The sequence below is a fragment of the Crocuta crocuta genome, unplaced genomic scaffold (genome assembly GCF_008692635.1).
Source record: "Crocuta crocuta isolate KB4526 unplaced genomic scaffold, BGI_CrCroc_1.0 scaffold447, whole genome shotgun sequence".
Lineage (NCBI taxonomy): Eukaryota > Metazoa > Chordata > Mammalia > Carnivora > Hyaenidae > Crocuta > Crocuta crocuta.
Genome location: NW_027531502.1, coordinates 25,175 through 97,263, shown reverse-complemented (window position 1 = coordinate 97,263; position 72,089 = coordinate 25,175). Strand labels below are relative to the sequence as shown.

General features: G+C 41.0%; 2 protein-coding genes, 1 long non-coding RNA gene and 2 pseudogenes across 4 annotated transcripts; 3 read left to right on the top strand and 2 right to left on the bottom strand.

Moving 5' to 3' along the window:
- The first annotated feature begins 9,440 nt into the window (after positions 1 to 9,440).
- On the top strand, positions 9,441 to 10,591 carry LOC144238349 (uncharacterized; annotated as a pseudogene).
- A 20,526-nt stretch (positions 10,592 to 31,117) lies between these two features.
- Positions 31,118 to 35,024, bottom strand: LOC144238347 (uncharacterized). Its single transcript, XR_013337090.1, has 3 exons — positions 34,755 to 35,024; positions 32,575 to 32,724; positions 31,118 to 32,153 (listed from the first exon to the last, which is right to left on the bottom strand). It is a non-coding gene; the product is annotated as an uncharacterized LOC144238347 (long non-coding RNA).
- Positions 35,025 to 36,375: 1,351 nt separating this feature from the next.
- LOC144238348 (uncharacterized) lies at positions 36,376 to 52,073 on the bottom strand (annotated as a pseudogene). Its single transcript, XR_013337091.1, has 4 exons — positions 51,948 to 52,073; positions 40,492 to 40,586; positions 39,878 to 39,969; positions 36,376 to 37,840 (listed from the first exon to the last, which is right to left on the bottom strand). The product of XR_013337091.1 is annotated as an uncharacterized LOC144238348 (transcript).
- A 5,662-nt stretch (positions 52,074 to 57,735) lies between these two features.
- LOC144238351 (KRAB domain-containing protein 5-like) lies at positions 57,736 to 67,431 on the top strand. Its single transcript, XM_077772138.1, has 5 exons — positions 57,736 to 57,750; positions 65,757 to 65,883; positions 66,374 to 66,469; positions 67,191 to 67,318; positions 67,411 to 67,431. The coding sequence occupies exons 1-5, from the start codon at positions 57,736 to 57,738 to the stop codon at positions 67,429 to 67,431; spliced, it is 387 nt and encodes a 128-aa protein (XP_077628264.1).
- Positions 67,432 to 67,453: 22 nt separating this feature from the next.
- On the top strand, positions 67,454 to 70,095 carry LOC144238346 (uncharacterized). Its single transcript, XM_077772136.1, is given in 3 exon segments — positions 67,454 to 67,731; positions 67,843 to 69,163; positions 69,165 to 70,095. Coding segments are annotated over 3 exon segments (1,602 nt in total). The 5' UTR covers positions 67,454 to 67,564; the 3' UTR covers positions 69,279 to 70,095.
- The last annotated feature ends 1,994 nt before the right edge of the window (positions 70,096 to 72,089 follow it).

The following is a 72,089-nucleotide window of genomic DNA, read 5'->3' as shown; positions in this document are numbered from 1 at the left end:
GAGCAGATCACCAGTCATCAGCAGTGAGTAGATCTGCTTCAAATAGGCCACTCAGTTATTAGATTAGATGTCTCTGTTGTTTTACAGCCTATGCTATTTTCTTCACCCATCCTGACCTGAGTGGAAAGAGGTTTTTATCAGTTGTACTCATCTTTCACATTGGTTCAACAGAAAGATAATTCATTTTTTACTACTTGTTATTCTGTGCTAAACCATATCATGAAATGTTGATGTGTACTTACAGAAAAGAAAATGTAAACAGGGGGGTAACCTGGCTAGCTCAGGCAGCAGAGTACATGATTTTTTAAAAATTTTTTTATTTCTAGGAGAGAGAGAGAGAGAGACAGCGTGAGCAGGGGAGGGTCAGAGAGAGAGGGAGATACAGACTCCGAAATAGGCTCCAGGCTCTGAGCTGGCAGTCATCACAGAGCCCCAACACAGGGCTCGAACCCACAAACCGCGAGATCATGACCTAAGCAAAAGTCAGACGCTTAACCGACTAAGCCACCCAGGCGCCCCCAGAGTACATGATTCTTGAACTCTAGGTTCTAAGTTAAATCCCTACATTGGGCGTAAATATTACTTTTTAAAAAGTTTAAAATACAACTTTTCTGGGCCTGGATGCCTCAATCAGTTAGGCGTCTGAGTTTGGCTCAGGTCATGATCTTACAGTTCATGGGTTGGTGCCCCATGTCAGGCTCTGTGCTGACAGCTTAGACCCTGGAGCCTGCTTTGGATCCTGTCTCCCTCTTTATCTCTGCCCCTCCCCTGTTGCACTCAGTCTCACTCTCTCAAAATTAACATAGAAATTTTAAAAATAGAACTACCCTATAACCCAGCAATTTTGTCACTGGGTATTTACCCAATGAATACAAAAACACTACTTCAACATTACTATAATGGCATAATTTAAAATAGCCAAGAAGCTCAAGTGTCCATGAAGAGAAAAATAGATAAAGAAGACATGGTGTATACAATGGAATATTAGTCATAGAAAAGAATGAAATCTTACCATTTCCAAAGATCTGGATGGAGCTAGAGAGTATAATGCTAAGTGAAATAAGTCAGAGAAAGACAAATACCATGATTGCCCTCATGTAAAATTTAGGAAACAAAACAACCGAGCAACAGGGAAAAGAAGAGACAAAGCAGGAAAGAGATTCAAGTATAGACAACAAATGGATAGTTACCACAAGGGAGGTGGGGGGGAAGGTGGATGAAACAGGTGATGACGATTAAGGAGAGTGTACTTGTCATGCTGAGCAGAGTGATTAAAATGAAACCTTTTTTGAAACCCTTAAAAAAAAGAACATGTATTTTATGCTCTGTATGCAGTAAGTAGGTTGATGCACATGTCTCATGAAATAGCTCAGACACCCTAGAGTGTCCTCAGATTTTTCCATTTCTTGCCTCTAGTATTTTCTGCGCCCATCATTGTGCTCTTCCATATTACTCATGGCCCAGTGTACCTGCCCCACCAGCATGCAGCAAACCGTGTTCCATGCAGGAGAGGAGGCAGTGTAATTCTTACAGGACGTACAGAATTTGCTTTGAAATCTTTCGTTTTTCATGCAGGAGCACGCTCTTCCCCAAGGAATTACTCCCTCCAAGTCTTTGACCAGAAATGTGACATATAGGCTAGTCTAATTAGAAATAGTAGTGCCAGTGGACACATAAGGTCTTTGCAAACGGCTCTTGTTCTCTGAACTGTTTCACAACATCTGAAAAAAGGCCATCACACTTGTCCCTGAAACTAGCCCTTAAAATTTAGAATATCCTGAAATTTAGTGCGCAGGCATTTATTCTACATGCAAATGGACAGCCAATGAAGAGCTGCTTATGCCTGCAGTTATTTATGGTCTTAGGGTAAAAGCCATCAAGTACAGATTTATAGTGAGAATGCTGTATTGCTTCCCTTTATAATATATAACGTATTAATGTCTTGTATATATTTCATTATTTACTCAATATAATATTTAGATAAGTTCCAAATCACTTTAATCTTGATTGCTTTCGTTCAAGAATGTGAACATTCGTGATCCTAGGAAGCTCAAGGAAGCTTTTAAGAATTGAGAGAAGAGATAAATAGAAGAGAAAGCCAACACAGATTATGGTAGCTTCAGTTTCACTTCTGAATAAAGTAAATGTGTTGTGTATGGTTCTGTGTGTGTGTGAGAGAGCGAGAGAACACGAGCATGATCAGAGGATTTGTAAGAGTCACCTATCTGTGGATAACTCAAGGATGATCTATGACTTAGTTCCTGCAGAGCTTCAAATTTAGCTTTCATCAGAATCACCTGGAGCACTTGTAAATCTTGGATTAGTATTATCAGGGTTATAGAAGAAGAGGAGAGAGAAAAGGGGATAGAAAAAATTACTTCAAGGAATAATCACCAAAAACATCCCTAACCTGGCTAAGGAAACAGACACTAAAATCCAGGAGACATAGAGAATCCCATCAAAACCAACAAAAGCAAGCCAACACCAGGGTTTATTAGAATTAAATTTACAAAATATGGTGATAAAGAAATCTTCAAAGCAGGAAGACATCCTTTACTTATCAGGTTATCTGGTAAGGTTAGCTGGGGATTTTTCAAAAGAAACCTGGCAAGCCAGAAGGAAGGGATGATATATTCCACGTGCTGCCTGGTTAAAATATGCAGCCAAGAACACTCTGTCCAGCAAGGCTACCATCCAGAAGGGAAGGAGAGAGAAAGAATTTTCCAGATAAGCAAAATCTAAGGGAATTCCTCACCACTGAACCAGCCCTGCAGGAAATGTTAAAGGGGAATCTTGGAGTGTAAAGAAGACCCCAAAAGTGACAGAGAAAAAGGATCACAAAAATCTCTAGAAATGACAAAACATAATAAAATAGCAATAAATATGTATCTATCAATAAATACTTTCAATGAAAATGTACTATACACTCCAATCAAAACACATAGGGTCTCTGAATGGAATAAAACAAACAAAAACAACAAAAATAAGCCCCGGGACTATCGATATGCTTCCTACAACAGACTCAATGTAGACCTTAAGATACTTACAGATGGAAACTGAGGGTGACAAAGAAACGTTGATCATGCAGATGAAAGTCAAAAGAAAGCCAGAGTAGCAACACTTCAAATGGTCAAACTAGATATTTTTATTCTTGTATGATATTTATCCTGGTTTTGTACCAGGGTAATGCTGGCCTCCTAGGATTATTTTGAATGCACTCCTTCTATTCTGTTTGTAAGATTTTGATTAAGATTCTTTTTTTTTTTCTGTTAGTTTGTTTTTAATGTTTGTTAGAATTGACCAATGGAGACAAGCGGTTGTGGGCTTTCCTATTCTGGGAGGTTTTTTTATTGCATATTCAACTTCTATTTTTGTGATTGGTCTAAGAAGATTTCTTATTTCCTGAGTTCAAGATTCATATTGCAATCAGGTAACTTGTGCATTTTTAAAAATGAGATTATTTTCTATTTTGTCTACCTTGTTTATCATTCTTCATAGTAATATGTTACCAAACTATATATTTCTGTGGCTATCTGTTATGTTGTCTCTGTCCCATTTGTCCATTTGGTGTTTGAGTCCTATCTCCTTTTTTCTTCATTAATGTAGTTAAAGCATTTCCAATTTGGTTTCTTTTGAAAAACCTAGGCATCCCTTTCAATGCTATGGTTTATTCTGGTCTCTATTTTATTTCTAATTGTTTCAGTTTTCAGCTTTTTTTTTTTATTTTGAGAGAGAAAGAACATGCAAACTGGGGCACGAGGCAGAGTGAAAGAGACAGAATCTTGGACAGACTCCTCACTCAGCGTGAAGTCCTACCGGGGGCTTGATCCCACAACCCTGGATTCATGACCTGAGCCTGAATCAGGAGTTGGATCCTTAAGTGAGTGAGCTACCCAGGTGCCCCAACTATTTTATTCCTGATTTTTTTCTTTAGCATTTTTTTCTGCTTCTGAGTTTTAGCTACATTTCATTTGGTGGAATATGAAGAAGAAAAGTTGCAGAGCATCTGGGTGCCTCATTCAGTTCAGTATCCAAATCTTTTTTTTTTTATGTTTTTTATTTATTTCTAAGAGAGAGAGACAGCGTGAGCAGGGAAGGGTCAGAGAGAGAGGGAGTCACAGACTGAAACAGGCTCCAGGCTCTGAGCTGGCAGTCAGCACAGAGCCCGACGCGAGGCTCGAACCCACGAACCGCGAGATCATGACCTAAGCGAAAGTCGGACGCTTAACTGACTAAGCCACCCAGGTGCCCCCAGTATCCAACTCTTGATTTTGGGTCAGATCATGATCTCAGTTTGTGGAAACAATCCCTGCATGTGGCTACATGCTGGCAGCTTGGAGCCTGCTTAGGATTCTCTCTGCCCCTCTCCTTGGCTTGTACTTTCTTGCTCAAAATACATACACTTTAAAAAAATGTCTAAATGTAATCAATTTGGGAAGTCCTTTCCTGAGGGTTTCTACCACCAAATAATCCCTCCGTGTTCCAAAGACCCTAATTTTGATATGCTCAGGACAGTCTTTATCCAACCATTACTGTTCAATAATTATCACATGAATACATAATTTGGAGCAATGTTTTATGTGGAATGCACTTAGGAAGGCCTTTTGTGAGGGCTTGATCTTCAATAACTACCAAGGTGTTTATACTTGAGTCAGGACCTATGAACGCAATGATTCCAGAAAGAAATATTCATAAGGGTCAAATCCTAAGAAACTTCAATGAACTCAGTTTTCAGATACCATTTTAAAAGAAATGTCACAGCCTTTTATCAAAGCTTAAATGTCTTTATATGCCATTGTGTCCTTCCTAAAGATTTACAATTGTAGTGAATGTGGCAAAGTTTTAACCAGACTTCCAAACTCACTCAAAAGCAGAGAATACCTACTGGGGAGAATCTTTAAAAATGACAAGAATGTGGCAAAAACCTTTGCCCAGCACTCCAACCTTTCTGAACATCAGAGAATATTTAATGGGAAGAAATATTACAAAGGTGAATAATTTTGTGAATCCTTTAAGCATTCTTTATACCATCTTTGACATCAGACTATACATACTTAGGAGAAATCCAAACAATGTACACAACTCAGGAATGCCTTTCACCAGAATAATGCCCTGATTAAACATGATTGAGAGCATACTGGAGAGGAAACTTACAAATGTAAAGACTGTTGCAAAGTCTTTATGCAGAACTCAACATCAACACATCAGACTGTGTATCCTGTATGGAAACCCTAGAAATGTCACAAATAGGGAAAATACTTTCTTTTCAATATTACTTTCAGGTGGCCTGAGTGGTTCAGTGGGTTGGGCGTCCGACTTTGGCTCAGGTCAAGATCTCACGGTTTGTAGGCTTGAGACCTGTGTTGGGCTGTGTGCTGACAGCTCAGAGTCTGGAGCCTGCTTCAGAGTCTGTGTCTCCCTCTCTCTCTGACCCTCCCCTGCTCACACTGTCTCTCTTACTCAGAAATAAAACATTTTTAAAAAATTAAAAAATAAATGTTACTTTAAGGTAAAAAGAGGTTCATAAACATAGAAACATTAAATACGTAAAAAATTGGCAATGTATGTAATGAAAAAGGAAATTCAATTAAACATCTGAGAAACAACAGTGTAAAGCACTAAGCATATACCACTTTTCAGGCATTGATCTAAATCAGAGTTTCATTATAGAAAATAATGATCCATGGTTAAAACACTTGGATCACTGATAGTAGAGCCTTCAACATAAAGGGTTAAGGATTCTGACCCTTATGCAGTTGAAATAGTTATCACTTTTGATCTCCCCCAAATGTAACTATTAATAGAAACCTTATTGAGGGCATCAACAGTTTGATCAACACATATTTAGAACGTGAAAAGTAAAACCATGGAGCCACAACTCTCAGAACATGTATCACATGAACAAGACTAGCTGTTTAAGGTCTGTAAGTCTGTATTTTAATCAAGGACCATACAGGAACCTTGGAGCGGCTTGTTTAGACTACATTTAGTTGAATATTTTCATTAATGAAACCGAATGCTTTCTCATGTGTTAATAGTGATCTGTAATGAATGAAGTATTATCATTACACCAACCTTAACCCACTGTACATTAAACAAGGTTGTAGGTAAAGAGCCTATAGCTGTGGGACACCTGAGTAGCTCAGTAGGTTGAGGATCTGACTCTTGATTTCAGATCAGGTGTGACCCCAGGGTTGTGGGATTGAGTCCTGAGCCCTGCCTTGGGCTCCCAGCTGAATATGGAGCCTGCTTAAGATTTTTTTTCTTTCTCTCCCTGGCTCATGCACCCTCCCCAAGAGAAAAAAAAAGTTGAAATAACTTACGGATTGTCTAGTAGATAAAAATAGCATACATAATATGTTATGACACAAAAATAAAGGATTCTCTAGGGTTCTATAGAGCATGTCATCTGTTTTTGTTCGCAAAAAAAATTTTTTACATGTTTATTTTTAAGAGAGAGAGAGCGCATGCATGCATGCATGCATGAGCTGGGGAAGGGCACAGAGGGAGGAAGACAGAGTATCTGAAGCGGCTCCCTGCTAATACCACAGAACCTGATGCTGGGCTCGCACTCACAACTGGGATATCATGAGCTGAGCCAAAGTCGAACACTCAACCGACTGAGCCACCCAGACACCCCAGAGCATGTCAGCTATTAACAGAATAATGCTTTTCCTTCTCTAGTTTGGATTCCTGATTTTTTTTTCTTAATTGTTCTGTCAAGAATGTCCAGTACTCTAATGAGAGTGGTCAGGTTGCTTCATTACCTTGTTTCTGAGGAAATAAGAGAAGCTTTTAGTCTTTTACTATTGAATATGTGAGATTTCTGCTTTTCATAGATACGTGACCTTTATTAGGTTGGGGTGGTTTCCTACTTTCTTGAGTGTTTTTAATTATAAAATTGTGTGCAATATGCTCACTCCCTATTCTGTATCTATTAGTTTGATCATACCAGATTTCATCTTCATTATGTTAATGTGGGCAGTCTCAAATGTATAGTCTTCCATATGTTGAAACACCCTTGAATTTCAGGAAGAATTTGCACTTGATTATGTTGTCAAATTGTAAAATGTGCTTTTGATTCCGTTTGATTTGTTTAATTATGGACTTTTCATAAATATTCCCAGTAGGTGGCACTGTGTTCTCTTCTCTACTTGTAGTGTCTTCCTTTGGCTGGGATAACCTGGTAACGCTGGTGTTACAGAGTGTGTTTACATAATCTCCCTTCTCTTTACTCCTTAGAAATGTATGTAGAGATCTGAAGCACTTCCTATCATTTCTATGAATTATCCAGTGGCTTCATCTGGCACAGGACACTTATTGCTCAATGTTTATTTTCAGAGAGAGGGAGTGAGAGAAAGAGGTAGCAAGTGAGCACCAATAGGGAGGGGCAAAGAGGAAGGAAGAGAGAGAATCCCAAGCAGGTGCAGCACGGTCAGCACAGAGCCTGATGGGGGGCTTGAACTCACAAACATGAAATCATAACCTGAGCTGAAATCAAGTCAGATACTCAACAACTGAGCCACCCATGTACCCCTGCTTTTTTAACAAGTTTAGTACATGTAAATCCATTAAGATGTTCAAAAATATTTTGTCTAATGTCTGACCTTCTCTAGAGCAGACCCTCATCTCCATTACAATGAAAGCTGTTATGCTTCTCTTAATCTTGCCCTTACCCTTGGTGTAAACCTGGTCAAGCTTAAAATTCAAGATTTTCTTTTAATCCTCAGGTTATTCCAAAGATTATTCCTAAACTTTTCTTATGAATGTTCTCAAAGCTTTCTGGTCCCCTTTTTTTAAGGGCTAAAAAATCTTCAGTGTAGCGTGTGCATGGAATCTATGGCATATTGTTAAATTTCCAGATTTTGCTACTTCAACACAGATTAACCTAAAGCTGTTTTCTACATTTGGAGGCACTGCCCTTGGGACAGAACTTCTAGATTTTAAGTACAATTTTTGTTGTCATTTAAAAATTTTTTTTCATGTTTTTTTTGGGGGGGTTGGGAAAGGGACAGGGAGACACAGAATCTGAGGTAGTCTCCAAACTCTGAGCTGTCAGAGCAGAGCTGGTGCAAAGCTTGAACTTGCGAACCACGAGATCATGACCTGAGCCTAAGTCAGATGCTCTACCAACTGAGCCACCCAGGTGGCTCTCTTGTTGTTTTTAATGTGTATTTATTTTGATAGAGGAGAGAACTCCAACCAGGCCCTGTATGGTCAGCCCAGAGCCCCAGAGGGGACTGGATCTCACAAACCATGAGAGCATGACCAGAGCCAAAATCAAGAGTCTTATGCTTCACCTACTGAGCCACCCAGGTGCTCCATCAGGGCAAGGACAGTTTTGTGTGTTTCACATTGCAGAATTTGGGCTCCCAGTTCTCCAGTTGAGGTTTCCTCACACATTCGTTGCCAAGTGATTGTTTGAAGGGTGCCCTAGCTGAGGGGAATTTGAGGGAGACACAACTGCCGGCCTATAAAACAGACTCAAGCCAGAAATACTGAACTCAGACTCTGCACCTTACAAGACTGCCAAAAAAGGAGTGCCAATCATCTTTGGGTGACCCTGTGGAGAAACAGGCAATCCTGGTATTGCGGGTGAACTCATTTTAATACCTTTGGAAGGCAATTTAGTACTATCTAGCAGAATTCTGTGTGCTTTTTCTTCTCTTCACCAGCAATTTCCCCCTCAAATTTAGCCTATAGACTACATGCAAACTCACAAAGCAAGGACCTTCAAGTAGTCACCATACCTATGTAAAAAACGAAGATTGAGATAACCCAAAATCCTTTGGTAGAAAACCAATTAAATGGAATAATGCCCAAATATGAGGAAGAAGGAAAATAATCTACATTTATAATTGTATATATATAGAAAAACCACTCTGGGAGAGTACCTAAGAAAGCTTTTTGTTTTGGGAGAGTAGGAATAGGTGGATACATGGATAATTACATGGATAACAATTATGGGAACATTGTTGATTTTTCCTATTTTTGCTATAGCCTCTATTTTTCATTTCTGTTTTAGGTTTAAATTTCCTTTATTCTGCTAATTTTGAGCCCATAGGGTCCTTTCCTGATTTTTCTGAGATATAAGACAGTGATTTGTGCTACAGCAAGATATGTTACATTATTGTCTATTAAGCTATGTGATCGGTTCCTGTGTGCAAGCTTATGTATCCATGGAAGAGTGAAGTCCTGGTGATTTCTTCTCAGCTATCTTCCTGATGTTCGCTGATTGATTTTAAGGTTATCTATCAGAAGTTGAGTACATTCACCTAGGAGTAGTACCTGGAATGATTTTACTTTCTATTATTTGATCTCTTTAAGCTATATTTTCACATGGCACCCAGACATTCCTGCCAAAGCCATGCCTAGAAGCTTCTTTCCAAAAAGTCTCAACAAGTGGCTATAAACATAGTTCCCTTGAGAATGGACACTTAATGACAGACTGCAACAAGGATGGGGAGAATGAAGGCCATCAAAGACATCTGGGGACTCCTTTTCCAGACAACGATTATGAATGTAATAAATATGGGGAAGTCTCTTATCAAAGCACCAACTTTATTACACACAAGAGTATGCCTACAGGAGAGAATCCTTACAAATATAATGAATGTGGGAGAATTCTTAACCAGTCCTCCAATGTTGGTGATCATCAGAGGATTCATGAGGGAGAAATCCGTGACAGAGGTAATAAACCAGGGAACATGTTTAGTCATTCATCAAAACTAAATACGCACAAGACAATTAGTACTGGAGAGAAAAGGTCTATAGGTAACCAATGTATCAAAGCCCTTGACCACCAGCAAATGCATACTGTACAGAAACCTTACAAATATGAAGAGTGTGGCAAGACCTTTAAGTTGTGCTCAGCCCTTACTCAACATGAGGTTACTCATGCGGGAGAGAATCCTTACCAATGTAAAGAATGTGGCAAGTCCATTAACTGTCGTTCATACCTTAATCAATATCACAGAATCCATACTGGAGAGAAACCTTACCAATGTAAAGAATGTGGCAAGGCCTTTACCCACCGCTCACACCTTACTGAACATTACAGAATCCATACTGGAGAGAGACCTTACCAATGTAAAGAATGTGGCAAGGCCTTTTCCCGCCGCTCACTTCTTAATCAGCATCACAGAATCCATACTGGAAAGAAACCTTACCAATGTAAAGAATGTGGCAAGGCCTTTACCCGCCACTCACTTCTTAATCAGCATCACAGAATCCATACTGGAGAGAAACCTTACCAATGTAAAGAATGTGGCAAGGCCTTTACCCGCCACTCACACCTTACTGAACATCACAGAATCCATACTGGAGAGAAACCTTACCAATGTAAAAAATGTGGCAAGGCCTTTAACCGATCCTCAGGTCTTAATCAACATCACAGAATCCATTCTGAAGAGAGACCGTACCAATGTAGAGAATGTGGCCAAGCCTTTAACCGATCTTCAAGCCTTACTCGACATCACAAAATCCATACAGGAAAGAAATCTTATAATGTAAAGAATGTAGCCAAGCCTTTAACTGATCCTCAGGCCTTACTTGACATCACAGAATCTATACTGGAGAGAAACCTTACTAATGTAAGAAATGGGCAAGACCTTAAGGCACCTCTCAACCATGATTGAACATCACAAAACTCATGCTGGAGATGAACCTTACCTATATAAAGAATGAGAAAAAAGCTTTAATCACTGTTCAACCTTTCCTTAGTAATACAGAATTCATACTGGAGCAAATCTTTTAAATGTTAAGACTATGACAGAATTTGTAAGGACTCCTCAACTCTTATTCCACACCCAATTATTCATATTGGAGAGGAATGATAAACATTTGGGAATGTGCCAGACCTGAAAGCAATGCTAAACCCTGATTCCTCATCAGAGAATATATACTGGAGATGATTTTATAAATAGAATTTGGCAAGCCCTTTAATCAGTACTCAAGCCTCATTCCACATCACAGAGCTCATACTACAGAGAAAACTTTAAAATAATGTGGTAAAACGTTTCAGACTGTTCAAGCCTTACTCAGGATCACAGTTCCTGTTAAGAAACGTTCCAAATGTAATGAATGTGGCAAACCTCTGGCTGGAACTCACAACTTCATCAGGATCACAAGGATGATACAGGAATGAAACAGTAAAACATCGAAAGAGTGGCCATGTCTCTAACTGGGACTGAGTCATGACTCAATATCCCCAAATGCATACTTCAGGATAATAAGAAAAAACCTTTTTAAATATACACTAGAAAACATCAGCATACAGAGAGGAAGGTAACTTGAAAGATATAAATATTTAGATTGTATTTACCTGATCAACTGTCCATAAATGTTACAGAATTTAGAGTAGAAAGGAGTATATTGGTCATGCTATTCAGACATTTTTCTCAATAAATGTACTTAATTTTATGGGATAAAACAAAGTTGAACACTTAGTTAATGTATCTGCTGGTATGCCTCAAAATATACAAGGGGTGGATTTTTAAACAGGAGTCACTAACTTCAATATGTGTTTGTTTTACCTTGGCCCTCTTTAAGATGTTGATAAGTAAGTATTAATGTCTTTCTGCTCGCAAATCACTTCAGGAGATTCATTTATTTCCCGTGGGTGTGTGAAAGGATGTGGCTGATTCTTTATACATCAGATATCCGATGCTCTTCCTCCTTCAGTGACACACCTGTATACCTGATTTTCCGTGGGAGATGAAGGACAACATGATGTACAATCTATGAAAAGAATCTAAATGGCAATGTTGTTTACGCTTATAACGTTAATGTAACTTATTATGAACTAGGTGTTCAGAACATCCAAGAAAATTCTTGTCCATTTATTCAAACTAAAAAAAGTTTCTGAATGTCACAAATAATTTAAATGGTTTACTTACTGGCTTTTAAGGAACAAGAGGTGGCAGTCCAGTCACATACTGAGGCAACTTCATAACAGCAATAGAGGTAGAGAATATCAGTTGATGTGGTTTAAATGAAGTCTTAACAGGTATGAGAAAGAGAATAGCTAACTCTTCCCTAAAAAGGCATGCGATTGTACATTCAGATTTTTTAAGAATTACCTCAGGTCTCAAAGAGTTTAGTATGCAAAATGAAGGTGTTAGCAACTTAAAATAGATTTTTTTTATAGATGTCTCCTTTAAGCCTCCTAGTAACCACAAAGTGAAAATCTGTAGGAGATACATGAAAGAGAAAGAGAAAGGAATCAAAGTACACCACTCTAGAAAACCAACAAAAAGATAAAGAGCAAATGGGTAAGAAAGGGGCCAATAACTCTAAAACAGCTAAAAACATTGAAAAGAATGACAAGAGTAACTCTATCCATACATGTCTCAATACTTCCTTTAAATATAAAGGGACTAAATGCTCCAGCCAAAAGATATATTGGCTGAAAGGAAAGAGGTTCACAAACTAACAGTAGGTGCTGCCTTCAGGAGACTCACTTCAGCTGTGGGAACACACTCAGGCTGAAAGTGCAGATGTGGGAAAGGATCTTCCACGCCAATGGAAAACAGAAGAATGTGGGGGTAGCCATGCTTACATCAGACAAAATAGACTTTAAGCCAAAGACTGTAAGAAGACACAGCGAACATCCTTATAAAAGAGAGGGGTCACCTCATGCAGCGTTTTTAGTTATGTGGTGTTGGGCAGAAAGCCAATAAGGTTCCCCCCATTTTTGTTTGGGAAGGACACCAATAATGTGTTCGTGTCACTCCTACAGGTTTAACACTTAAAACCAACACATTTTTCCATCCACGTTGGTGGTGTTTGTGCAGGTACCTGAATTGTAGCTTGTGGAATGTTGATGAACATCTGTATCTTAGGAGTCCTCTAACTGGCTAGTTGATACTCAAAAACCTATTCCAGTGATTTGAGGATTGGAGAAAAAAGAAGTCTGACACTTCGAGAAAGACCTATTGCTTTGAGGTTTTGATGAGTGTGGGAAAATACTGTTGCAATGAAAATCTTGGTACTCTACTGTAACAAGTAGCCAATAGTTTATCAAAACCAACTTGTAGAGGCTAATAAATCTTTTTCACAGTATTCGTTTTGCTAACTTCTTGATGTAATACATTGCATTTCCCCCCCCCTCTCACAGGTCATTGAATTTGCATTGTTATCTGATATTTTCAGACCGTAAATAAGTTACTTGTCTTTTCCGGGAAGTTACCATAACACCACTCTAAAATTTCTAATATTAATTTCTGGGGACTTTTTCATGTATGCCATTGCAAATGATCCACTTTTTAAGGATCACCTTTGCAATACTTGTGATAGTGGGTTTACTTCCCGTTGGGTTCTTTCTGAAATGTACATCTTTAGATGGGAAACCTTATGGTCTACCTGTCTCACAGGTTTTAGACACAGTACATATGAATTAAGGATTTATACATTGTTGGGAGCCATACTGAACTCACTACATGAGAATACCTGTTAGGTTAAGACAGGCTTGCAAGGTGCCCCGACGTCGGGTGGCAACCACTAGCTGCCCCTTTTCTTATCATTTGTGCTGGAGCACTGTACCCTGGAGTGCTTTGTTAATTGAGATCAGGAATGGCTTGTTCCCTTGTTCTGGCCCTGGTATGATGATTTCATCTGATTAAGGACTTGTGATATGGAGAGACATTAAGGTTCAGTGGCCTGGAAATCATGATTAGAACTAAGTAATTGATAACTTTGAAAGGTCAGATCCCGCCCTTAGTTCAACAAAATAATATTCCCTTATAGAATATCACGCTATTCCTGGGCATGGATGACGTTGTGAGCACTATGGCTAGTGCTAAAGAGATCTTCTTTTGAGGTTGTAAGAGCAGACATTGTGTCTCCAGCAGCTTCTGTTTTTCTTAATACTTCCCTTGAGTTATAGATTAATGAACCTTACTCATAAAAGATTGACCTTTATGTATACAATTCTGTTCGTTTCTTGGTAAAAGGTTTTTCTCAAGGCTATGCTGGAAACATGGTAAACATCATCTACTAAGGCAAATGCCACTTTTCTTGTTCCCTGTACCTTCACATATAAATAAAGTTGAGGACCCAGACTGAGCAGAGATGCCTGCCTGGTGACCAGAAACAATCTCGGGGCTCTCAAACCACTCTCTTGCTGACACTGTCCATCCTTCACTGATCCCTGGACTGGCTGGAGCAGGATTCTAGCAATACATTATATACATATTCACTAAATAGAACACATAATCCTTTCATGTTGGAAAAAGGTAACCAGCACTGCCCTTATGATTTGTTTGGGTTACATTGAAGCTGTAGATTTGTTGGGGCGCCTGGGTGGCTCAGTTGGTTAACTGTCTGACTTCAGCTCAGGTCATGATCTCACGGTTCGTGGGTTCGGGCCCTGCATCAGGTTCTGTGCTAACAGCTAGCTCAGAGTCTGGAGTCTGCTTCATCTCTGACCCTCTCTGATCCTCCCCTGCTCATGCTGCCTGCCTCTCTCTCAGAAATAAAACATTAAAAGAAAAATAAAGCTGTAGATTTGTATATTCATGTAGTGTCTGCATGGACAAGACCCTGAATTCTGTGTATTGCTTCTTACTCCCTGAGCTACATAATAATCTTTTTGTGCATGGGATTGTTGTGTTGTTGTAGTCAAATTTTAGTACCTAGAAGTCAATTATTTTTGAAATGAATTTTGTTAAATATACATAGAAATCTTTTATAGTTTTTTCAAGAAATAGAACCAGCTTTTCGTAAAAAAAAAAAAAAAGAATAAATAGAAAATAAAGGAGTCAATTCAACAAAGGGATAGAACTTTGGTAAATATTTATCCACTCCACATAAAAGTGCCTAAATATAAAGCAACAATTAACAGACAAGAAGAGAGGAAAAGACAAGAGTATAATAGCAATGGACATCAATAGTGCACTTTCCCATAATGAATAGATTTTCCAGACAGGAAGAAAAATCAATAAGGAAATATCAGACTTCAATTCCATTAAGTAGGTGGTCTTAGAACATTCCACTCAGCACCTGCAGTAAAACACTCTCTTGTGTGCACATAGAACATTCTCAGTGTCCATTCCATGTTGGCTCACAAAATCGATCTTAGTAAATTGAAGATTGAAATCCTATCAAGCAGGGTGCCTGGATGACTCAAAAGTGTCCAACTCTTGACTTTGGCTGAGGGCATCATCTCACAGTTCTTGGATTTGAGCCCCACATTAGACTCCACAATCTAGTGTGGAGGCTGCTTGGGATTCTCTCTCTCCCTTTCTGCCCCTCCCCTGCTTACATTCTCTCTCTCCCTCTCTCTGTCTCTCTCAAAAGCAAGAAATTAAAAAAAAAAAGAAAATACCAAAGTATCTTTCCTAATCACAATGACATAAAGCTAGAAGTCAATTAGAAGCACAAAACAGAAAACATCTCAAGTATGTGAAAACTAAGCAAAATGCAACATTCATAAAAGCCATGACATCAAAATAACTCAGGTCCACTGTCAGACGAGCAGATAATGTGTGTGTGTACAGTATATGCTGGTTATAACGAACAATATTGTACTGCCTTTTTGAAAGAGGTAAAGGGAGTGACTCCTAAAACTTCTCATCACACCCAAGAAAATCCTGAGGTGATGGATGTTAACCAAATTTATTACAAATACTTTGCAATATGCACCTGTATCAAATCCTGAAGTTGTACATCTTATTCTAGTATAATAGGTCACTTATCTCAATACAAGTAGGGAAAAAAATATTAAATCAGCCCATTAGTGGTTGTGCATACATGAGGATATAAGAATGAGAGTGGTGACCCAGAAGATACAGCTTCATGAAAACCTCGTTTTTAACCACACAAGACCTTTAACAGAAAGTAAAGCCAAGTCCACTGAAATTCACAGTTACTAACAAACAATTGTGTTTTTATTAGCTCCTAAATACATGATGATTGGTTATGGGAGTGATAGAAAATAACTACATTAGGCATATCATTAATGATAACATAAAAATTATAAACTCTATGCTTATAAGACTATTTAAATAAAGTAAAAACCATTGATTTCTGCCAACCAACAATAGTTTGATCTTCAGACATCACCATTTTTCTAGTAAAGGTGGGTCCTTCCTCTTATGCAAATTCAGGGTGTATGTTTAATTGCATTCAAAATTGTTTAACACATAAGTACTAAATATCCTGTGCTTGGTTCAATGTTTATGTAAATATTGTCACAAACTTATTCTCAATCAAATTCCTTTTTTTAATGCTACTTGAAGGTGGTATTTTCACACCAGTAGACATGTATCTCACACATAAAAAAACACAACATACGCCACAGTAATTGTTAAGAAGACATCTATGTTCATAGAGTTACTTGTTTGTATGCTTCCCTAGTTGAACATACCTGTCTCCTGCTGTCACACACATCATAAAATGTCATCTTTGGTGTGTACGCATGTGACTTAACAGGGTGGTTCTGGGAGACGACACTGCTACCTCATCATGACTGTGCATTTTTACCGTGGTTGGACTATCTTTAGATTTTCCTTGCAAACCGATTTAAAACAAACACAACATAATATCCTACCAACTAGGTTTCCACAGTTCAATAGGGAAGCCATAGCCTAGGTGATTCTAATGCCACGGAAGCCTCTGTAAGGAAACGGAGACTAAATTAGCAGTCACTGCACTGGAGCAAAAGAAAATAAACTTAAGAAAAAATCACAGTCAACTAGGCCTTCCAAACATACAGGAAATGCTTAAGGTGTATGCAATCCAACACTCTCCTTCCTCTGCTTCCACCTCCTCTCTGTCAAAACCTTACCACTGCCTCCTACATGTAGAACATGACTAACCATCTCAATAGATCAATTAAATGGTCAAATTAACCCTTGAAAATGCACATGTACATCAGCTCATCATTTACTACCTCACAGTATCATCTTCCATTTTGACCACTTTTCTCACAAGGCCTATTCGACATTCTTGCCCACTTGCATTGTGGGCAGAAGAGTCAGTGTGAGATCTTTCGCTGCCCCTCACCACTCACTTTTGCACGGGTGCCAAAGACATCAGTGAAACTGTACCCTCACTTGCCCAGACTTTACTCTGGGTAATGGCTCCCCTCATCACCTGCACAGATAGAGGTTTCCACCGAGTGCTGCACATGCACACAGGGGACTGGTAGCACAGACCGCCCCTTCAGGTCCAAAACCTGCAGGCACGTGCTTCTTTAACCTGCCCAGGGCTCCACAGCACCAGCCGTGAAGCTTGGCTCAACAAGGTGCATCATTCCCACCTCCAGCGGCCCTTCTAAGACACCACCTCCACTCGGATTCCTGATCCATAATTTGGGGCCAACATTGTGGGCATTGAGATCAGATGCCCCTGAATTTGCATTGGGGAGAAACCCTCGGCCTAAATGGAACTTGCAAAGCCTAACCGAATTTTCCCTTCAGATTCTGTCAAAAATGACCTGACATGAAATTGCCCTCCATGCCTCCACAGCCAGTCCCTGGTCCTCTCTTCTCAGAACACCTCACAGAACAGGTTTCCTGACAGCTCTACCTACTGAGTGGCCCAAGTTGATGTTCACACGGTCTTGAGGTCAGACTCAGATGTAGGAAAGCAGAGGATGTACAACTAAGTGAATCCATTTCACCTTTCTGGTTAAAACAGTGCTTCCCAGGGAACCCAAAGCATCCCATCTTCTATTCCTGGGATGTCCATGGAGAGTCCACATTCAAAATTAGCCAAATATACGGACACCTGGGTGGCTCAGTCGGTTGGGCATCCAACTTCAGCTCAGGTCATGATCTTGCGGTCTGTGGGTTCAAGCCCTGCATTGGGTTCTGTGCAGATAGCTAAGAGCCTGGAGCTTGTTTTAGATTCTGTGTCTCCCTCTTTCTCTGCCCCTCCCACATTCATGCTCTGTCTCTCTTGGTCTCAGAAAGAAACTATCAAAAAATTTAAAAAAACCCATAACTAACCCAATACAGGGCACTTGGGTGGCTCCGTCGGTTAAGGAGCTGACTTCTGCTCAGGTCTAGATTTCACAGTTGGTGGGTTGCAGCCCTGCACCCGGCTCTCTGCTGACAGCTCAGAGTCTGCAGCCTGCTTCAGATTCTGTGTCTCCCTCTCTCTTTGCCCCTCCCCCACCCCTTCTCTGTTTGGAGAGAGACAAAAATGAATAAACATTAATTTTTAAAAATAAAGTTAACCAAATACATAAGGAAAATGACTGGCCTATTAAATATCCCTCTAAACCACCCTTCTTTTCTATTTCTTAGTGTTTTCTCTATATTTGTGCCATCATGGTTTTTAAGATTACTGATGATGCAACAGAAGAGAAACCATCTCTAATCCCAGGAAGGCTCACCCAGCATCGAAAACACTCCAGGAAAACCTGGAAGTGCAGTACCTAGTTCCCAAGTAAGAGATTTTCACAGGCCCCTCAAAGCAATGGAGCACCAGTCAGATTATACAAGCCCTCACTGGCCATGGGGAGGCTTTTGGGTTTCACTGTGAATGCCATGGAAGACACTGGCACAGACGGAAGCTCTTTAGAGGTTGTAGGAGCAGGAGAAGAGAGAGACAGCGCATGCCCCTCTGTGACCACTGAAGAAATAAACCTAGGCTTCTACAATCAGTCCATTGAAGCAGAGCTTTCAAATCCACATTTTAACGTCAAGTCTTTTTTCCCCACTTTTGACCCTTACCTCTGTCATCTGCTTCATTCGTTCCCACTTACCTGGGTGTGTGGTTATAATCCCCTTTCTCTTCATGCACCAGGGCAATTTCCTTTTCCAAAGATCTTGCCCAGGTCGAGTCTAGAGACAGCAAGGCCTATTTACAAGAAAAGGAAACATGACTCTTGCTGGAGAACCTACAGTTTCAAATCCAGCCCTGTGCTCACCAGAGAAACATCACAGAAGAATACAGAACATGATTTCTCCAAACACACTTTCTTGGTGGCAACTTTAGAACACTTAGGAAGGCTTTTCAATGTTCCACTCCTTCACTTTGGTTTACATTTTCTTAAAACTATTTTATTAATTTCTGAGAGACAGAGAGAGCATGAGGAAGGGAGAGCCAGACAGAGAGGGAGATACAAAATCCGAAGCAAATACCAGGCTCTGAGCTGTCAGCCCGACGTGGGGCTCAAACCCACAACCCGGGAGATCATGACCTGAGCCGATGTTGGACACTTAACTCACTGAGCCACCCAGGCGCCCCTCCTTCACTCTAATTTGAAGTACCACTGAATCAAAAATAAAGACTAGATATCGGATTTTGAGACATGTACAACAATATTCTAGGCCATTTAGGCTCTAGAATTATAACTAATCTACAGTGAAGGTCACAGGTACCCTCAGAAAAACAGGAAGGTTAAATTAAAGATAAAACATCATGAATACTTCGTTCTTCACACCAACAAATGCTTAATTAGTTCCTTTTTCATGTCTTTTGTCATTTGTGCTGAGCTACTCTTTAGAATTTTAAGACACTTGAACGTACCATAATTATACGATACTGGTTGCCTTTTGCTGAAAATAAGAGCAATAAATGATAAAGTGTCTCTCACATTGTGTGGAAGAAAATCGAATTAAAATTTTTTTTAATGTTTTATTTACTTCTCAGAGAGAGGGAGGGAGTGTGAGCAGTGGACGGTCAGAGAGGGAGGGAGATACAGAATCTGAAACAGTCTCCAGGATCTGAACTAGCTGTTAGCACAGAGCCAAGTGGGGCTCAAACCCACGAATCATGAGATCATGACCTGATCCGAAGTAGGATGATTAACCAACTGAGACAAACAGGCGCCCCGAAAATGGAATCTTATGAGATTAAGAACTAACAACTTGTATTTGCAAAAACCAGTATCTCCAATAACCAAAGGTGAGAGCCTTCATTTTCAAGGTGAATCTGGGAAAGAGACCCTGAAATAAGTGAATAAAGTTAACATTAACTGCAACAAGACAAACTGATAACGGTGGCCTGCTGCATAGAAGGACTCATTGCTGCTGTGATATAGTTTGCAAGATACAAAACAAAGACTAGTCATAATTCCAACAGGAAGATACAGCAGTTTTATGCAAATTCAAGCACAGATTCACCTCACTTCCTATAATCTTTAACATATTTTAAATAGTCTCTTTTTGAAGAAATCTAGAGAGCAAGGCTCTATTTTTCAGAACACTCGTGTATCTTGGGCCCAACAATCATCTGGTTTCTTTGTTCATGTTCATTAACTAGTTTCCTTAGGCTCAGGCCACACCCAGACAGGACCTAAATATTATATATTCTACCCCTTCCCTGGGGTCCTGAAACCAGACCCATCTCCAGTGATAATCTTGGGTATTAACACAGCACCACAGTCATCTATCCCAGAGGGAATATTTTCAATAGTTGCAGGTCATGAATTCATGGAAGGAGTCTTCATGCTGTACGGGAAAGCTGGTGGGAGAGAATGGAGAGAAGGCCCAGAGAAGCAACCCAGGAATGTCCTAAAGAGCTGAATTTGACTGTCATGAAAGGGATACAAAACAAATCTGGCAGGCACGTGCACCAGAGGTAAAAAAGTAAATGTTTGCAAGTTCTAAAATCATAGCATTTCAGTAAGAAACAAGGACACAGTCCCTGAGCTAAGTCAGGACAAGATTACCTGAGAAGCAGCCATTTCTTCCTCTCCCTGCTCTCGAGTGCTCATGGGGAGATAGGACGTGGAGAAGTCACACCTGTCGGCCTTTCATGGCCTCAGCACAGCCTCTTCACCTGCTCTCATCACCTCCGAGGCAGAAGAATCCTGAAATGCAGAAAACGCCCTCTCTGTGACTTCATCACAGGAAAGATTCAGAAAAAAAGGAGCTCTTGAATGGACACTTACCTGTGAGTTTCTCATCCCGGGTTTCAGATATCCCGCCTCCCCACAGACACCCACACACCCCGCCACAGGCCAGAGAATGGGGGCGGCACTCACCTGCCCCTTCCAAGTCCACACTGAACTGAGTATCTGTGTCTTCAACTGAAAGCCGGACGCAGCCTCCCAAATACGTCTGCAGCTCCTCGTGCTTCTCCCTGGCCTCACCTGAGAATCACCTGGAGCTCATGGTTAGAGCAGCACCGATGCTCTCACTCTGACCAATAGACAGACTCCGGCAGAGGGCGCAGGTGATGCTGGTTCTTGAAACTCGCCACGGATGTTTCTTGTAAACCCAGGCTGATAAGCAGTTCTGTGCGTTAAAGCTGAATTTGCCTATAAATCATGTGGTCCAGGTCTCATAGGAGAGATAGTGATTCTGCAGGTTTGGAATCGGGTCTGTGACTTGGCATCTTCCACCGGTTCCTTGTTAGTGTTGATGCTGCTCCCCCGCACCCGTGTTTAGTGGCACTCCACGAGAGATGCAGCACAGCACACCTGAGCCCCCCACAGCCACCATCTGACTCAACACAAACAGCTCCTGCTGAGTTCCCAGGGAGGAGTTTGCCACCTCCTTTCCTCTGGTGAGTTTACTGTTGGTTCCCAGCAAAGGTCACCGTCACCATCCCGCAGGACCACATGCTTCACTGCACTTCACAGTTTACAGACAGAAGGCTCTGAACGCTCTGATGTCTGAGTAGGTCTCTATTTGGATAACAACGTGTATACGTGGGCTACTGCTGCGCTTATTAAGCACTAACTTTGTGTTCACAAGGAAGTTGTGGGAAACTCACAGTCATGATGTGATTTAATCCTCATAATCACCTGCTAGTTGGACAGTAGGTGTCCTATAATAACCATGAAAATGTGATATGAGGCCCCACCCATGTGTCTCCTCTTCTTTCTCCCTAGTGAGTAAAAAAATGTATTAAAATTTTTTCCATATTGGGGCGCCTGGGGGGCTCAGTCAGTTGAGTGTCCAGCGTCAGCTCAGGTCATGATCTCACAGTTCCTGGGTCAAGCCCCACCTCGGGCTCTGTGCTGCCAGCTAGCTCAGAGCCTGGAGCCTGCTTCAGATTCTGTGTCTCCCTCTCTCTCTCTGATCCTCCCCTGCTCATGCTGTCTCTCTATCTCTCTCTGTCTCTCTCTCAGAAATAAACATTAAAACATTTTTAATATTATAGAAATGAAATATTGAGGAATGAAAAATACTTAATGGAAGGTAGATTTTATAATCAGAGAGTTTTTATAGTGTTTACATTTTTTAATAGGATAGAGAAATGTTTGAGTGTACAAACCAATGCCAGTTTCCTGTACTATGTACAATCTAATTGGTAATACATGATGATTTTAATTCTTCCACATTGTTGTTTCCAAGTTTGCTTTCTTCAAATATAGTCATGCTGGAAAATAGGACATGCCATCTCCCTCTAGTTTCCCTGCTTTCTATGAGTTTGTATGGAAAATGTGTGTTATAAGNCAGCCTTTAAAAAAAGGATATCCTTCCATTTAGAATAATGAGGGGATATTATGCTAAGTAGTATAAGCCACAGAAAATGGCCAATATTGCATTAATTCAATTATATCTGGAATCTAATAATGTTGAACTCCTAAACAGAGTGTAATTATGATGGTCAGGAGCTGGCTGAGGGCACAATGGGAGATGTTGGTCAAATTGTACAAAGTTTCAGGTATCCATGAAACTCTGGAGATCTAAAGTATAGCGTGGTAACTTACACATATTACATGTCTATTATACTTGAAATTTGCTAAAAGAGTGTATCTTCGATGTTCTCATGAAAAATTAAAAAATCAAAAATTGGGGCACCAGGGTGGCTCAGTCAAGTCAGCTTTGGACTTTGGCTCTGGTTATGATCTCACAGTTTGTGGGTTTGAGCCCCAAGTTCGGCTCTGTGCTGACAACTCATGGCGTGGAGCCTGCTTCAGATTCTGCATCTCTGTTTCACTATTCCGCTCCTCCCCCAACACAAGCTCTCTCTGTCTCTCAAAAATAAACAAACCGTTTTTAAAAAATAAATAAATCAAGACTCCTAACTATATGAGGTAATGGGCATGTTAATTAGCTACATTGTTATAATCATATTTTAAAAATACATACATTTATATTTTGTTACTTGAACAACTAGTGAATCTGCAGGAATGGAAAACAGGGTTCTGGGTGAAGGGTCATGAAAAACAAGATTTAATGATAAAAAGAGAAATGAAGGGATTAAAAGATATAGTCCTCTGCTCCCATTTTTCTGGTTCTGGATATTTGGAATTGTGAGCATCGCCCTGGGAGATGAAAAGAACAATGACTCAGAATCTCATCTCCTCTAATCTGTCCTGGGAAGGCAGGAGATCTCAGAGCCAGGTAGACCTGGTCACAGTCTCAGAAGGGGGTGGATCTGCTTTGGGCGAGGGAGGGAGCTGGCTGCCGGCTCTGATCCCCTCACTCTGGGTTCTTCCCACTCTGTCAGTCGTAAGCCTGCCCAAAGAAATTTCATACACTGAATACACTGGAATAAGAAGCCTCGATTTCAATTAGCACAGGTTATAGGTAGCTGAAGTTGTCATGATTCTAGATATTTTGTGGATCTTAATTCTAGATATTTTGTGGATCTTAACCTTGCAATGTTAAAGGCTCTTCCTTCCCCACCCCACCTTGCCCTGGGTTTCATTAAGGCAGGACCTAGTTGGCAGGTTTTAAAGCCAATGCTTGTTGCCACTTAGGTATTCTGCCCTGACCATCAGGGGCACCAGTATTTTGAAGGGTCACCAAATATGTTAACCCCCATTGTGAAACTGTCTCCAATACCCCATGCCCAGGCAAATGTTAGGCAAATATAATACCTCATATTGAAAGATACACATCCAAAGATATGAGTATCTCTGCAGTCTTTCAGGGCAAACTGTTTAGTACTGATTAGATTCTCTCCTTATCTGCTAGAAGCATTAATACAACATAATTGTATGGATAATTATATAATACTTATAAAAGAATTCATTGTATGTGTTTAAATTTTTTTTAATTTTTAAAAATGTCTTATTTATTTCTAGGAGAGAGAGAGAGACGCGTGAGCAGGGAAGGGTCAGAGAGAGAGGGAGTCACAGACTGAAACAGGCTCCAAGCTCAGAGCAGGCAGTCAGCACAGAGCCCGACGCGGGGCTCGAACCCACGAACCGCGAGATGATGACCTAAGCGAAAGTCGGACGCTTAACCGACTAAGCCACCCAGGCGCCCCGTGTGTTTAAATTTTTTAATCTTTTATTTATTTCTGAGAGAGAGAGAGAGAGAGAGAGACAGCATGAGGAGGGCTGGGTCAGAGAGAGAGGGAGACACAGAATCTGAAGCAGGCTCCAGGCTCTGAGCTGTCAGCATAGAGCCCGACGTGGGGCTCGAACCCACGAACCGTGAGATCATGACCTGAGCCAAAGCGGACGCTTAACTGACTGAGCTATCCAGGCGCCCCCAAAAAGATTCATTGTATGGATATACGTTATTATTTATTACTATATTATCTTGCCCACATTTTATCTACAATGTGACTGCATGTAATTGTGCGTAACACTCAGACATGAATATATAAATGACTGACAGGGACAAAAAGTGTTTTCTTTTGCCTCCCACAGAGAGAATAACCTGGATACACAGTGGTCACCACACCAAAGAATAAAGGGTTGCTGTGTGAGAATCAGGCTTTCGTTAAGGCTCCAAAGTTTATCTAATGAAAGAGAAAAGGTACAATGAGTGGAAGAGAGGGTATAAAACGGTACGAAAGTGCTCCCCCAAACTAGAATTCTTGGTGTAGCTGTTATCTCAGGGGAGAATCTAGGTGAGATACTGTTCCTATAAAGGTGTTCACCCCTCGGCTTGGGCAGGCACAGAATAAAAACCATAATGAATCCTAGAAACAAAACATCTGGGTACATCTGAATGCTGCATAGAGTACATCCGTGTGCTTGTCACAAAGTATATCAGAACATTATCCAAAGCCTATAATGTTTGCGATGTATCTCTTGTTCTTCTTGTCACACATGTACCTAGGAGCTGTGATATTTACCAGCTCAGGTTGGATCCAGCAGAGGATACTGGAAGGGCAATGGAAGGTGAGACTGTTACTTAATACTTTGCCCACCTGGAGTTCCTGGGACTGATGGTGATGGACTGGAAGACACTCAAGGACCAGAGTTGCCAATGGACTCACCTCTGGACTCTCTGAGAAGCTGGGGGGGGAGTGGGGGGGGAAGGTCTGTATCAAATCATGGAGAAAATGTTTCAAACCAAAAGCTGCTAAGGTGTCTGGGATTCCCTTAGATAATGCCCAACACTTGCCTACATTCAGGTAACTGAGAAAACCTGTCCACCTTGCCCTGGTTTCACTACAGTAAAGGAAATGATGACATAAGAGGTAGAAATCATGCAAGTGTCCAGTGAAAATCTGGACCAGAGAGATCATTTCCACTCTCAATACACAGCTTCCATTTTCCATGGTTCAATATTTATATTCAGAAATAGTGAAATCAGGAGGGAACCATGAGTTGTGGGCTATGGATTCCATGAAAAATGAAATCTAATCTACACTATTCACCAAACTCTAAAGTCACCCTATTGTACTTAAAATGTATGATTCCCTGTTATAGATGCTTTATTCTAATGATTTTAACTTTTATAACTATAGCTATTTGGATAAATCTGATTCCGTTTCTGCCGATGTTACATAACCGAGTGTGTATTTATTTGACTAACTGAGGACAAGGTACAGTGGTCAGCCTTCCAGGCTTAACACACAAGAGAAGCCCAAACACATGAGCCCACGTTCACATCTAGAAACCAGGACCAGAGTCCACCTGCAACAGTTCATTTGTCATCTGTATATCTGACTGCATTCTTCATGGGCTAATATTTTTCTTTAATGTTTTTGTTTATTTTTTTAATTTTTTTAATGTTTTATTTATTTCTAGGAGAGAGAGAGAGACAGCATGAGCAGGGGAGGGTCAGAGAGAGAGGGAGTCACAAACTGAAATAGGCTCCAGGCTCTTAGCTGGCAGTCAGCACAGAGCCCGACGCGGGCCTCGAACCCGCGAACCGCGAGATCATGACCCAAGCGAAAGCCGGACGCTTAACCGACTAAGCCACCCAGGCGCCCCTGTTTTTGTTTATTTTTGAGAGAGAAAGAGCAACATCAAGCTGGGAGGGGTGGGGAGACCGGGAGACAGAGGATCTGAAGCGGGCTCCATACTGCCACTGCAGAGCCCGATGTGGAGCTTTAGGTAACAAACCACAATATCATGACCTTAGCAGAAGTGAAACACCTAACCAACTGAGCTTCCCAGGCACCACCATGGACTAGTACCTTTATTCAAGATGACAACCATAAATATGCCCCCAGACATTTATTCTCCAAAACATGACCTTAAGCAACAACTGAGAACTTGTGAGAAAGGAAAAATGGGGAGTTACAGCCCAGAACTATTGAAATGATAAAATGGGGAAAGGCCTAGAAATCTGATATTTTATCGGTGCTCCAGGTAAATCTGATGCAACATCAATTTGACAGTCTCTGCAATAACTAAGTAACAGGCCATCCCTGAGTTATGCACATAAAAGTTACTTTTAGAAACCTCTATGTTTGTGGTGAGATTAGTGGTGTCACACACACACACACACACACACACACCACAGTTTTAAAATTCATCAACGAGTCTGACTGTAACATAGTCTGTTCCAGTTTGCAGGTCTTCCATGTCTCATTTTCCTCAATGGCCTCGTTGAGCATCCTGGAATCACCTAGAAATGCACTCGTCCTCACATTCCTTCATCAAATAATACAACTTGACATGAATTAGAATTTATTCAGATATTTCACCAAATAAAATATGAAACACATACAGCCACACATTAATAGATAGTATTTTATAATGGAGTAGAATATAGCAGCATTATCAATACCAATCTGCATTTCATGATTTTTGCTATAAGACAACAAATAATTGCACTCTTAAGAAGCTCCTTGTGCTCAAGGATAAAGAATAAGCACTCTGTTTGCATACATGATAAATTCTTGTGGACCTGGGTAGGCGTACTCTAAATTTCAGGGGTTTTTTTCATGACAACTGATTCCAGTGCAAAGCATGATGTCCTTTGTGTCAGATGCCTTAAAACACTTCAGGTAACCTGGCCATTCCTGACAATCTCACATATCTCCCTGTGTTACAGATACATTTACTTAGAGTTGTGGTTTGTCAACATTCTGGTCAATGAGACGGGAGAGAAGTGCTTTGAAAAGGATGGCCTTTCCTGAAGGTAAAAGGAGTGGTTGCAAAANATGATAAATTCTTGTGGACCTGGGTAGGCGTACTCTAAATTTCAGGGGTTTTTTTCATGACAACTGATTCCAGTGCAAAGCATGATGTCCTTTGTGTCAGATGCCTTAAAACACTTCAGGTAACCTGGCCATTCCTGACAATCTCACATATCTCCCTGTGTTACAGATACATTTACTTAGAGTTGTGGTTTGTCAACATTCTGGTCAATGAGACGGGAGAGAAGTGCTTTGAAAAGGATGGCCTTTCCTGAAGGTAAAAGGAGTGGTTGCAAAATAAATTCCTCAAGTCCCATCAGATTTACACTTCCTCCTTGCTGCAGGGAACACAGTGTGATACCTGACGGTGGGGCAAGCATCTCTGGCCATGAGCAAGTGTGATCACAATGCCTGCAGGTGGACAATACCACAGGGAAGAAACGGAAAAGTCAGACCGGACCATAGGATGGATGAGCCATTTTATCAGACATGAGCATCTATCCACGCACTGTATACATAATACAAAATACACATCTTCTTTTCTATTAAGTACACATTCATGGTATTGTGGAGCACAAAATAACAGCTACCCCCAAATGCGTCCTTACTGTCATCCATACAAATGTTAAATGTGAGCACAACCTGGTCTCCAACTTCATGGTATCTGTCTCCACAATGGACAGACATGCTCTTTCTGCTCCCCACCCAATGGGGGGAAAATGCTACAGTAGCTGTGAATGAACAGAGGGGCATCTAGCCTAAAAACTGGGGGGACTGTTTGAGGCAGAAATACTAACTCTGACTGATGAACTGCTCCCCAACTAATCAGTACCTTGCACAATCCTCAGAGTAGAGCACTCATCATGGGGCCCCAGCAGAATGGAGTTTCCTGCCAGCTGTGGATCAGCCTCAGTGGAATGTCATCCATCTACAGTGGATCAGACCAACATTGGGCCAGCAGCTCATATAAGAGTTGTTATACCTGTAAGATGTTTTAAATAATCTCTAAGGTAACCACAATGAAAATACATACTAATTATAGATTCACCAATAAAGAGATGATGGAATTGATTCTGTTATTATAACAATTCACGTAGACATGCTACGACCTTCACTGACCACTAGCCAAGGGAAGAAACACACAAGGTGAGTCACAAAGTATGCATGGGTAATATTTCTGCAGAAAAATAAACAGATACTTTTAATGGCAAAGGGTACAAAACCAATGCATATTTGATTACACTCACATTGTCCAAAAATGTAATGAGTTGAAAATTGTCACTCTGTAACAAAGTATTCAGGTAAAAAGAAAACCACACCTAAATGATGCTGTGAAAATTCCTACACAAAAGGAAGCATATTATTATGGAACTTCAAACCAGAATAAAGGAAAATATAACCCCAAAAATTCTACATCAAATGGATGAGTTATTTAAAGAAAACCTACTATTGGGGAGCCTGCGTGGCTCAGTCGGTTGAGGGTCCGACTTCAACTCAGGTCATGATCTCATGGTTCATGAGTTTCAGCCCTGCGTCCGGCTCTGTGCTGACAGCTCAGAGCCTGGCACCTGCTTTGGATCCTGTCTCCCTCTCTCTCTGCCCCTCTCCCCAAAAAACTAAATAAACATTAAGAAAATAATTTTAAAAATAAAGGAAACCTACTATAATTTTACTTTAAAGTTTCCTTATTTTGAAAGAAACAGAGCACAAGGAGGGGAGGAACAGAGAGAGAAAATCCCAACAATGAGATCATGACCTGAGCTGAAATCAGGAAATGGATGCTTAACCAACTGAGACATCCAGGTGAGCCTATGTATCTATAATTTGAAACTGTGACTGTGNGAGGGCTGGGTCAGAGAGAGAGGGAGACACAGAATCTGAAGCAGGCTCCAGGCTCTGAGCTGTCAGCATAGAGCCCGACGTGGGGCTCGAACCCACGAACCGTGAGATCATGACCTGAGCCAAAGCGGACGCTTAACTGACTGAGCTATCCAGGCGCCCCCAAAAAGATTCATTGTATGGATATACGTTATTATTTATTACTATATTATCTTGCCCACATTTTATCTACAATGTGACTGCATGTAATTGTGCGTAACACTCAGACATGAATATATAAATGACTGACAGGGACAAAAAGTGTTTTCTTTTGCCTCCCACAGAGAGAATAACCTGGATACACAGTGGTCACCACACCAAAGAATAAAGGGTTGCTGTGTGAGAATCAGGCTTTCGTTAAGGCTCCAAAGTTTATCTAATGAAAGAGAAAAGGTACAATGAGTGGAAGAGAGGGTATAAAACGGTACGAAAGTGCTCCCCCAAACTAGAATTCTTGGTGTAGCTGTTATCTCAGGGGAGAATCTAGGTGAGATACTGTTCCTATAAAGGTGTTCACCCCTCGGCTTGGGCAGGCACAGAATAAAAACCATAATGAATCCTAGAAACAAAACATCTGGGTACATCTGAATGCTGCATAGAGTACATCCGTGTGCTTGTCACAAAGTATATCAGAACATTATCCAAAGCCTATAATGTTTGCGATGTATCTCTTGTTCTTCTTGTCACACATGTACCTAGGAGCTGTGATATTTACCAGCTCAGGTTGGATCCAGCAGAGGATACTGGAAGGGCAATGGAAGGTGAGACTGTTACTTAATACTTTGCCCACCTGGAGTTCCTGGGACTGATGGTGATGGACTGGAAGACACTCAAGGACCAGAGTTGCCAATGGACTCACCTCTGGACTCTCTGAGAAGCTGGGGGGGGAGTGGGGGGGGAAGGTCTGTATCAAATCATGGAGAAAATGTTTCAAACCAAAAGCTGCTAAGGTGTCTGGGATTCCCTTAGATAATGCCCAACACTTGCCTACATTCAGGTAACTGAGAAAACCTGTCCACCTTGCCCTGGTTTCACTACAGTAAAGGAAATGATGACATAAGAGGTAGAAATCATGCAAGTGTCCAGTGAAAATCTGGACCAGAGAGATCATTTCCACTCTCAATACACAGCTTCCATTTTCCATGGTTCAATATTTATATTCAGAAATAGTGAAATCAGGAGGGAACCATGAGTTGTGGGCTATGGATTCCATGAAAAATGAAATCTAATCTACACTATTCACCAAACTCTAAAGTCACCCTATTGTACTTAAAATGTATGATTCCCTGTTATAGATGCTTTATTCTAATGATTTTAACTTTTATAACTATAGCTATTTGGATAAATCTGATTCCGTTTCTGCCGATGTTACATAACCGAGTGTGTATTTATTTGACTAACTGAGGACAAGGTACAGTGGTCAGCCTTCCAGGCTTAACACACAAGAGAAGCCCAAACACATGAGCCCACGTTCACATCTAGAAACCAGGACCAGAGTCCACCTGCAACAGTTCATTTGTCATCTGTATATCTGACTGCATTCTTCATGGGCTAATATTTTTCTTTAATGTTTTTGTTTATTTTTTTAATTTTTTTAATGTTTTATTTATTTCTAGGAGAGAGAGAGAGACAGCATGAGCAGGGGAGGGTCAGAGAGAGAGGGAGTCACAAACTGAAATAGGCTCCAGGCTCTTAGCTGGCAGTCAGCACAGAGCCCGACGCGGGCCTCGAACCCGCGAACCGCGAGATCATGACCCAAGCGAAAGCCGGACGCTTAACCGACTAAGCCACCCAGGCGCCCCTGTTTTTGTTTATTTTTGAGAGAGAAAGAGCAACATCAAGCTGGGAGGGGTGGGGAGACCGGGAGACAGAGGATCTGAAGCGGGCTCCATACTGCCACTGCAGAGCCCGATGTGGAGCTTTAGGTAACAAACCACAATATCATGACCTTAGCAGAAGTGAAACACCTAACCAACTGAGCTTCCCAGGCACCACCATGGACTAGTACCTTTATTCAAGATGACAACCATAAATATGCCCCCAGACATTTATTCTCCAAAACATGACCTTAAGCAACAACTGAGAACTTGTGAGAAAGGAAAAATGGGGAGTTACAGCCCAGAACTATTGAAATGATAAAATGGGGAAAGGCCTAGAAATCTGATATTTTATCGGTGCTCCAGGTAAATCTGATGCAACATCAATTTGACAGTCTCTGCAATAACTAAGTCACAGGCCATCCCTGAGTTATGCACATAAAAGTTACTTTTAGAAACCTCTATGTTTGTGGTGAGATTAGTGGTGTCACACACACACACACACACACACACACCACAGTTTTAAAATTCATCAACGAGTCTGACTGTAACATAGTCTGTTCCAGTTTGCAGGTCTTCCATGTCTCATTTTCCTCAATGGCCTCGTTGAGCATCCTGGAATCACCTAGAAATGCACTCGTCCTCACATTCCTTCATCAAATAATACAACTTGACATGAATTAGAATTTATTCAGATATTTCACCAAATAAAATATGAAACACATACAGCCACACATTAATAGATAGTATTTTATAATGGAGTAGAATATAGCAGCATTATCAATACCAATCTGCATTTCATGATTTTTGCTATAAGACAACAAATAATTGCACTCTTAAGAAGCTCCTTGTGCTCAAGGATAAAGAATAAGCACTCTGTTTGCATACATGATAAATTCTTGTGGACCTGGGTAGGCGTACTCTAAATTTCAGGGGTTTTTTTCATGACAACTGATTCCAGTGCAAAGCATGATGTCCTTTGTGTCAGATGCCTTAAAACACTTCAGGTAACCTGGCCATTCCTGACAATCTCACATATCTCCCTGTGTTACAGATACATTTACTTAGAGTTGTGGTTTGTCAACATTCTGGTCAATGAGACGGGAGAGAAGTGCTTTGAAAAGGATGGCCTTTCCTGAAGGTAAAAGGAGTGGTTGCAAAATAAATTCCTCAAGTCCCATCAGATTTACACTTCCTCCTTGCTGCAGGGAACACAGTGTGATACCTGACGGTGGGGCAAGCATCTCTGGCCATGAGCAAGTGTGATCACAATGCCTGCAGGTGGACAATACCACAGGGAAGAAACGGAAAAGTCAGACCGGACCATAGGATGGATGAGCCATTTTATCAGACATGAGCATCTATCCACGCACTGTATACATAATACAAAATACACATCTTCTTTTCTATTAAGTACACATTCATGGTATTGTGGAGCACAAAATAACAGCTACCCCCAAATGCGTCCTTACTGTCATCCATACAAATGTTAAATGTGAGCACAACCTGGTCTCCAACTTCATGGTATCTGTCTCCACAATGGACAGACATGCTCTTTCTGCTCCCCACCCAATGGGGGGAAAATGCTACAGTAGCTGTGAATGAACAGAGGGGCATCTAGCCTAAAAACTGGGGGGACTGTTTGAGGCAGAAATACTAACTCTGACTGATGAACTGCTCCCCAACTAATCAGTACCTTGCACAATCCTCAGAGTAGAGCACTCATCATGGGGCCCCAGCAGAATGGAGTTTCCTGCCAGCTGTGGATCAGCCTCAGTGGAATGTCATCCATCTACAGTGGATCAGACCAACATTGGGCCAGCAGCTCATATAAGAGTTGTTATACCTGTAAGATGTTTTAAATAATCTCTAAGGTAACCACAATGAAAATACATACTAATTATAGATTCACCAATAAAGAGATGATGGAATTGATTCTGTTATTATAACAATTCACGTAGACATGCTACGACCTTCACTGACCACTAGCCAAGGGAAGAAACACACAAGGTGAGTCACAAAGTATGCATGGGTAATATTTCTGCAGAAAAATAAACAGATACTTTTAATGGCAAAGGGTACAAAACCAATGCATATTTGATTACACTCACATTGTCCAAAAATGTAATGAGTTGAAAATTGTCACTCTGTAACAAAGTATTCAGGTAAAAAGAAAACCACACCTAAATGATGCTGTGAAAATTCCTACACAAAAGGAAGCATATTATTATGGAACTTCAAACCAGAATAAAGGAAAATATAACCCCAAAAATTCTACATCAAATGGATGAGTTATTTAAAGAAAACCTACTATTGGGGAGCCTGCGTGGCTCAGTCGGTTGAGGGTCCGACTTCAACTCAGGTCATGATCTCATGGTTCATGAGTTTCAGCCCTGCGTCCGGCTCTGTGCTGACAGCTCAGAGCCTGGCACCTGCTTTGGATCCTGTCTCCCTCTCTCTCTGCCCCTCTCCCCAAAAAACTAAATAAACATTAAGAAAATAATTTTAAAAATAAAGGAAACCTACTATAATTTTACTTTAAAGTTTCCTTATTTTGAAAGAAACAGAGCACAAGGAGGGGAGGAACAGAGAGAGAAAATCCCAACAATGAGATCATGACCTGAGCTGAAATCAGGAAATGGATGCTTAACCAACTGAGACATCCAGGTGAGCCTATGTATCTATAATTTGAAACTGTGACTGTGTACCCATGAAGAAAGGAATGTTTTGAATTATCAGCATGTCTTCATGGACAATAAAGTTGTAAAGAATATTCATTAAAATCTACCATGGAAAACTCTAATGAAAACTTTTATGAATTAAGGACTTATAACATTAATAAATGTATTATGTTAATAGATCCCTCTTATTACACAGAATTTAAGCGTATAATCCATATTTTAGAATCCAACAAACAAAAAGGTTTCATTTCATTATTTTTAAGTTTGTATTAAAAGTATATTTTCTACCCTACAACCCAGCAATTGCACTACTAGGTATTTTATCCTAGGTATACAGGTGTGCTGTTTCAAAAGGGCACATACACCCCAATGTTTACAGCAGCACTATCAATAATAGCCAAAGTATGTAAAGAAACCAAATGTCCATCAGTGGATGAATAGATGAAGAAGATGTGGCATATATAATATATATATATTATATACACACACACAATGGAGTATGACTCAGAAATAAAAAAGAATGAAATCCTGCCATTTGCAACTATGTGGATGGAACTCGATGGTATTATGTTAAATTAGACAGAGAAATACAAATATCATATGACTTCAGTCATAGGAGGACTTTAAGATACAGATGAACATAAGGGAAGGGAAACATAACATAAAAACAGGGAGAATGAGAAAATCATTAGAGATTCTTAAATATGGAGAACAAACAGAAGGTTATTGGAGGGTTTGTGGGGACGGTGTGGGCTAAATGGGTAAGGGGCTTAAGGAATATACTCCCGAAATCAATATTGCACTACATGCTAACTAACTTAGATGTAAATTCAAAAAAATAAATTAAATTTTAAAAAAGTATTTATTGAAATAATGATGTGGTAACACAGACTTCCCAATTTTGAGGCCTGAGGTCATTCTTTTAATATGTGAATGTACAATTGCATCCCATTTGGGGAAGAGTTAGCCCTCCTCTGGTATCTGTGAGATTTTTTCGTTTGAACCACATCAACTGACATTCTCTACTTCCAACTATTGCTGTGATAAAGATATACCAGTGTTTTACTGCACTGCAACCCTGTTTTTCCCTAAAGACCAGTTGGCAAATTATTTTATATATAATATTCAAGAAGATTTTTAATTTTAATACAGGAAGAAAAACAATGTTAGGAACACCTATTTCATGATAACTTACATCAATGTCATAACCACAAACAGCATCTGCATTGAGATGTGCTTTATATATTGGGTGTCATGTTTTCCTTCATCTTCCATAGAAAATGATGCATGAGACTTATCTAAAGAAGGGCACGTCATATCTTTGAGGCAGCAATAATCGACCACGTGATTTTCCAAACCCACTAGGAAGAAATGAATTTCAGAAGTAAATTGTGAGTAGAAATACATTAATACTTGCTGGTTACAAACGTCAGAGAAACTCAGTGTGAGGGGGGAAAAAGCATATATTGAGATTAATCATACCTATGCAAAAATTGATCCACTTAATCTTTTAAGGCNTATATAATATTCAAGAAGATTTTTAATTTTAATACAGGAAGAAAAACAATGTTAGGAACACCTATTTCATGATAACTTACATCAATGTCATAACCACAAACAGCATCTGCATTGAGATGTGCTTTATATATTGGGTGTCATGTTTTCCTTCATCTTCCATAGAAAATGATGCATGAGACTTATCTAAAGAAGGGCACGTCATATCTTTGAGGCAGCAATAATCGACCACGTGATTTTCCAAACCCACTAGGAAGAAATGAATTTCAGAAGTAAATTGTGAGTAGAAATACATTAATACTTGCTGGTTACAAACGTCAGAGAAACTCAGTGTGAGGGGGGAAAAAGCATATATTGAGATTAATCATACCTATGCAAAAATTGATCCACTTAATCTTTTAAGGCATAATAACATATACATTTTCAAAGTCTTTCACTTTGTATTATTCCTAATAATGGGTGTTTTGATGTAATGTCTGAATAGAGTGACTGATCTTCTGCTTTCTACTGTAAATTCTGTGAAATTTATTGACATTTGATGGTCCATTAAATACTTTTCTAGGGGCGCCTGGGTGGCTTAGTCGGTTAAGCGTCCGACTTTTGCTTAGGTCATGATCTCGCGGTTCGTGGGTTCGAGCCCCGCGTCGGGCTCTGTGCTGACTGCCAGCTCAGAGCCTGGAGCCTGTTTCAGTCTGTGACTCCCTCTGTCCCTCACCCTCCCCTGCTCACGCTGTCTCTCTCTCTCCTAGAAATAAAAAAAAATACTTTTCTAAATATTTATATCTTTCAAGTAACTCTCATTTATGCAGTACTGGCTGTTTGCTAAAGTGTACATTTCACATGAAGGACGTTCCTCATTCATTATGTTTGTGAGGTTTGCATCTAGCGTGAACTTTGCAATATTGATTAAGGACGAAATTCTACTCACGAGCACTGCATCTTCCTCTATGGTTTATTATTTCTATCCTGTAAGATGGATAGCCGTGAGGGGAGCACAGTGTGAGTTCCAGCTACAGGCTTTTCACAGTCTTTACATTTGTAATGTTTCTCCTCAGTATAAACTCTGTGACACTAAGTAAGGGCTGAGCAGTCCTAAAACTTTTACCACATTCTTTACTTCTGTCAGTTTTTTCTCCAGTATGAATTATGTGATGTAGGATGAAGCTTGACCTCTGATTAAGGGCCTTGCCACATTCTTTAGAAGTTAATGGTTATTTCTCAATATAGGCCTTCCGATAGGAAGTACGGGGTGAGCAGTTCATAAGATTCTCACAATCCTTAAATTTGGAAGGCTTCATCCCTTAAGAATTGTGTGACAAGGAAGGTTGAAGAGTCAAGAAAGACTTTACTACATTGTTTATACTGGAAGGTTTCTGTCAAGTATGAATTCTGTGACACTGAATAAGATGTGAGTGGCTCTTAAAGGCCTTGCCACATTCTTTACAAAATAAGGTTTCTGCCCAGTATGAATTCTGTGACGTTGAGTAAGGGATGAGTTCCAGCTAAAGGCCTTGCCACATTCTTTACACTGGTAAGGTTTCTCTCCAGTATGGATTCTGTGATGTAGAATAAGGGCTAAGGGCCTGTTAAAGGGCTTACCACATTGTTGACATTTGTAAGATTTCTCTCCAGTATGAATTCTCTCATGTTGAGTAAGAGCTAAGTGCTGCATAAAGATCATCCCACCTTTTTTTTTTTTTTTAATCTATGTAAGGGTTCTCTCCAGTATGGGTTTGCCTGTGTCCACTTAGAGATGAACTATACTTTAAGGTTTTACAACATTCTTCACATATGTAAAGTTTTTCTCCAGTATGCATTTCCTGATGTTAAGTTAGTGTTGAGTGCCCATGTGGCTTTGCCACATTCCTTAGAAATGTAACTTTTTGTCCAGTATTGATTGTCTTATTTGTATTTAGCCTTGATGATGGACTAAACATGTTCCCAGGTTCATTGCATGTGTATGGGCTTTTTCCCACATGAATCCTCTGATGATCACCATCATCGGAGGACAGGTTAGGAATTTTCCCACATTCATTATATTTGCAAGGATTCTCTCCCAAATGTATACTCTGCTGTATCATAAGGTTGGAGCTTTCATAAAATATTTCCCTACACTTATTACATTCATATCGATTTTCTGGAAAATGAGTCCTCAGATGTGTATTAACATTTAAATCTTGGTTAAATATTGTCTCAGATTCAGTGCATTGAGCAATTCTGTTTTCATTGAAAATGCTGTGGTTATGTTGGAAGGTCGACTGCTCAGTGAAGGACCCCTCAAAGGGATACTACTTACATTTTTCTTCATTTTTAAATCTCTGATTTTCAGAAATATTTGACTGAAAGGTCAATGCATCCCTATTGTCAAAATGGTACAAATAAGTATTCTTAGCACAGACTTGGTCATCTTCCAGATGTTCCAAATTTTATTCTGTAGATATGTACGTTTGACCATTTGATTTAAGCCTTTGCTTATACAAACACACTGCTTTGCAAAAGCAGTGCACTTAGAAAGGGGTGTTTTCCAAAATGTTTTCTATCCTTCACCGTTCTGGGCAGCGAAAATCTTTTTATGGGCAGTTGTCTCCCTTTGGACATGTCCTTCATGGTATCTTTGATGCCCTTCACCCTCCCCAACACTATTCCAGTCTATCATTAGATGTACATTCTCAAGGGCACTATTTTATCTACTCACTGACACTCTTTGGAAAGAAGTTTCTCTGCACATCTTTGGAAGGAGGCTCTGGGTGTCATTTGAAGATATAGCTGAAAGATAATGAATAAAAAAGTAAAATCATTCCAGTTATTACGGTCAGATAAATACAATTAAATGTTCTTCTACATGAAAATAAAATGAGAGAAGTTCAACTTCAGGAAAAATGAATCAATAGCTTTTCTAGTTTCTTCAAAATGTATCTGAAGTAAATAACAAGAATTTTTTAATAACTTGAATGGTAGCATATTTTTCAACCTTGATAATGCTTTTCCACTTAGAAATAAAAGGTTTTGGGGCACCTGGATGGTTCAGAGTGTTGCGCATTTGACTTTTCATTTCAGCTCAGGTCATGATCTCATGGTATGTGAACTGGAGCCCCCACCCTCTCTACAATGGCAGTGTGGAGACTGCTTGGAACTCTTTCCCTTTTCTGCTCTCTCTCTGTGTCCCTCAAGGAAGGAAGGAAGGAAGGAAGGAAGGAAGGAAGGACGGAAGGAAGGACGGAAAGAAAGAAAGAAAGAAAGAAAGAAAGAAAGAAAGAAAGAAAGAAAGAAAGAAAGAAAGAAAGAAACAAAGAAAGAAAGAAAGAAACAAAGAAAGAAAGAAAGAGAGAGAAAGAAAGAAAGAAAGGGAAGGAAGGAAGGAAGGAAGGAAAGAAAGAAAGAAAGAGTCAGAAAAAGAAAGAAAGGGAAGGAAGGAAGGAAAGAAAAGAAAGAAAGAAAGAAAGAAAGAAAGAAAGAAAGAAAGAAAGAAAGAAAGAAGAAAATAAGGAAAGAAAGAAAGAATTGAAAGGTTTCTCTTGGCTTAATTCTAAAGAATGAATTATACCCTTAAAATCTGTGTACTAGGAGCACTCTATTAAAATAAGCAAGTAAAGGAGGGGCAGAGAGAGAGGGAGATAGAATCCCAAGTTTCCTCTTAGCTGTCAGCAAAGAAAGAAAGAAAGAAAGAAAGAAAGAAAGAAAGAAAGAAAGAAAGAAAAGAAGGAAGGAAGGAAGGAAGGAAGGAAGGAAGGAAGGAAGGAGGAAGGAAGGAAGGAAGGAAGAATCGAAAGGTTTCTGTTGCTTAATTCTAAAGAATGGATTATACCCATAAAGTCTCTGTAATAGGACGGATCTATGAAAATAAGCAAGGAATGGAGTGGCAGGGAGAGAGGGAGACAGAATTCCAAGCTTCCTCTTAGCTGTCAGCACAGAGCCCTGCACGGGACTCACACTTATGAACTGTGAGATCATGACTTGAGCCAAAGTCAGACACTTAACTGACTGATTAACTCATGTGCCCTGGAAAATGATCTTTTGAAGTGAAATAAAGGATTAGATTTTCTCCTTTTAAGGAGGTATTTTGTTATCTGATAAAGTGACTGGATCTCAATTTTGAACGATTACAATTAAAGTCTCCATAATATTGGAAAGCAGAAACCAGATAACATGTGCCATCTACCTCTAGTGTTCTAGGGATTACTGCACAAACTCCAATATGCCCATCACACACCCTGACACACTTCTCAAACGAGGCAGAACAGAACTCAGAAATGGATTAGTATAGAGTTCCTCAGAAATACAGACCTTTCCCCAAGACCCTGAAAGCAATGCAGACCTGATCAAATTATGGAGGCCCTCGCTGTGGATGTGAAGGACCGTGAGTGGAACTGAAGGGGGATTGTTGGAGAATATAAGAGGGTGATGTGTTGGAAAGCAGATGTCCCTCTGTGAGGGGGAGAGACACAAAACTAGGCTTCTTTTTATTATTATTATTATTTTTATTTATTTCTAGGAGAGAGAGAGAGACAGCGTGAGCAGGGGAGGGTGAGGGACAGAGGGAGTCACAGACTGAAACAGGCTCCAGGCTCTGAGCTGGCAGTCAGCACAGAGCCCGACGCGGGGCTCGAACCCACGAACTGCGAGATCAAGACCTAAGCGAAAGTCGGACGCTCAACCGACTAAGCCACCCAGGCGCCCCCAAAACTAGGCTTCTTAAACAAATTTCCATTCAAGGAGAGTTGCTCAAACGACACTTTAAGGTCTATCTTCCTCCTTCATATTGAGACCTCACCTCTGTCATCTGCTTCATTCATTCCCACCTACCTGGGTAGGAGACTACTATCTACTTTCTCTTCACATCCCAAGGCTCATTCTATTATTCCAAAAACATGACCAGGTCTGGTTTTGACAGGGACCTGTTTACAGAAGAAAGGAATAGGAGTATTGCTGTAGATTCTACCTTTCAATTCCGTATTAGCTTCAGTAGAAAAGAAAGGACACTGTAGAATTCTAGAAAATGGTTTCCCAAATGCTATTGCCTAACGACCCCTTTAGAACACACAGGAGGGATTTTCAACATTCAGATCTTAACCTCCACCTGCGAGTATTACTCCTACGATAATGAGTTGCGATTGCAGTTTAAGGTGTTGGAAATACCAATGCCACTCAATGTTTAGAATTTCCATTAATCTACAGAAATGATGATGTTACCCTAAAGAAGGGGAAACTAAAGCTGAAAAGGAAACATCAAGATATTTCTCTACATCTACAAATGCCTACTTGTTTCTCTCCCTGCAGGGATCTGAATTCCAGTCATGCAAAGAGGAATTTTGCAAGAGACAGTCTTCAAAGGAAGGAACAAAACCCTGAGTGTGGTTTGGGAAGTCTGGAAGGAGTTGTCCTCAGTCAAGAAGAGGAGGTGTCCTTAGTTCTCTAACATCACGTCCCTGTACAGTTCCCGCTGACTGTGCTTCAGGCATCCCCACTCCTCTTGAAAGAATTCTATGGCCACATCCCTGAAGGTCAGCAGTCCCTGCAACAAATACCAGTTAACAAGCAGATGCAGGCAGTATTAATAATGGTACCTAAGGTGAAAGAAGGTGTTAATGTCACCAGCTAGACTTCAAGACCTGACCTTCACTGCTTACCTGCTTCTACCCACAGACCTTAGCTCCACATTTTACTTAACGTTTTCTTTCTACCTTATCTTTTACTTCAGACAAAACACCCCATGGGCATAGTGTCCTGTGGTGGAAACAGAAAGGATCCAACAAAAGCTAATGATTACCCTGAGTAAGAGCTTGGATTGGCTCAATTTGAGCTTAACCTCTGACTCACATCTAAGCAGATGATCCATAGAGTAACCATGGAGTGAGGATAGTTACCTATATCTCATTATATATACATATTTTTTAGATGTTTATTTCCTTGGGAGAGACAGAGTACAAGTGGGGTTGGGCAGAGAGAGAGAGGGAGAGAGAGAAGATATTAAGTAGGCTCCATGCTCAGCACTAACCCCAAGGAGTACTGGATCACAGGTCCCTGGGATCATGACCTGAGAGCATTGATTCCGATTTCTACTGAAACTTGGCACGCCAGAAAGGAATGGCTGGAAATCTTCAATGTGATGAACAGAAAAAATATGCAGCCAAGAATCCTCTATCCAGCAAAGCTGTCATTCAGAATAGAAGGAGAGATAAAAATCTTTCCAAATAAACAAACAGTGAAAGAATTTGAAATTGAAAGAAACCAGCTCTACAAGAAATCCTGAGGGAGATTTTCTGAGGGAAATGTTGCAAGGAATGCAAGATGCTAGAGACACCACCACAAGCATGAATCCCACAAACTACACAATGACTCTAAACCCGTGTATTTCAATAATAACACTGAATGTAAATGGGCTGAATGCTGTAATCAAAAGACATAGGGTAGCACAATGGATAAAAAAAAAATTCCATCCATTTGCTGTCTACAAGAAACTCATTTTATACTGGAGGACACCTTCAGATTAAAAGTTAGGGGATGCAAAACTAGGTATCATGCTACTGGAAATCAAAAACAAGCTAGAGTAGTTATACTTATATCAGACAAACTGGACTTTAAATTAAAGGAAGTAACAAGAGTTGAAGAAGGACATGATGTAATAATTACACGGTCTATCTGTCAGGAAGAACTAACAATTATAAATGTCTATGTACTAAATATGGGAGCACCTAAATATATAAAACAATCACAAACAGAAACAATCTTATAGATGAGAATGTGCTGATAGCAGGGGACTTTAATACCCCACGTACAGCAATGGATATACCAGCTAGACAGAAAATCACTAAAGAAACATTGGATTTGAATGACACATTGGCCCAGATGGATCTGACAGATATATTTAGAACTCTACATCCTGAGGCCAGGGAATTCACGTTGTCCTCAAGTGCGCATGGCACATTCTCCAAGGTAGATCAGATACTGGGACTTAAAGCATCCCTCCATAAATATAACAGAATTGAGATCATACCATGCACACTTTCAGATCACAATGCTATGAAACTTGAAATCAATCACAGGAAGAAGTCTGGAAAACCTCCAAAAATATCGAGGTTAAAGAACATCCTACTAAAGAACGAATGGGCCAATCAGGCAATTAGAGAAGAAATTTAAAAATATATGGAAACAAATGAAAATGAAAATACAACAACCCAACACTATGAGATGTGGTGAAGGCAGTCCTAAAAAGAAAGTACATTGCACTCCAGGTCTATTTTAAGAAATTGGAAAAAGCACAAGTGCAAAATCTAACAGCACACCTAAAGGAACTAGAGGGAGAGCACCAAGAGCACCCCAAACGCAGTAGAAGAAGAGAAATAATAAAAATCAGGGCAGAAATAAACAATATAGAAACCAAAGAAACAGTTGAACAGACCTATGAAATCAAGAGTTGGNCAGAGGGAGACACCCTTACAAGATGGAACTTTCCCTTCTACATGCAAATGTCTCTTACAAAGGAAACTTGTCTTGGGATTCAGAGCTTTACATTTCTTTCTTTAAAATAATCCTGTGGCACCTGGATGGCTCAGTTGGTTAAGCATCTGACTTCGGCTCAGGTCAGGATCTCAAAGTTCATGGGTTCGAGCCCAATGTCCAGCTCTGTGCTGACAGCTAGCTCAGAGTCTGGATACTGCTTCAGATATGGTATCTCCCTCTTTCTCTGACCCTCCCCTGCTCATGTTGTCTCTCTCTCTCTCTCTCTCTCTCTCTCAGAAATAAAGAAATCATTAAAAAAAAATTTTTTAAGTATAAAGTTAAACAAATATCAAAATGGCTGCATTAAAACATAGTGTGGGTTGATATTAAACTAAGTACCTTTTTTTCTTCTGGAGGAAAACTCCCCTTGTCCCTTCTTAGGCTTTTCCTTAAATTAGAAATTGGTTTTTTTTTTAATTTTTAATGTTTATTTACTTTTTGAGACGGAGAGAGACAGAGCCTGAACAGAATAGGAGCAGAGAGAGAGGGAGACCCAGAACTTGAAGCGGGCTCCAGGCTCCAAGCTGTCAGCACAGAACCTTTCATGGGGCTGGAATCCACGGACCGTCGGATCATGATCTGAGCTGAAGTCAGATGGTTAACCTGTTAGACCTCACTTTCCAAAGGAGAATCACGGAGAACAAAGCCCACAAAACACAAAAGGAATTGGTTACTCAGGTTTATTTCAGTCCAGCCGGATGGCCCGTCCTGAGCACCTGAAACGTCCTAGGAAGAGAGCCCCGCCTACACATAGCTCAGGGTTTATGTAGGGAGAGGGGCGAAGCCGGTGTGCAGAAGCGAGAATTCTGCGGTTAGAGGTGGGGCTTGCTTAACAGTTGCTTGAAGAACATGTTTGACCCTTGTAATCATTCTAATCACAATGATCCTTAAGGATCTACGTCTCAGGGACCCCCTGGAGCCAGGAGGAGCTAGGTTGCTCAATCCCTGACCTTTTACCAGAATAGACATCAAACAATGGTTGGTATTTCATTGGGAAGCCCTTCATCTTTTGGCCCAAGGGAATTTTTACAAACGGACTGAATTATCCAGGTGCCCCTAAAATTGTTTCTTGAATGTTTATTCATTTTTGCAGAGAGAGAGAGGATGAGAGAGAGAGAGAGAAGAGGGACAGAGAGGGCACAAGAGGAAGGGAAGAGCAGGGAGGGGGCCAGAGGATCCGAAGCAGGCTCCAAGCTGACAGCAGAGCTGGATGCAAGGCTGGGACTCACGAACTGTGAGCTCATGACTTGAGCTGAAGTCGGTTGCTTAACCTACAGAGCCACCCAGTCGCCCCTCTTAGCCTTCTGTGTTTTCAGTGAGGAACCCAGTACCACCCAGAACACCCAATGAACAAGGCTGGCAGCACAAAGGATTCCTGTCCAAACCGGGTGGATCCTGTATTTACCTATAAGTCCCCTGGCCCTTCCTCTAGGTGGACGTGCAGTTCTGAAGGCCCTAACCTGCCTCAACCTCCTCAGCCTGGCAAAGCAGGAAAGCTACTCTTCCTCTTTCTCCCACATTCTCTCTTTGCATTTCCTTTTGGCTCTGAAGCCTCAAGGTTAGTTCTCAAGAATGGAAGGAATGTGTAGGAGAGGAAAGCTTTTTTTCTTCTTCTGTTCTCAAGTCTTTGTCTGGTCTAATAATTAAACTGACATAAGACAGGTTCAAAAGAGAAAAAAAATTCTTAACTATAGGAACATGAATGATACGAGGCTCAAAGAGAGAGAGGCAAANGCCACACACAGAAAAGTATACTGTATGAAATCACATATATGTGGAAACTTAAAAAGATAAAATTATTAATGATTAGCATATTTCAAGGCCTGAGGATGAGGAAATGTTCAGACATGGGATCAACTGGTGAAAGGTTTTATTATGCAGTATGGGTAAGCACTGAGTGTTTAAGGCATGATGACTATACTTAATACTAGCGTGTTGTACACTTGAAATTTCCTAGGAGAGAGGTGCCTGGGTGGCTCAGTTTGTTGAGTATCCAAGTTCGGCTCAGATCATGACCTCACCTTCTATCAGTATGAGTCCCGTGTTGGGCTCTGTGCTGACAGCTCAGAGCTTGGAACTTGCTCAGAATCTGTCTTCCTCTCTCTCTCTGCCCCTCCTCGCCTCCCGCTCTTTCTTTCTGTCAAAAAAATAAAAGTTTAAAACAAATTTTAATTAAAAAGAAATATGTTAGGAGAGGCTATCATAAGTGTTCTACACACACACACACACACACACACACACACACAATTTTGAGAGATGAGTCAGATAGATTGCGGTAATTACTCTGTTAGCAGGACTCAAGAGTGTAAGAGCACTGGCTCCAGACAGACCCACTTCTGCCACTCACGACTGACAAATTCCGAAAGCAAGAAAGAAGACTTCCACTACCTCATTTTGACCTCAAACTTTCCCATTGGGATCCTTCCAGCTTGTCTCCTGGCTCAGTAGGAAAACCCTGAGGGCAAAGGCCCCGTGAAGGGAACTTGAACTACCCTTCAAGCCACAGGGACTGCCCTGAGCCAGAAAGACCCATCCCTGATTGACTGCTAGACAGGGACAGATTTAACCCTCACTGACCACCTGCAGGTACGCACTCCATTTTGCCCCCTCTTTCCCTTCCATACACCGGAGTTCCCAGCCCATCAGACACAGTCTCTGAGACATTAGTCAGCTCTCTTCCCAGTGTCGGCCTCCCTGAAATAACTCTCTTTCTTATTTCACCACTTCTCATCTCTCTGCCTTGGGATTTTGTCCATGTCGAGTGGACGGACGGACTTGATCTGTTGAGGACCCAGGTGCCCTTGCAGCCCTCCCTGCACACCAGGGAACAGCAGACAGAAGTGGTGGCAAATCCAGAAAGGGGTTTTCTTCAGGGAGGCCAGCACTGAGAAGGCAGTGGACTAACATCTCAAACACTGTGTCCAAACTGCTGAACATTCTCCTAGGTTCATACAAGAAAAGGTAGGGCAAAGGGTGTTGGTCCATGCAGGTGGTGGGGGAGGTCAAGCCGACCGCTGCATGGCTGTCAGGCATGTGGGGTCTTGCTGGCTCAGGGGAGTCCCTATTGCTGGAGGAGGTAGTTTCCTTTCATACCTGGGATGCTTTGCCCAGAACGGAAAGCCTCTGACACTTGATTTCTGCTCAGGTGATGATCTCTCAGTTCATGAAATCCAGACCCACGTTGGACTTATAGGCTTTATCATATTCTCTGCAGTTGTTGACTTTCAACCCAAGTATATATACTCTGATGTCAAGGAAAGTCTGAGAAATGGTTAAAGGCTTCAGCAAATACTTTACATCTGTAAGGTTTCGTGCCAGTATGAATGATCTCATGCCCAGGAAGGCTACAACTCCACATACATACTTTGCCACACTTTTTACATTTCTAAGGTTTTCCTCCAGTATAAACTCTGTGATGTGAAAAAAACTGAGTACCGGTTAAAGGGATTGTCACATTCTTTACATATATAAGTTTTTTTCTCAGAATGAAAATTCTTTCATAAGCAAGTTTTGAAGACTTTGTCACATTTACTACATTTGTCAGTGTTCTCTCCACTCAGGAAACAATGACATTTAATAAGGTTTGAGCTTTGATAAAAGATTTTCCCACATTTATTTATTTCATACTCATTCTCTAGAAACTAGGTTCTGTTTCTTATTAGGATTTGATACGTGGTTAACGTTATTCCCAGATTTGTTGCATTGATAAGTTCTCTCTCCATGGTAAACACCTTTGTAATTATTGAAGACCGGGTCCTCCCTAAAAATCTCTCCAACTCCACAACACATGAAATGTTGCTCCAAATTCAGTATTATGTGATCCTACTGAACAGTGATGTTTGGGCAAAGACCTTCCCATAATTATCAAAATTAGAGACTTTGAAACCAAGAGAAATTAGTCATTGGTGACATGGTAATAAACACTCAAAAAAGAACAACTCATATTGATCATATTTAGAAAAATGTTTAAAAATGAACATGGGGGGGTGCCTGGGTGGCTCAGTCCGTTGGGCATCCGACTTTAGCTCAGGTCATAATCTCACTGTTTGTGGGTTCAAGCCCCGTGTCGCGCTCTGTGCTGATGGCTAGCTCAGAGCCTGGAGTCTGCTACAGATTCTGTTGTCTACCTCTCTCTTGCTACCCCTCCCCAACTCGTGCTTTCTGTCTCAAAATAAATAAAATATTTAAAAAAAATTTTAAATGTACTTGGGTTTTTGTATTCCTAAAGACATTGTTCCACAAATACATCTCTTTGAAAGTGGGATTTCCCCACAAATGGTTCATATCCTCAATCTTTTCTGGCACTGAGGATTTCATTGTGGGTAAATAACCCAGTTTAGTTCTATCCAGCAAAATAATCCTTCTGCTCTTGCCTCTCCCCTTCACCTTCCCAATATTTCATTAACTGTGAATTCAAAAAGTCACACTTGCTGTGTCTTCCTAATAGCACCCCACAGAAAGGTTTGTGTTTTTTTTTGCTTTTTTTGGTCAACAAGCCCAAGATGTGATCAAAAGGCATAACCTAAAGTTACCACATAAATGTTCTCACTTACTACATTTACATAAATATAGTTTCAGGTGCAAATGTAAAACATAATCACCCATCACAGGACATCAGCAGATTTTGCTGGTAAAATAACTGGCCATGTCTATTCATAAGGTTAACATCACCAACACTTGTCTCTCAAGTACTGTCTGTGTAGCGTGGAGCAACTCAATCGGGGTTTGACTGACAACATTACTGCTCTATCGGTCAGTAAACTTCAAAAGAGCAACAAAGATGTGACGTTTCAGGCCTGTGATTGGTGGTCTTTAGTGGGAAACAAAGGTACTTGTGTGAAGATAAGATGGTGAGTGTATGGGGCTCCAGGGTGCTGGGTCTGTTTTCCTTCACATAGTGCTACTGATTCTAGGTCTATGTGATGCAACACTGGGACTGGCATGGAAATCTAGGATGCTATTTCCGGGGCTCCACGCCAACCTGAAACGTTACAATTTCCTAGGGGGGGCTCTAGAACACATAATTTCAAAAGCACATGAAAGATCATGGAGCCTTAGTTACAAGGTTCTGAGTCCAGTATTTCCATTGGACTAACATATGGAGTTTCAAATATGATCATCACCAATACTCTGGCCCTCCGATTCTGTCAGTAGGTCTCCATGGGAGCCACATGTTCTTTTAATTAAATGCTCAGGATGATTCCAAGGAAGGCCTTGGTAACGTATGAAGACTCCTTAGAAACTTATTAGGGTTGAAGGCTGGCCTTGCTCCAAGGGCTAGAGACATAACAGTGTGTCCTCTATAGGAGTCTGGGACGGTGGGGTCCATGCGGCACAGATGTCCCATGCTGTCCTAGAATGTGTGTGTGTGGGGGGGTGTTGGAGAGAAGGCTGCCTGAAGACAGGGAGGGGAAATGGAGTAATGGTCCTGTTGGAGGAGCTCATAGGTTTTGAATAGCTCCCAACACAGAAAAGAGGAAGTTGGGCCTTTTTAGTATTTCAATATCCTTCCTTCCTGTAGATGAGTAGTTAACGCATGAAGAGGTTGTGCTAAAGGCAAATGTTTATGATGCGACTGTGACTTCACAAGTGTCTCCTGAGAAGAGAAGCTGGCACACAAGGAGTAAGAGTGAACAGTCTGGTTCTCAGGTAAGCCTTCATCTCTGGTTACAAGCTGTCGCGTTTCCCTCCTGAAATCCCATGGATTGAAAACTGCAAAGGTGTCTTTGTCTACTTCTGATATTTTTGTCTTCTGAGCGCTTTCACCCTCTAAAATCATCTTTTTAAAAATTGAGACTGAAGTTTAGCCCTTTAGAATACTTCTTGGCTATAATCCAGAGCCTAATCTCCATTCTTCCCAAACTGGCCTCCAATAGGGCATGAAAACTGCCACTGTTTAACAAATGTTTATTTAATTGTGCGTGCGTGTGTGTGTGTGTGTGTGTGTGTGTGTGTGTGTGACAGAGAAAGAGACAAAGAGAGAGAGAGACGGAGGGAGGGAGAGAGAGAGGGAGGGCATGGGCAAAGAGAGAGGGAGATACAGAATGTGAAGCAGGCTCCAGGCCCTGAACTGTCAGCATAGAGCCGGATGCGGGGCTTGAACTCACAAACTGTGAGCTCAGGACCTGAGTTGAAGTCAAGATTTAGAAGATTAACCGAGTCACCCAGGCACTTGAAAGCTAACAGTTTGAATTACTGTCCTGCAACCTTTAAAAATGTTATTCTTGGGAGAGATCTGCAGTGGAGGGCATAGAATCTGAGATTCATATGGTGGATGGATTCCTGTACTGAGATATCAGTGAAGGAGAGGATATTTAGGTTCCATTTGGATGCTTTATCAACTCTGTGGGGACAGGGATTAGTCCTAATGCACGAATAAGCAAGATGGACATGCAGCCCAGAAAAACTCAGAAATTTTGGAAAAGAAACAGAGTCGTGTTCTCCAGGATGCAAACTAAAGAAATACATAAATAAATGTGGTATTTATTAAATACCCTAAATATTAGGGGGATATTGATGCTATTTGTGGTATGACAATTGTATAAACCCACTGTTTTCTCTTAATTAGATCACATTCTAATTTATTTTGGGGCAGCAACAAGAACACAGTTGTGATAATGTGTCCTTCCGTGTGCCCCAGGCACTGATACCTATTGGGCACCTCGGTGGCTCAGTTGGTTAAGTGTGACTCTTGAGTTTGGCTCAGGTCATGATCTCATGGTTCATGAGTTCCAGCCCTGCATCGGGCTCTGCACTGACATCGAAGAGCCTGCTCAGGATTCTGTCTCCCTCTCTCTCTCTGCCCCTCCCCTGCTTGCTCTCTATCTCTCTCAAAATAAAATTGAAAAAAAAACTTTTTTAACTTTAAAACATTGGGTTCATTACAATTGATGTTAATGTCTTCTACTTGGCTTGGTGCTGTCTCTGCCACATTCCTGTTGTATCACATGAACATGTCTCTTAGTCATTCGTATGGATTGGATGGATTTACTAATCCATGTGCAGAAGCCATCACATTAAACTGGAGACTCCTTCTTCTGAGTTTCTCTTTGCTTGTAGTTTCCACTGGAAAGTGAAGGCTCTCTGACTTGTGTACTGGAGATACTGACTTCTGGGAGAGGTGATTCTGAGTCAGTGAGGTTCCAAATTGTAAGTTTTCATTGCATCTCCTTCTCATGTCACAGACACATTTTTTTCTTTACTTCTTTGAATTTTCGGAAAAAGGAAACAATGATCACATAGTTAGCAGATTGGGTGTCTTATAGCAGAAACACTGGAAAAATTTTTTCAAAGAAATACAAGACTCAGGAATAGTAGCTGTTTTCTTTATATCATTTTGTCTCTGTGTCCATACTGTAAATAAATGACAGAAACATAATCATCCACAAATATATCGATAAGCTTTATGTCACTGAAAATATTTTTTTGAGAATGTTTCTTCATTTAAGTCACCAAGATAATATTCTGCTCTGTCATCTTCAATGTGTATGTGGCACTTTTGAAAAGTGTAGATATGGGGCGCCTGGGTGGCTTAGTCGGTTAAGCGTCCGACTTTCACTTAGGTCATCATCTTGCAGTTCGTGGGTTTGAGCCCTGCGTCGGGCTCTGTGCTGACTGCCAGCTCAGAGCCTGGAGCCGGTTTTAGTCTGTGACTCCCTCTCTCTCTGACCCTCCCCTGCTCACGCTGTCTCTCTCTCTTTCTCCTAGAAATAAATAAAACATTAAAAAAAAAGTGTAGATATGTGCAGGTGTGCCTGGCTGGCTGGGTCAATAGGGCATGAAACTTTTGATATCAGGGTTGTAAACTCAAGTCCTACATGGGTGTAGATTTTACATAAAAAATAAAATCTGGGAAAAAAAAACAGAGTAGAAGTTTAGATAAGTCCATAAAATGTAAAAGGTAGGTCAGTTTTGAGTGGATACCTTCTTGTTTTCAGCATAGTTCTCAGTTTTGAAACTTAGCATGAACAGAATTTTACACTTGTCTCTGTACATTGATAGTGAATTTAGTTAGATAAATTCTAGGTGAGACAACCTAGGCTGAAATACAATTTCTTTCTTTTTTTAAAACTTTTTTTTAATGTTTTCTTTATTTTTGAGATAGATAGAGGCAGCGTGAGCAGGGGAGGGTCGGAGAGAGAGGGAGATACAGACTCTGAAGCAGGCTCCAGGCTCTGAGCTAGCTGTCAGTACAGAGCCTGACGTGGGCTCGAACCCACAAACCATGAGATCAAGACCTGAGCTGAAGTCGAATGCTTAACCAACTGAGCCACACAGGCGCCCCCGAAATGCAATTTCTTGAGGAGATGTGTTCCTGGGTACTTCATTGTTCACGTGCCTGACTCTTGATTTTGGCTCAGGTCCTGATCCCAGGGATATAGGATGGAGAATCTTAAGGAGTCTCTATCCTCAGTACAGAGCTCCATGTGGAATTCCTTCTTTCCCTATGCTCCTCTCCCCACTTGTGCTTTCTCTGTCGCTAATTAAATTAAGTCAATGGTTAACTTGAAGAAACACCTAGCTTCTTACATTTACTGGATGTGTGACAAAATATTCTACAAAGGGGAAGAATAATATGTTTTGTCCACTAGACTATTTGTGTATGTGTGTTGATCTATGTAAACTTTTAGAATCTAGCCTTACTAATGCTCAGCAAGTATTCAGGTTGCCTGTCTTGCTTTAAGCTGTAGACTATGGAATTGCTTATAAACTTCATTCATTTCTTTTTCTTTGATAATTCTTTCCATAGAATTCTACCTCTTTGTTATTTGCTGATGTCTTGTTAGAAGCGCAGACTCAGTTCCCATTTTTACTCCTGAATCAGACAGACCCTGATCTCTGAATCGCTGTTGTGAAATTCTAATTCATATTAGAATTTAATACGTACAGGGGTGCCTGTACAGGTGGCTCAGTCAGTTAAGTGTCTGACTTCAGCTCAAGTCATGATCTCGTAGTTTTTGAATTCAAGCTCTGTGTCGGACTCTATGCTGACACCTTGGAGCCTAGAGCCTGCTTTGGATCCTGTGTCTCCTCTCTCTGCCTGCCCCTCCTCTACTCATGCTCTGTCTCTAGCTCTCAAAAATAAACAAATATTTTGAAAAATAAGAAATATATACTTTGATAACTACATTTCTAACCCGTTAAAACTTTCTATCTAAGAAATAGACACAACTTATACTGTACAATATATATGCAGTCCTCAAACATGTGTGTACCTCTGTTGACACCTTCCGTTCACAGTTTATCTTGCAGAAATAGAGAGTGCTCTCAGTGGTTCTGTGAATCCTATGCCATCTTGGTACCTCAAAGGAAGAGAATATATAAAGTATATAACTGTTAAAAACGGCCTTACTGGAGAAAGCAGGAATCTCACCGAAGCCAGAACCATTGATTTCAGCTCCTTCCTTTCATCTGAGGTACCACTGTGAACACTGCCTGTGTCCACTTGGTGACTGTGGCATTTATTGCAGGGGCTGCTGACATTCAGGGATGTGGCCATAGAATTCGCCCCAGGAGGAGTGGGGATGCTTTAGCCTCCCTCAGCGAGAACTGTACAGGGGTGTGTTGTTATAGAAATATGAACACCTCCTCTTCTTGGGTGAAGATGACTTCCTGTATCTAAGCTGACATGAGTTGCCTCCATGGTGTGTTACACGTAGAGAATACACTAGGTGGAATTGTCACTCAAAGGAATCTTTATTTACAACGAATAAGGCAATTGGGAGAGTAAATTCCAACATTGAAGATCGAAGGGCAAGGGTAAATTCTTCATTTAGATAGGATTAGAATGAAAGAGGAGTTTCGTCATCCTGTGTAGAGGTGGGTATAAGGCAGCTGCAAGCACATGTATACTTAAGAAAGCAGCTTAAATGTATATACGATGTTATATTAATGAAGGCTGTGCTTCCTCCGTGGGTGGTGATTTTAACATTAAATTGAGGTACTCCTAAGTGTGTGACCCTTCATAGTCTGTCTCCTAAGTGAACCTATCCTGGACCTAAACTGGTCTATGCCGGCCAGTGCTCTTGTTATTTGCATCCAAAAGATAAACTTAATCCCCAAATCCAAAGTAATGTAGAAAAAGAACCAATGCTGGAGGTATCACAATTCCAGACTTCAAATTGTATTACAAAGCTATATTCATCAAGACAGTATGGCATTCTCAGACAAACAAACCCACAGATTAGTGGAACAGAATACAGAACCCAGAAATGGATCCATACATCTATGGCCAACTAATCTTCGACAAAGCAGGGAAGAATATCCAATGGAAAATGACAGTCTTTTCAGTAAATGGTGCTGCAAAAACTGGACAGCAACATGCAGAAGAATGAAACTGGACCATGTTCTCACAGCATAGGAACAAATAAATTTAAAATTGATGAAAGACCTAAATGTGAGTCAGAACACCATCAAAATCCTAGAGGAGAACACAGGCAGCAACCTCTTTGACCTTGGCTATAGCAACTTCTTACTAAACATGTCTCTGGAGGTAAGGGAAATAAAACCAAAATGACTATTAGGACCTCATCACGATATAAAGCTTCTGCACAGTAAAGGAAACAACCAACAAAGAAAAAAAAACAACCAAAAAACCAACCACCGCTGGAATGGAAGACGATATTTGTACATGATATATGGAATAAAGGGTTCTTATCTATAATCCATAAAGAAATTATCAGGTTCAAACAAGATACAAATAATCCAGTGAGGAAATGGACAGAAGACACCAAGAGACACTTTTGCAAAGAAGACTTCCAGATGGCTAACAGACACAGGAAACAGTGCTCAACACCGTTCATCATCAGGGAAAGATGAATCAATACCACAATAAGATATCACCTCACACCTGGTGACTAAAACTAACAACCCCAGAAACAACATGTGTTGGCAAGGACACGGTTAAAGGGGAATCTTTTTGCCCAGCTGGTGGAATGAAAACTGGGGCCGACCCTCTGGAAAGTAGCATGGAGGATCCTCAACAGATTAAAAATAATATTACTGCATGACCCAGCGTTTGCACTATTAGGTATTTATCCAAAGGATACAAATATGCTGATTTGAAGGGGCACATGCACTGCAATCTTTATAGCAGCTCTATCAAGAATAGTTGAATGTTGGAAAAAGCCCAAATGTCCGTCAGTTGATGAACAGACAAGGAAGAAGTGGTATGCACATACAATGGAATATTATTTGGCGATCAAAAAGAATGAAATTCTGCCCATTGCAACAATGTGTGTGGCCCTAGAGTGTGTTATGCTAAGTGTAATAAGTCAGTCAGCGAAGGACAAGTATTATTGTTTTCACCCATATATAGATGTAAGAAATAAAGCAGATGAACATAAGTGAAGGGAAAGAAAAATAAGATAAAAACAGAGAGAGAGGCAAACCAAGAAAGACTCTTGAGTATACAGAACAAGTGGAGGGTTGCTGAAGTTGTGGTGGGTGGAGGGATAAGCTAATAGGGCGTTGGACATTAAAGACGACACTTCTTGAGATGAGTAATGAGTGTCATATATAAGTGAAGAATCACTGTGTTTTAGTCCTGAAACCGATACCACATAGTATGAAAAGTAACTTGAATTTATTTTATTTATTTGGTAAGTATATTCAGCTATTTTGAGAGTGAGTGAGCAGGGGAGGGGAAGAGAGAGACAGAGAGACAGAGAGAGAGAGAGACAGAGACAGAGAATGAATCCCAAGCAGGCTCCATGCTGTCAACGTGGAGCCCAGTTGGGTCCTCAAAGTCACGAACCCTGAGATCATGATTTGAGCCAAAATTCAGAATCAGAGGCTTAACCAACTGAGCTACTGAGCCACCCCACCTAACTTGAATTTAAATAAAAGGAAAAAAAGGAAATAAGGCCAAAAATATCTCCCAAAAGATATGTGAACCCCGAGTGTTTATTGCAACAGCAGCATTATTTACTATAAATACCAAATGGTAGCAATCCAGTGTCCATCAATAGATGAATGGAGAAAGAAGGTGTAGTATTTATATACAATGGAATATTATACAGCTATAAACATGTAGGAGTTGTTTTCCATCCTCATCATTGCCTAAGTATTTATCTTCTTGAACATTGTGTGTGAAGCTAATGGAAGTAGAGAACCGATCATTTCATAAGGATACAGACAGTGATATTTAGTATACATTAATAGTATATTTGTTTTCTTACTGTTTTACAACTTTACATTCAAATACTTACATTACAGCACTAAATAATACTCAGTTTTGAATTGGAGAAACTACATTTCAGCCTAACATCATAAGTAGTTCTGTTGTTTTAAATTTATTTTTGACAAGTGGTTTGAAGAAAATGTAACAGTATTTACTTATTTATTAAATTTTTTTAAATGTTTTATTTATTTCTGAGTGAGAGAGAGACAGCATGAGCAGGAGAGGGTCAGAGAGGGAGGGACACACAGAATCTGAAACAGGCTCCATGCTCTGAGCTGACTGTCAGCACAGGACCCAACGTGGGGCTCGAACCCACAAACCGTGAGATCATAACCTGAGCCGAAGTCGGAAGCCCAACGACTTAGCCACCCATGCGCCCCTGTGACAGTATTTCTAATACTGCATTATGACTATGACTATGACTGTATTACTATATGCCATCAACAATTTTATAATGAGCCACTCATTAGTGTATTGGCTAGTCTACATTGAAGCAACTGTATTGATCGTACTAGGCTACCATCAAGCAATTCCATTACAGCGTCTTCCTTATCAGTGCATGAGTCATGATAGCTATCAATAAATATGAATTTCAGGGGTGACTGGGTTGCTCAGTCAGTTAAGGATCAGAGTCTGGGGCCAGCTGCAGAGTCTGTGTCTGCCTCTGTCTCTGCCCCTCCCCTGCCCATGCTTGCTGGCTAGTTCTCTGTCTCTCAGAAATAAACAAACATCAAAGAAAAAAATTTTTAAAGAGGGCATTCTATTTGGAAAACTATTTGGCAGTGACCTAGGAAAATGAACTTTCTTACTGAAGGGCAGCATTTTGTCACCTCAAATTATGTCTCTTTGCATGAGGATTATTTTAATCTGACAAAGAAAAAGCTCTGAAACCCAGGACATTTCCTTTGTAAGAGACATTTGCATGTACAAGGGAATGTTCCATTTGGAAGGGTGTGTAAATCTCCAGAAAATCTGATCAATGGAGACACCATGGATTTTCATCTGAGCAACAAACTGAGCCTTGGTTCCTGTGCTTTGCCTGATCACCTCACCAAATGCTTCCCAACAGGATCACCTGTGGAGTTTCAAGAAAGTTCCTTGCTGCTGCCCTCCCCCTCAGCTTCCCTGAGGTGGGTGGAGGGAAACACCAGTGGTGTTTTAGTGAGGTGCTCCCCGGGATTCTGGTGCAGGGCCGTTTACCTCAACACCAGGGATTCCTGGTCTCCTGCTTCAAAGTATGAAGAGTGGACACAAAATGAGCAACAGACAAAAGTTGATTCGAGTAAAGGCGAGAGAGAATCCTAGGAAAGCTCTCAGTAAAGGGAGGGGGCATTGCAGGGTGAAAACCCAAGACAATAGGCAAGACCCTTGGTTTTATTGTTGTGGAAATCTGGTGTGGATCGCTGGGGGAAGAACTAAGCCCGTCTAGGAGATCTTGGAAGGGAGGAGGTTTATTTTACACCTGTGGGCTCAGAGATCATTCTCCAGAGGGCTGAGCCGGGAACAAAGGCGGTCATTTGCTTATAAAGTTAAAAGAAGCCCACTCATAAGGGCAGCGGTGTTTAAAGCTGATTGGATGTTTAGGGGTAGGTGACTTGGGGGCATCGCTATGCACAGATAGGGAAAGGAAGTGGGAGTGGGGAGCACGCAGCCTGGACAGTTCGCCATTATGACCTCTATGACCTCAAGGAGTTTTCCTTTATTTTCTCCATTATGATGAGGGTCAGATCTCTCCCACCCTCGTTTCCTTCCCCCCTGTTCCTTCTTAGGTCCGACACTTACTGGCTTCATGACTGTAGGTGCTGGGTTTCCACTGCTGATTGTCTCATTTCCATTGTATGAGGGGTGGTCTAAGGCCATACAGTTCCTTGTGGGTTGTTTTTTTAATGTTTATTATTTTTGAGAGAGAAGGAGATAGAGAGCAAGAAGTGAGGGGCAGAGAGAGAGGGAGACAGAGCTGGAAGCATGCTCCAGTTCAGAGCTACCAGCACAGAGCCCGATGCGGGGCTCGAACTCACAGACTGGAGATCATGACCTGAGCTGGAGTAGGCCGCTTAAGGCCTGAGCCACTCAGGAGCTCGAGTTCCTTGTGGGTCTTATGTTTTAGGGTCTACTACTAATTTGTAGTTAGGTCATTAGTCAAATTCCTTGGGGGATCCTGAGGGGCACTAGGTGGTGACTTTCACATTCTTAAGTGAAACCTTACACCTGAGGGGGTTTTGCTGGGATCAGACACTCCCAGCATTGTTCCAAAATGTGTTTATCCCCACCCAGAGACCTCAGGTCCTAATCTTTCTCTTTCTGCCTACTGAATCCTATCATTTTTATCCCAATTCTAAGTGAGGCCCAAGGTTAGGCAGGAAGGCTTCCCATTAATTTATGAGCGTTGAGAGGTGCCGGGGTGGCTCAGTCATTTAACCATCTGACTTCAGCTCAGGTCATCATCTTAGCGTTTGTGGGTTTGAGTGCTCTTTGGGCTCTGTGCTGACAGCTGCAAGCCTGGAGCCCCCTTCAGAATCTATGACTGCCTCTCTGCCCCTCCCCCAACCATGCTCTCTCAAAAAGTAAATAAAAATAAATTTTTTTAAAAAGAATTATGATATCTGAGTACAGGCTTTCCTCAGGGAGAGGTAACAGGTCTCCAGTTAAGGAGTCGGGGAGGGTCAGGTCCATGTAGCACACGTTTTCTAGGCTCAAGCAGAATTTGTGGGCCTCTGTGGGAAGGGAGGCTCCTTAAACCAGAGAAGGGAAACTCAGGGATTGGTTCCCAAGTAGGAGCTCACAGTTTGTGAACAGCTCCTGACACAAAGGACTAGGAAGTTGGGCCTTCTCTGCATTTCAAATTCCTGCCTGCAGGCAAGCAGCTTACTGGGGAAGAGGCTGTGTTGGTGGCTTCACAGACATTTTCTCCTACTTCAACTGGAATTTCTCAACAAAGATCTTCTGAGAAGGAAATCTAGACCAGAAGGTGAAAGAAGAAATGGCTAGTTCTCAGGTAAGCCTTGTGGGCCTGGCTGGAGGCCCTGTTGTTTTTTTCTGGGGAAATTCCATGCATGTAGGAATCGCGGGGCACCTGGGTGACTCAGCCAGTTGAGCATTAGACTTTTGAGTTCAGGAGATGATCATGGGGACCTGTGTTCCAGCCTTGAGTCGGGGTTAAGATTCTCCCTCCCTTCCTCTGTCCCTCTTCCCTCAGTCTGCATTCTCTTCTCCTTCTCTCTACTTATCTTTCTCTCTCTCTCCCTCTCTCTCTCTCTCTAAAAGTGTGGTCATGTCTCCTCACTGAGGATAGAAAACACTAAGACAACGTGGCTATATGAGTACCTGACAACGTCCCTCTTGAACTTGTAATAAGAGACACTTGGTGCAACAGCATGTTTGTGTGTTACCGTATATGGGAGACACAGAAGTAAAACATATATAAAAACTATGCCATGTGGTGTTCAGGGCTCAGTTTTTTGGGTACAATCGGTAAGGTTTTGGAGTGAAAAAGGACTCCAAGGCAAAAGGTTCCGCAGAAGGAGTTTTATTGCCTGCACCCTCAGCCAAGGCCAAGGCGAGAGAATTTGCGGGACAATTTTATAGTCTGTGTCCCCGGGCGAGGTTCGGCGACCCCGGAAAGAGGGGAATTGGGGAAGTCGCGGCCTGGTTGGGTGGTGGTGGGGGTTTTATAGCCTGTTAGTGGGGGTTCAGATAACAGGGGCAGTCTCTTGACTGGAAATGTCCAGGGTTGGAAAGTTTATATTTCTGTTTACCACCGATGTAGTAATGGCCACTGATGTAGTGGCGGGAAGGTCAGCCATCTTAAGAAGGTCAGCCATCCTAAGAANGCAGCCAATAACATATTTGTAAAAAAAAAATTATTAAAAAGACATTACACATCTAAAAAAAAAAGAAGGTCAGCCATCCTAAGAAGGTCTGCCATTCTGTGGTATCTCTGCCCCACCTCTCAGCCAGCCCAACACAATCCCAACTGAATTATGCCAGCAGTAATGAATTTCTTTCCTGGAGAGAAAAGTCTGGGTGTGAGAATCCCACTACAACAGAAATTTCAAAAAAGAAGCCAATTATTTTTTTTTAGTTCTGATGGTTCTGCTTTATGTTTTCACCTAGTTTTTACGTTCTCAGAAATGATATTGAAGGTAGGTGGTTAGAACCCTCCTCCCCTGTGTCCCAAAGACTCCTGTCCCTTCTCTCCAAGCTGCCTTCCAGCAGGGCATCGACAGGTGTCACTTTGAAATAAATTCCTGCAAGTATTGAAAATAGTCCCTTTGTGACAGATCCAGACGGGAGGGTGTTGAGTCCAAGGTTCCTGTTGCTGATGGGGTCTGGCGCTGGGGCTGCACTCAAGGAAAACCGTTCCCACTTAGTTCTGATCTCAATGGGGCTGCACTCAAGGAAAACCGTTCCCACTTAGTTCTGATCTCAATGCTTTCTCCGCTCTGGGTAGAATAGGATTCTGAAAATGCAAAACACGTAGGATGGATAGGAGGCATAGAATAACCTGGAATGTTCCTTTTCGTTAGGATGTGGAAAAGCTACTTGAGAATATTGTAGATATTACAAGACTTGGAAACTATATGTGACTGAAGGCTGAATAAATCCACTTTATCCTCAAAGTTGTTTCTATTCTGACTTGCTGTTTGGGGGTCACAAGAACATACCGGTGGTCCTGTGTCCTGGGGTGTGCCTCAGGCACTGAGATCGCTTTGTTTCCATAGAGCTGACGTTACCTTCTTTAACTTGGCTTTGTGCCCTTGCCAGATTTCTCCCCTGGAATGTTCATATTTTCCTTCTTATCCGTTGAAATGTTTGTCAGGCCGATTCCCTGATTGATTTACAGACACCACCATATTTAAAGTGGAAACTTCTTTCTCCCAGTTTCACTTTTTCTGTAGTTTTTTCCCCCAAGTTTACTTATTTTGAGAGAGTCAGAGAGAGCGAGAGCAGTGGAGTTGTAGAGAGAGCGCATGAATCCCAAGCAGGCTCCCCAGGGTCAGTGCAGAGCCTGACTCGGGGCTCAAACTCAAAAAATCATGAGACCTTGACGTTAGCTGAAATTAAGAATCAGATGCTTAACTGACTGAGCATCTACATGCCCCCTTTTCTGTTGTTTCCGGTGAGGAGAACAAAGGCCAAAGAAATGTAGATAAACTTAAATTTTCTTACAATTGCAACCCATGGGGAAATACTTGAGACTGGCAGAGGAAGATAGTCCTCATGGAATTTACAACTGCTTTAATATCAGTGCTTTTCTAGAGGCAAAAAGCAAGCCTAGCTTGACAATAGCCAGACTTCTGCGATCCTGTGAGTTTCTTTTACCTATGAAAAGTCCATTGGAAACTTATATTTCTACCCACCCCACTTAACATATATAATCCCTGGCTCCTCGGAATTACCCTGCAGCTCATTCTTTCCACAGACCCTGTCTCTGTGCTTTAATCATCTCAGCCTCATTCACCCACCAAAAACGCCTCAGGAATACTTTCTTGAGCATTTATTTATTTCTGGGCCACCTCAGGTCAGTTTCCATGGGGCAATGAAGGCTCTCACTTTTGTGTAGTAGATCTAATGACTTCTGGGATAGAGGTTCTAAATCAGACCTCCAGCCCTTCGGTTTTTAGGTCATTGCAGAGTCATGACACAGACATACTCTTCTATGTACTTCTTTGTGTTTTCCGAAAACGAAGAATTACACTTCTGAATTTTCAAGTGAAAATTCACTTCTTTGAACACCTTAAAATCCCCAAGTACCATAGGGCACAAATGATGATTGAAACAAGAGCTTTCAATGAGGGGCGCCTGTGTGGCTCAGACAGTTAAGTTTCCACTCTTGATTTCGGTGCAGTTCATGATCTCTGAGTTCATGAGCTAGAGACCCATGTCAGGCTGCAGCTGACAATGGCAGCCCTCTTGGGATCCTCTCTCTCTCTCTGTTCCTGTCACGAACTGCTCTCTTTCTTTTTCAAAATAAACAAACATGAAAAACAAAGGCCTTCAATGTGTCTGGGTGGATCAGTTGGTTAACTGTCTGACTCAACTCAGGTTATGATTTCACGGTTCATTAGTTCGAGTCCCACATCTCTCTCTCATGCCCCTCACGGGATTTTTCTCTCTCTCTCCCTTCCTCTCCATCAATTGTACCCTCTCAATAAAAAAAAAAAAAATTAAAAATCTAAAAAAATAATAAAATGAAAGATATCCAAGAAATATTATGTTACGGGATCATTAAGTACTACGGTCAAGATACTATTCTTGAGCTACCGTATGATACAAGACAGGTAATTTATTGAAGTAGCAGAGGGACAGGACCCGTGGACAGAAAGCACTCTACTTTAGCTGCAGGTCACTTATGTTCATGATGGACGGTAGGTGCACAGAGCATTCAATCACAAATCTTTTGAAATTTGTACTTGTTATTTTTTAATAATTTTTGAAAAAAAATTTTTAAAATAATTTCTTCTTTTCTGAGAGAGAGAGAGACAGCATGAGCAGGGGATGGTCAGAGGGAGAGGGAGACACAGAATCTGAAGCAGGCCCAAGAATCTGAGCTGTCAGCACAGAGACCGACTCAGGACTCAAACACTGAACCATGAGATCATGACGTGAGCCGAAGTTGGATGCTTAACGGACTGAACCACCAAGACGACCCTGAAATTTCTACTTCTAAAACTACTTCTCCAGGATTTTTCTCGTGCTTATCGTTCAGTTCAATTTTTTTTTTTTTTTTATTTTTTAGGANAATCTGAAGCAGGCCCAAGAATCTGAGCTGTCAGCACAGAGACCGACTCAGGACTCAAACACTGAACCATGAGATCATGACGTGAGCCGAAGTTGGATGCTTAACGGACTGAACCACCAAGACGACCCTGAAATTTCTACTTCTAAAACTACTTCTCCAGGATTTTTCTCGTGCTTATCGTTCAGTTCAATTTTTTTTTTTTTTTTAATTTCTAGGAGAGAGAGAGAGACAGCGTGAGCAGGGGAGGGTCAGATAGAGAGAGAGTCACAGACTGAAACAGGCTCCAGGCTCTGAGCTGGCAGTCAGCACAGAGCCCGACGCGGGGCTCGAACCTACGAACCGCGAGATCATGACCTAAGCGAAAGTCGGACGCTTAACCGACTAAGCCACCCAGGCGCCCCATCGTTCAGTTCAATTTTAACAATTGGTAAGACATATCAGCAGTCATAAGACACTTTAAAAAATGCAGCATCCAGGGGCACCTGGGTGGCTCCGTCACAGCCTGGAGCCTGCTGGGGATTCTTTCCGTCTCTTTGCCTCGCTCCCTTCTACACCATGCTTGCCCATGCTCTCTCTCACAATATAAACACACATAAAAAAAAATAAAAAGAATGCAGGAAGCAGTCTTTTTGATGCTTCCCAAAAGTACGCAGGCTCTTGGTGAAGGTCAACATATTTCTGTTTGTAGCCCCCATCATAGAAGACTCAGAAATAGAAACTGCTATATTTATATTATTCTACGTATTTGTGTTAATAGTGTGAGTAAAATACCTAAGCATCATCATCGATGACTGAATTGAGGAGTTTCATGTCACTGAGCTGTTTTGTGTTTGGTGGCTTTTTTATTTAGTTTTGAGAGAGACAAGGACAGGCAGTGCAAGAGAGGTAGAGAGAGAATCCCAAAGACTCCACAGTGTCAGCACAGAGCCAGAGGTGTGGCTTGATCTCAGGAACCTTGAGATCATGACCTGAGCTGAAATCAAGAGTTGGACACCTAAATGACTAAGCCACCCAGTAACACTCATTAAAACTGGCTTTTAGGGGTGCCTGGGTGGCTTAATCAGTTGAGCGTCCGACTTTGGCTCAGGACATAATCTCGTAATTTGTGGGTTCAAGCCCTGCATCGGGCTCTGTGCTGACAGCTCAGAGCCTGGAGCCTGCTTCAGATTCTGTGTCTCCCTCTCTCTCTGCCCCTTCTCTGCTCCCACTCTCTCTCTCTCAAAAATAAAAATTTTAAAAAGAAAAAACCTGATTTTTAGTCTCCCTGATAATTTTCTATTATATCACTTTTAATGTTATATAAATACTTTCAAATTGTATGGATGTGTGCATGCAGTGTATAAAGGTAGATCAATTNCATCATAGAAGACTCAGAAATAGAAACTGCTATATTTATATTATTCTACGTATTTGTGTTAATAGTGTGAGTAAAATACCTAAGCATCATCATCGATGACTGAATTGAGGAGTTTCATGTCACTGAGCTGTTTTGTGTTTGGTGGCTTTTTTATTTAGTTTTGAGAGAGACAAGGACAGGCAGTGCAAGAGAGGTAGAGAGAGAATCCCAAAGACTCCACAGTGTCAGCACAGAGCCAGAGGTGTGGCTTGATCTCAGGAACCTTGAGATCATGACCTGAGCTGAAATCAAGAGTTGGACACCTAAATGACTAAGCCACCCAGTAACACTCATTAAAACTGGCTTTTAGGGGTGCCTGGGTGGCTTAATCAGTTGAGCGTCCGACTTTGGCTCAGGACATAATCTCGTAATTTGTGGGTTCAAGCCCTGCATCGGGCTCTGTGCTGACAGCTCAGAGCCTGGAGCCTGCTTCAGATTCTGTGTCTCCCTCTCTCTCTGCCCCTTCTCTGCTCCCACTCTCTCTCTCTCAAAAATAAAAATTTTAAAAAGAAAAAACCTGATTTTTAGTCTCCCTGATAATTTTCTATTATATCACTTTTAATGTTATATAAATACTTTCAAATTGTATGGATGTGTGCATGCAGTGTATAAAGGTAGATCAATTAAAAAAATTTTTTTTTAATGTTTTACTTATTTCTGAGAGAGAGAGAGTAAAACAGCATGAGAAAGGGAAGGTCAGAGAGAGGGAGATACAAAATCTGAAACAGGCTCCAGGCTCTGAGCTAGCTGACAGCACATATGCTTAACTGACTGAGCCACCCAGGTGCCCCATGGGAGATCACTTTTGTGTGCATACCTTCTTCTGTCATTCTTATCAGGTTTGACACCTACCATATACATTGATTTAGGGTCCCTTATGTATATTGATCTGTGTGTCATTTCAGATCATCTCTAGGTCAGTTAACCTGAGTTGTTACTGTGTACCAGATATTGACAAAAGATTCAGTAAAAATAGAAAAATAAAGTCTTTCTTCTCTTAGATTGTTTTTTCCCATGAATTTATGAGAGATTGTTAGATGTTCACTACTAACCAGGAAAGGCTTGGAAAACCTTGTTGTCTTTCTTGCTATTGTAGTAGAAACTGTAATTGCTATAAAACTCACTCAGTTCCAAGTCCTCCAAGAGATCTTGGAGTTTTTCCTCTGTGTTCCTGAAATACGAATCCCTTGGCCCATAGACTACGGCCTTGTTAGGAACGTAGACACCTACCTTTCCCAGAACTCCTGAACAGAATCTGCATTTTAACAAGATCTCCAATGCACTGTTGTGAATTCTTATTCATGGAAGAATATGCAAGTATATTTGTAACTCACCAACACTTTCCATTAAGAAATAGACACCACATGGTTCAGTCGGCTAAGCATCGGACTTCAGCTCAGGTTATGTTCTCTTGGTTTGTGAGTTTGAACCCTGCATTGGGCTCTGTGCTGACAGCTAAGAATCTAAAGCCCACTTTGGATTTTGTGTCTCCCTTGCTCTCTCTGCTCCTCCCTGCTCATGCTCTGCCTCTCTTTCAAAAATAAATAGTCACAAAATTTCTTTTTATATTGAAACCTCATTTACTCCATGATGTAAATACAGGATTCAAAAATGTGTCTCTGTTGATCCATTCATTTTATAAATTCTCTTGAATAAACACAATATTTATTTTGTTCATAACTCAAAGTTAAAGAATATCTAAGAGCATAATACTGTGTTACAAATTGTCTTAGTGCAGAAAGCAAGAAACCCCTCTACGTCAAAACTAGTTCTCCTAATATAATTGTACAAACAGGAGTTTAGTCCTTGGTGAATCCTAAAAAAGTATACCAGGTGGAGATGTGAGACAAAGGAAAATTGATTTATAGGAAATAAGATCACAGGGTATAATTTCAAAGCAGAGACTCACAGAGATAGGGAGATCTTTTCCTTTTTTTTTTTTTTGGTTTTTAATTTTTCTAAAAATTTATTTGATACACAGAGAGGGCAATGGGGGGGGGTGGCAGAGAGAGGAAGATAGAGAACCTCAGAGAGTTCTGCACTATCAGCACAGAGCCTGATGCAGGGCTAGAACTCATAAACTGTGAGATCATGATCTGAGCTGAAACCAAGAGTCAGACAACTGAGCCAGTGAGGCACCTCAGAATGGTTTCCTTGTATTTAGGGTTAGGGTAGATATTTAGAAAGGAGAGGCTGTGGATAAGGTGGCCAATGAGACTTCAGATGACAGTTCCATACATTCTCTGTATGTTACGCAGTAAATGACATTTGTGCTCCTCCTTGTGTGGAGATTTTAGTATTATAATGCAGTAAAAGGGTGGCTCAGTCCCTTCAGCTTCTGGCTCATGATTTAGGCTCAAGTTACAATCTCACCATCTTGAAATCAAGCTCCAACTCAAGGTCTCTGCGGAGCCTGGAGCCTGGTCAGAATTCTTGTCTCTGCCCCACCCATATCTGTGCTCTCTCTTTGAGGAAAGAAACATTTAAAAATGTATATAATGAGATAATGGTAACTACCCTGACTCCATGCTTTTTTCTGATACTCATCTCCATAGATGGGAGTCAGGGGATAAGCTCAAACTGAGCCTTTTAAGATCTTCTTCAGGGCAGTCATTACCTTCTTTTGGTTACTTTCTGTTTCTACCACAGGACACTGTGACCGTGGGGTGTTTTGCTTGAAGTAAAAGGGAGGTGTAAATAAGAGGCTACTAAAATGAGGGACTAAGGTCAGTGAGCACATACAGGTAAGCTGTGAAGATCAGGTGGTGGGGCTCAGATGGTGACATTTAACTTTCTCTCATAGGTACCATAGGTACCATTATGACCTCATGTGTCCCCTTGGTAACTGTGGTATTTGTTGCAGGGACTGCTGACCTTCAGGGATGTGGCCATAGAATTCTCTCAGGAGGAGTGGGGACGCCTGAGCCATAGTCAGCGGGATCTGTACAGGGATGTGATGTTAGAGAACTATGGACACCTCCTCTTCTTGGGTGAGGACAACTCCTTCTAGATTTCCCAACCCACACTCAGGGGTTTTGTTACTTTCTTTGAAGGCTGTCTCTTAGAATCTTTCTCTTTGCATGACTGAGATTCAAATCCCTCCAGTAAGGGAAAGAAGTAGGGGTTTGTAGATGTAGAGAAAAATCTTCCTGATGTTTCCTTTCAGGTGAGTTTTCCCTTCCTTAGGGTATCATCATCATTTCTGAGATTAATGGCAATTCTAAACATTGGGTGGCATTAAATGGTATTTCCATCTTCAATACAAATTTCTACCCATTATGGTAGTGGTAATACTTGGAAGTGGAGATCATGATGTGAACCTTGGAAATCTCTCCTGTTTTCCAAAGGGACTGTTGGGCAGGAGTATTTAGGAATGATGTTCCAGAATTCTAGAATGTCCTCTCTTCTCTACTGAGGCCAATACTGGGTTGAAAGGTAAAATCTCCAGCAATACTTCTATCCCGTTGTTCTAACAAACAGGTCTTGTTGTGTCAAAGCCAGCCCTGGTCATTTTTTTGGAAGAAAAGAGGGAGCTATGGGATGTGAAGAGAAAGGACACAGTAGCCTCATGCCCAGGTAGGTGGGAATGAAGGAAGCAGATGACAGAGGTGAGGTTCCAATGCGAAGGAGGAAGAGACAGGCCTTAAAATGTGGTTTGAGCAGCCCTTCTTGAATGGAAATTAGTTTGAGAAACCTAGTTTCATGTGTCTCCCTCTCACACAAGGGCATGTGCTTTCCAACACACCCCACTCTCAGCTTCTCTAAGGATTCTCCTTCAGTGTCACCAAAGGTCCTTCACATCCACAGTGAGGGCCGCCCTATCTCATTGGTTCTCCATTCCTTTGAGGGTTTGGGGAAATCTTTGTAGTTATGAGGAAGTCTGTTAATTCATGTCTTAGTTCGACTCAGGTCATTTTCTCACCATTCGTGGGTCTGAGCCCCGCGTCAGGCTCTATGCTGACAGCTAGCTCAGAGCCTTGGAGCATGTTTCAGATTCTGTACCTCCCTCTCTCTGACCCTTCACTGCTCACGCTGTCTCTCACTCTCTCAGAAATAAATAAAACATTCATTTCCTGAGTTCAAGCCCCACCTCAGGCTCTGTGCCGACAGCTCGGAGGCTGGAGCCTGCTTCAGATTCTATGTCTCCCTCTCTCTGCCTCTCCCCCACTCATGCTCTGTCTCTGTCTCTCGTTCTCTCTCAAAAAATAAACATTAAAAAACGAAATAAATAAAACATTAAAAATTTTTAAAAAAAGAAAGTAGAATGATTTTACTTTCATTCCTTAACTTTCAACAGTATCTTCAAATGCTAACGAGAGCCTTCTTCCAAAGACGTTTATGGAAACTTCTTTTCAAACTGTGTCAGTGGATATATATCAACGTACTGCCCTAGTGAATAGACACTTACTGATAGACTGCGACAAGGTTGCGAAGACTGATTGGCATCAAAGACATCTGGGGATTCCTTTTCCAGAGAAGCATTATGAAGATAATAATAATGAAGTTTTTATTCAAAGCACCAACCTTATTGCACATAAGAGTATACATTTAGGAGAGAAACTCTGTAAATATAATGAATATGGACAAATTCCTAACACGTCCTCCAATATTAGTGACCATCAGAGGATTCATGTTGGAAAAAACACATGTACATGCAATGAACCTGGGAACATGCTTAGTCAGTCATCAAGACTGCATATAAATAAGACAACCCATACTGGACAGAAAGGTTACATTTGCCAGGAGGGTGGCAGAGGCTTCAGCTGGCACTCAGCACGAATTCAACATCAGCGAGCGCACACGGGAGACAACCCTTACAAATGTGAAAAATGTGGTAAACCTTACAAAAGTGAAGAAAGTGGTAAAACTTTGATTGATGGCTCATCAGTAAATGGACATAATCCAATCCTTACTGGAGAGAAACCTGACATTCATAAAAAACGTGGAATGGCCTTTACCCAACACTCACCTCTTACCGAACATCACAGAACCCATGCTGGAGGGAAACCTTACCAATGTAAAGAATGTGGCAAGTCCTTTAACCGGCCTTCTGTCCTTAATAAACATCACAGAATCCATACTGGAGAGAGACTTTACCAATGTAAAGAATGTGGCAAGGCCTTTAATTGGCGTTCTGTCCTTAATCAACATCACAGAATCCATACTGGAGAGAAACCTTACCAATGTAAAGAATGTGGCAAGGCCTTTAATCAATCCTCAACCCTTAATGAGCATCACAGAATCCATACTGGAGAGAAACCTTACCAATGTAAAGAATGTGGCAAGGCCTTTAACTGGCGTTCTGTCCTTAATCAACATCACAGAATCCATACTGGAGAGAAACCTTACCAATGTAAAGAATGTGGCAAGGCCTTTAATCAATCCTCAACCCTTAATGTGCATCACAGAATCCATACTGGAGAGAAACCTTACCAATGTAAAGAATGTGGCAAGGCCTTTAATTGGCGTTCTGTCCTTAATCAACATCACAGAATCCATACTGGAGAGAAACCTTACCAATGTAAAGAATGTGGCAAGGCCTTTAATCAATCCTCAACCCTTAATGAGCATCACAGAATCCATACTGGAGAGAAACCTTACCAATGTAAAGAATGTGGCAAGTCCTTTAACCGGCCATCTGTCCTTAATAAACATCACAGAATCCATACTGGAGAGAGACTTTACCAATGTAAAGAATGTGGCAAGGCCTTTAATTGGCGTTCTGTCCTTAATCAACATCACAGAATCCATACTGGAGAGAAACCGTACCAATGTAAAGAATGTGGCAAGGCCTTTAATCAATCCTCAACCCTTAATGAGCATCACAGAATCCATACTGGAGAGAAACCTTACCAATGTAAAGAATGTGGCAAGGCCTTTAACTGGCGTTCTGTCCTTAATCAACATCACAGAATCCATACTGGAGAGAAACCTTACCAATGTAAAGAATGCGGCAAGGCCTTTAATCAATCCTCAACCCTTAATGAGCATCACAAAATCCACACTGGAGAGAAACCTTACCAATGTAAAGAATGTGGCAAATCCTTTACCCGCATTTCAAACCTTTATAACCATCACAGAATTCATACTGGAGAGAAACCTTACCAATGTAAAGAATGTGGAAAGGCCTTTAACTCCAGGTCAGACCTGTACAGACATCACAGAATCCATACTGGAGAGAAACCTCACCAATGCACTGAATGTGGCAAGGCCTTTGTCCGACACTCACACCTTATTAGACATCACAAAATTCATACTAGATTGAAACTTTACAAATGTAAAGAATATGGCCATATTAATAACTGACCCTTACACGTTAGTCAACAGCACTGAATTCATACTTGACAGAAACCTTGATAGAAACCAATGTAAAGAATGTAGTTAGGTCTTTCATCAGTCTTTAATCTAAATTTACTCACGATCTCAGAATTCATACTGGACCAAATCTTTCAAATTTAAGGAATGTGAGAAACGTTTTGTGGACTACTCACTCCTTACATCACATAGGGAAGTGTATCCTGGCGAATAACCACTGAATACTAAAGAGTGTGGCAAAGCTTTGAAGCAATGCTAAATGCTGACTCCTGATCAGAGACTGAATACTGGGGAGGATTTTGCAAATATAAAGACTTTGGGAAGTCTGTTCATCACAGGTGAAGCTTCATTCTACATGACAGAATTCATACTGAAGCAAAAACTTAACGTGTAAAGAAAGTGGTAAACCCTTTATGACTCCTCAAACTCACTCGGCATCACAGACTATATGGTGAGGAGAAACATTACAATGATAAAGTATGTGTCCATCCTATAGCTGGACCTCACGACTTGCTCCATATCATAGCTAACTTACAGGATAGAAAGTAACATGTACAGAAGAAAAAAAAAAAGCAGTGCTTATGAGTACAATTTGACCCTTAATCAATATCCAAAAATTCACATGAGATTTATATTGTACAGACATAATGAATGAGGAAAGGCCTTCAATTAAATGTAGGCTTTAGCAAACCCCAGACAGTGCATGAAAGAAGGTCACTTGAAGGATATAAATATTTGGAAAAATATTGAACTGAACATCAGATGTCAATAAGTGTTACAGAATCCACAGTAGAAAGGAGTACATCAGACTATTCAGACATTCATCAACATACTGATAATAAGGACTAATACAATGTTAAACACAATAGATATGCTATTATGCCTCAAGAGTTTAATTGGATCAATCTTTTAAATGTTTTTTTTTTTTTTTTTTTTTTTTGAGTGAGAGCAGGAGCTGGGAATGGGGAGAGAGTGGGAGACAGAGACCAAAATAGTCTCTGGGATCTGAAGTGTCAGCATGGAGCCCGACAGAGGGCTTGAACTCACGAACTACAAGTTCACTACCTGAACCAAAGGTTCATGCTTAACCAACTGAACTACCCAGGTGACCCTCAATAGATCAATTATTGCATAGGTATCATTAATTTCAGTCAGTGCTTTGCTTTTTGCCACATCAACCTTCTCTGACATTTGTGACTAGAATACATTAATGTATTTCTCTTCTCAAAATACTTCCAAATTGCATTTATTCTGAGTGGCTTTGGAAAATTATGTGGCTAATTATTGGTGCATCAAAGATATGACATACCTTTATTAGGTATGACTCATGCCTCGTTCTCCATGGAAGATGAAGGACAACATAATACACCATATACAGAGAAAATCTAAATGGAGATGGTGGTGGTGAAATGTTGATGCAAGTTCTCATGAAATGGTACACCAAACATCATTCTTTCCCTGTATTAAAGCTAAAAATCTTGTTGAATATTACAAATAAAATAATTTCCCCCAATGTCTTTAAGGAAAAAAGAGGTGGAAATTCAGTGAAACACTGGTATATCTTCACTACAGCAAGAGTTAGAGAATATCAGTTGATGGGGTTGAAATGATGACATGCTCAGAGAGGTTCGAAAGGGCATAACTAACTCTTCCCCAAAATAGCATACAATTATAAATACACACTTTTCACCTATGACCTCAAGCCCGGAAGTCTGTATTCCCACATCATTTTATCAACAAATACTTTCTGAAGGTTTGTATTCTATTCAACCATGCTAATAGGATGGACTGGACATGCATAACTTCGTCTATGTGTGATCTTAATACATTTAATTAATAAAACAATTGTTCTTAACGTGTTTCCATGGATTCTACAGCGTGAAGTGTTATCCCATTACCAATATTAACCTATCTCATGTGATTAAATACTGTAGGAAAGGGATGGAAAGTAAGAAAATATGAAATTCCTTTTCCAGCGTAAGGTGGGAACCTGAAGTGGCTCCCTCTTCGGAACTGCAGAGTCACAGTCAGCCCTTGGTCACATCATCTGATGAATAAAAGTCATAGAGAAAGGAATTGGCAAGCGTGGTGGGATTCTGAGGATGAGGGAAGTACCATTTCATCTTCATGATTCAACTGAGTTCCTGTGTGTTACTGAGGACCAGATACTGTAAGATGGCAATGATTCCTGTGATGCCTAGGTCTTGATCAGTGGCACTTATGGAGGAGGGCATACTGGATGATGTAATAATTGTGGCACTGCTGTACAATGTCACACATTACAGTCCATACTGGAGATGACTCTTAAAGGGCCTGGACACGTGGGATACGTTCAGAGACAGGGACCCGATGAGATTTATTAGTAACACTTATTATTTGACCTGTTTCATTCTCTGAAGCAGGGGCTATAGACAATCTACAAAGCCACATAGGAAGCAGGGAGTTTCTAAAGGGGAGTCCCGGATCTCCTGAGCATTGACATCCAGGGGAAGCAGTGGTACAGTGCTGAATCATTCTCCATATGATATCAGGAGTTGCTGGCAACAAAAAGGCCACTTTTCCACCATGGTTAAACTTGAAATTCTAGGAACATTGGGTTCCTTGTTTCCGCAGCATCATTGATGTTGAAATCCCAAAGAAGCGACAATTAGTAAAGCCATAAGCTAGAGAGCATAGGTCAGTGTGTTAGATGTATGTCCTCATGACAGTATTTGGAACAGGTATAGTCTGAGAAAGTCTATATTTGGAAAGTAACATAGACACATCATTAAGGCAGTGTTTATGGAGCTTTTACTCTGCACACAGCTTTTACTCACAAGGTGCTGTGCTGGGTACCTCAGGAATGATATATGAGTTAGTCTTCTCATACCTTAGGACTTGA

What these genes read in the sequence shown, in the direction of transcription:
- LOC144238351 (XM_077772138.1), top strand. An exon ending in TGGACACCTCCTCTTCTTGG is followed by an intron (nt 65,884 to 66,373) that starts GTGAGGACAACT and finishes TCTAACAAACAG; the next exon opens with GTCTTGTTGTGTCAAAGCCA. An exon ending in CACAGTAGCCTCATGCCCAG is followed by an intron (nt 66,470 to 67,190) that starts GTAGGTGGGAAT and finishes AACTTTCAACAG; the next exon opens with TATCTTCAAATGCTAACGAG.